This window comes from Podarcis bocagei (genome assembly GCF_964188305.1).
Source record: "Podarcis bocagei genome assembly, chromosome: 1".
NCBI classification, from domain to species: Eukaryota; Metazoa; Chordata; class Lepidosauria; order Squamata; family Lacertidae; genus Podarcis; species Podarcis bocagei.
The window spans coordinates 19,780,953-19,853,041 of record NC_138125.1 but is presented as its reverse complement, the minus strand read 5'-3'; the positions used below and the strand labels follow the sequence as shown (position 1 = coordinate 19,853,041).

At 43.9% G+C, this 72,089-nt stretch overlaps 1 long non-coding RNA gene across 1 annotated transcript; it reads right to left on the bottom strand.

Annotated features, from left to right (window-relative positions):
- Positions 1-35,931: 35,931 nt before the first annotated feature.
- Positions 35,932-70,785, bottom strand: LOC308587510. The gene is made up of 3 exons (XR_014008418.1): positions 70,514-70,785; positions 67,468-67,697; positions 35,932-35,960 (listed from the first exon to the last, which is right to left on the bottom strand). It is a non-coding gene; the product is annotated as an uncharacterized lncRNA (long non-coding RNA).
- Between the last annotated feature and the right edge of the window lie 1,304 nt (positions 70,786-72,089).

Genomic DNA, 72,089 nt, shown 5'->3' with positions numbered 1-72,089 from the left:
AAAACTTCCTCTCTTTACCAACACATGAAAGAAACAGGACACGAAATTAATTTTTCAGATTCCAAATTGCTCTTTAACATGGAACACCACCACAAGAGAATAATCATGGAAGCCATCGAGATAGAGAAACACCCTCACAACATGAACAAGCGTGACGATACGTCCCGCCTGCCAGACATCTGGAAAATAGCCCTCCCCACAAAAACCGACACCAGAACCAGAGGCACACAGAACGCCATCTCCAATCAACCACACCAGACCCAAACCCAGACCCTCTCCACAGATAAATTACAGACACCATCCAGTAGCCAAACCATAGTGGCACCTCCGGATGCTGCACCCCCCTGCAATCCCTACACAGATCTGGCTGGCACAGGGCACAAAACCACAGCTCGCCCCTATACACGAAGCCAAGCCAGAGCACAACTAAGTGCAGTACAGCCATCTTCTCAGAAAAAAAAACTCTTCACAAGGTCAAGAGGTCAAGACACGAAAGCTTTAGCAACTAATCCACACCTAATGACCCTCCTAAGTGGTACTCAGAATATCACTCAAGAAATCACTCAAGATATCCCTCAAGTAATTAATGAACAAAAGAAGAAAAGACACACTAACCTGGGAACTTCCTCTCTGCCCAGAACGTTGGAGGCTATACACCACACCCCCTCAACAGTATTTATAGGAACTCAAACACTGAGATCCTGCTCTGTTCCAGTAACAAGAAGCCGAAAGCACCAGCCTGAAGATGACGAGTGAGACCTCGTCGAAACGTCGCCTAGACACCCCAACTCTTACACGGGAAGACACCCGAAGACACCAAAACCTGCATATATATATACCTGCATATATATCACCTCCTCGTCTCTGAGCTGACCCTGGCAGAGACAGCGATCACCCCTAAGCACCCGAAAGGGGCCGATTCTGGCTCCCTCCTCTTCGATGTTCAGTAACAAGAAGCCGAAAGCACCAGCCTGAAGATGACGAGTGAGACCTCGTCGAAACGTCGCCTAGACACCCCAACTCTTACACGGGAAGACACCCGAAGACACCAAAACCTGCATTCCTGTACCCGTGAAAATCTACGAAAGCATATATATATATATATATATATATATGGCTTTCTAAACCTGTGACAGGACATCACTATACAGCAGCTTTGGTGCAGAATGGGAGCAGACAAATGTGTGTCTTAATGATATCTCGACTCTCGGTAAATTGTTCATATTGTTATTGGGGGGGTGTCTAGCAGTAAATCCAAGGGATGGGAAACCAATGGTCCTCCAGATGTTGTTGACTCTAGTGGTTGGGGGTCATGGGAGTGGAGTCCAAAGTATAACACTGTAGCAGCACCCACCCCAAATTCTCTGCTCGTTCCACAAGTCAAAGACCACTTAAAATAAATAAATCACTTTCCTCTTCATGTGGTCATTTCATCATAATTTCAAGCCAAGTAAATGAGAAGAAGCTGCAGCCATGCACGAACATCAATTTATCTTTAAGCCAGGGGTAGCTAACCTGTGATATTCCAGATGTTGTTGAGTTTCAAGTCTTATCAGCCCCTGACAACATGTCTAATTGTCAGGGAGAATGAGTGTTAGAAGTTAGTCACCACTTTGACCAAGGGGTCAGAAGTTTGTCACCGCTTTTGAAAGGGTACCAGTCATTCTGAGTTTAGCAAAGCACCCTAACTATACTCCGGAAAAGAAGAGAAAAGAAAAGAAAAGAAAAGAAAAGAGAGAGAAGTAGTGATGATGTTTGCAACAAATAACAAGCAACTCGAATGTATGCATCTGAGCACAGTTGGTAGTTGGAACGCTCTGATGTATATGTCAGCAGAATACAGGCTCGAAACACAAGGGATGAGCCAATGTAATTGCCTTTTGCTGTGATCTCTTGGTTTTTCAGTTGAAGAGATCATGTTGAGGGGTCTATGCCACTTCTTTTCTCATAAGCTTTAGGCACTTAGAAGTATTTTCTCCCATTCTTAATTTGCCTGGAGCAAGGCTTTTATCTAGACTTTTAGCCAAGAGGCACCTACTGAAATATTCATTGGCAGAAATTGTGCCATGGGTGTTTTTCCCCATTTGTCCAGTTGTGTGTCATTATAATGAGCCTGAGCAGGATGAAAATAGTATTTGACACAGAAGAATGGTGTCCTCCCAAGGCTTTATTAAATAGGCAATTAACCCTTTTTGGTAAGAAACTGTAGAGGCTAATGGGAGTTGAGAATTAGCCCTCTGTTCATGCTCACATCTTTTCTTTTCCTTTTCCTTTCTTTTTTTCTGAGGACACTTTCTAAGGAGTTGCAGGGTGACAGAGCATGATTTCCTGAAGTTTTGAATTCTGCTTTAAAAAGAAATGCTTTAGAAGCCACTGGTGTTTGAAAAAATAGCGTGAAGCAAGTGAGCAAGGTTCTCCATGTTGAGTTGTGGAAATGAACAGGGAATATCTTCTTGGAGAAATTAAAGAGATCTTGGCACAGCGATATTCCTAGAGTATATGTGTTGGGTGAATGTGTGCAAGGGAGATGGAAACAGGATAGTGCCCACTTCCATACATTCAGATAATGGTCTCAACAGAGCCTACACACATCCGTGTTGTATAAGGTCCGTTTAGACTGGAGGTGAGAGAGAACTTTGATTTGGTTCACATTTGAAGGGGAACCCATCAAATTCACACCTTCCAAAACTACATGAGAAATGAAACACAGCCATCGTTCAACATTTGCCCTTATCTGAATTTTGCAATGCTGTTCTCCAGCTAAATAATGTGTACCCCACCCCCCACCCCACAAAAATCCATATATTCTCTGTATGGATTTTTAAAATAGGGAATTCCTTTTGGGAACTAAAGGGACAGAACTACCCAAGCTGTATAGTAATTTATTAATGTATGCGACTACAGCGGCGAGAATGTTACTAGTCCAAAAATGGGGGGGGGGGGAGAGAAGTCCCAGCAAAGGAAAAATGGATACAAAAACTTAGGGAATATGCAAAAATGGCAAAACTTGCCAGAAATCAAGATAAACTTTTTATAAAAGAATGAAAATGGTTTATTGAATATTTACAAATAAACTGTAAACAACTAAGAACATTGGCAGGATTATTGTAATAACCTGCAGTTTTATAAAAGTATATATTTAAAGTAGATGCATAAATGAGCAAATTAAGTTTATTTGGATATGCAGAAAATATTAAAAATAAATTTAAGGAACCACAGAAAGAGGGGGAAGGAAGTCAAGTTTTGAAATCTTAAAATGACTGAAAAATCAGTGAAATGTATAAAATTGAAAACCATAAATAAATTAAAAAAACAAAAAAACACCACCCATATATTAGTGAGAATAACATACAAAGTGTATTATACTAGGGGGAATTGGTTACTTAGTAATTTTGATGGAGACAGACATAACTCTCCAGGGAGGAACTACTACCAAGAAAGTCCTGTCACAGATCAGTGCCAGAACTTAGTTGCAGTACCATCAACAGCCCCCTGTCTGGGCTGATCTTAAGTCTCAAGATGGTTAATATCAGGGGAGGCAATCTTTTGGGTCTCAAACCACTTAGAGCTTCGTAAACCAGTACTTATACGTTGAACTGGTGCCCTCCTCCCACTGTCCTTGACATCTGAATCTAAGTAGGTTGCCACTATGGAGAGGACTTCCTTCACTGAAGGAACATGCCTAGAGAATTCTCTCCAGAGATGCTCAACTGGCAGACCCTTGAAAATCCTTTGGGTGACAAGGGAAGTATCCCCACTCCCTGTCTTTCTAAATTTTCTTTGCTAATTTTTGGGTTCAGGGGCGCCAACTATAGGGGGTTCTGGGTGCCCGAACACCCCAAAACAATATTGTTGTGTGTGCTCAGCACCCACACCACAGGGCTCTCTGTGGAGATGCTGTCTGAGGCCTTGCGAGACCTCAGAACTTGACTTCTGGTGGCACTGGAAGTCAGATTCTATGACGTCTGTTAGGATATAGTTCCGTTCCACCTTTAGAACAGGCATGTGGTGTTGTTGTATGTCACATGTCTGTTTACTTCCAACATAGCCTGCTGGGAACTTCCGTTGTATATAGCTTTTGCCTATATTGTTTTGCTTGGACACGAAGGGAAGCAGACATGTTTTTCCTCTGTCCTGATGCTGAATAAATGCTTGTAAAAATGCTTACATATGCCTCTGTCCACTACGTCTGTTGCAAAGAGTTCTTATCTCTGCTTTCTTGCGTGGTCAGTCTCTAAAGATCTCTGAGGCTTGAGATGCAGTTTTGATGCTGTTCCGAGAACCGGAGTTCACCCGGTTGCTGGCCGGTGGGCTGGAGCCAGCTGGGGGCCTGCCAGTTGCCCCCGTCTCCCCAGCAGCATCCCAACAACGTCATGACATCACGTTTCAACATGACATCATGCTGTCGCATGGGCTGGGCACCCATAACCTGGGGCCCAAGTCAGCTCCCCTGTTAGGGTTCTTGCTGTTGCTCTATTGGACTTTATTGATTGTTTGCAGACCACTGCTTTGTTCATTTACAGTTTCAATATGTGCACTCTCCCTGGCAGATAGATTGATAATAGGATCTACCACCCCACCTCCCAGTTTATTTATTCCAGCTGCATATCTTGCACATGCTAGATTCGTATCATATTCTATAATTGGTGATCAGGGAATTCCATACTAAAGGTAGAGAGGAAAAATAGATACCATCATCACATCAAGCTTTATATTCCGCTTAAGAAAATATTTCATGAGCATTTTATCTGAGGATTCAAAAACTGCATTCTAAGATTGATAGTTTTGCAAATAGATGTAAAGGAATTTCCATATCTCTGTTTGACTTTGTTGGCCAAAAATGTTACTGGATGTCAAAGCAAAATATTAAAATGTCAAAGCAAAATATTGCATGCATAACACTTCTGTGATTGTGATGTCTTTTAAAGGGGGAGGGGAAATGTGTAATGTCAGTGACATTTAGCACCAACTCTAATTGTTGATTGCAGTCATTATTATGATCAATATATAAATAGATGATGAGTGGAAATTATTTTTCTTCTCTAAGCCTGTAGATAATGAGAATATTGGAAGATCCTTCAAGTGATTAGGGTTGGATTATTGTTGCTTCTGGAATGGCAATAGCCAAGCTTGATCTCCAAAGATTTACTGTAGAATGTTTACTATTTGTCCCAAACTAGGAATAGATAATTTCTTTCAGTATGTTTTTAATGTTTGATGTTTTATTATGTTTTTATATGTGCTGGAAGCCACCCAGAGTGGCTGGGGAAACCCAGGGGGTATAAATAATAAAATTGTTGTTGTTGTTGTGGATTTTTAAGCAAATTAATACAGTGCACTGAAATATGTGCATGTGTAAATTGACTTCTAGCAATATGTACATTGGAACTCCTTGACTATTGACATGAAGTTTATACCAGAAATTTAAATTGCTGATATTAAAGTGGATTAAGTACTCAGTTACTTTAGTGCAGGCATGTCCAACTCTCTAGAGACTGAGATTTACTCCCAATAAAATAAAACTGGCAGTGATCTACCCGTTGTCATTGCCAAAGATGTTGAGCTTCTTTTAGGGAGGGAGAAACCAGGGTTGTTGAGCTTTTTTGAGGAAGAAGTGAACAAGTGAACAGAGTAATTGAGCTTTTTTATGGGGGGGGGGGACCTACCTGCCGATCACAGCCAACCAGTTGTACATGTCTGCTCTAGTGTGAGAAATCCACTTAAAAAAAACCTTTGTGGTTAGGAAAGTGATGGGTAAACACTCTGAAAAGTGTGGGATCATAGAATCATAAAATTTGAGAGTTGGAAAGAACCTGAAGGGTCATCTAGTCCAGACTAGATTCTAGTCCAACCACCTGCAATGCAGGAATCTTGGCTAAAGCATCCATGACAGATGGCCATCCAACATCTGCTTAAAAACCCCCAAGGAAGGAGAGTCCACCACCTCTCATGGGAGTCTGTTCCACTGCTGAACAGCTCTTGCTGTCAGAAAGTTTTTCCAAATGTTTAGTCGGAATCACCTTTCTTGCAACTTGAAGCCATTCATTGGTTTGAATCCTACCATCCAGAGAAGGGGAAAACAAGCATGCTCCCCCCTCCATGTGACAGCCCTTAAGATATTTGAAGATGGCTATCATATCTCCTCTCATTCTCCTCTTTTCCAGGCTAAACATACCCAGCTCCTTCAAGCACTCCTCATAAGGCTTAATTTCCAGACCCTTGATCATCTTGGATGCCCTCCTCTGCACACGTTCCAGCTTGTCAACATCCTTCTTAAATTGATGAATCGGTGATTCATCAGACGACATTTATCAACCACAGAATCAAATCAGGATGATTTCAGGATGAATGGTTCTGGTTGTATAACCTCCCCACAAACAAATCAGGACAAATGCTCAATGAAGACCATTGTCTAATCTCTGCGCAAGCTTTGTGCGATCAAATTGGGATGAATGCTCAATGAACAGGTCGTCTGGAAGGGCTCTCTGTAGAACAATAGTAAGACTTCAGTTGCAATTACAGTAGGCAGAAATGTCACAAACTGATCTTGACAGTCAGCTTGAGTGAAGAAGTCTATAGCTGCCAGCAGAAGAATTCAGCAGCTGGTGCCCACCTGATCTCTGGGGGGGGGGGGCATTCCACATAGTAGGCACCATCAGAGATATGTGAGGTTGGCATGGAATGGTAAGAGACTGATCAGGCCATCCCTACCCCAGGCCAGTGCTGGATTTACATATAAGCTAAACAAGCTATAGCTTAGGGCTCCACTCTCTTGGGAGCCCCCCAAAAAATAAAGGGGGGGGGAACCTGTATGTACATTTCCAAAATATTAGATAAAAAACAAATAAATAAAACCTACATACAGCAACGGTGTTTTGCGTTGTGTAGGCTCCTATGATGTAAGTAATGGGCCCCACCTGCTAGCCTGCTCCCTAAAATATCACATATAAGGGGCCCCATTACCTTCAGTAGCTTAGGGCCTCATCAAACCTAAATCCAGCCCTGGCCTAGGCTATCAAGAGAGAGTAATGAAGAAGGACATACTTCTTCAGATGGAATAGTCTTCTCTATGATACTCACATGAAGAACAGACTTTGAGCAGAGAACTAATCACTGCTCTATGGTGGTGGTCGTGGGCATTTCTGGGTGTGTCAAAGTTCTCCATCTTTCAAATTTTTGCCTATTCAAGAGGTCCCCCCCTTCAGACCTTCTGTCCATTTGTGAAGGGTCTGGGGCAAAGACAATGGAGATAAGGGCATGGGGCGGAGCCCCTCACCTCCCACTCCATGCATCCTTGGAGGGTAATTTCTGACAGGGGCTTGGTTGTTTTCAGAAACCTTTAGAAGACTTTGTGTTCAGTAATAACAGGTTACGCTGGACATGTGCCAGGTGGCAAGCTTTCTGGCAACAGCTCATTTGTATGTTTATGTTGAAATCCCAGGTACCAGCTGCCTTTTCATTAGACAGTTATTAGCATTTTCTGCATTGAGTTCAGTGGGGCTAAATGGTTATCAAGTTTTCTTTTGCTATGGAAAATAAACTCTTTTGATGCTTTCCCATTAAAATCATGCTTGCCATTTACTGCCATTTCTCACCCTTCATGGGCCTATTTTTCATCTTTAAACACAGCCAAGGTTGGCATTACATTCGTCTTAAAGAACCGTCTTGAAAGCGCCAATGTTATTTCCATCAGTGTCTTTCAGATCCCACAGCTGCATTAACTCAATGAAGCAGTCAGTCTTGTCTTAGGCAATTTTGATGTAATCAAAAAGTGCTCTAACACCCTTGGCTGCACTCAGGCTTCTAAGAGGGTAGCATTATGATTTTATTTTCTTGGAAAACACTGTTTATGCTACAGAGCAGCAGAAAGAAAGAGGGAAGAAATTGAAAACAAGGGATAGTTGGAGGTTGTTAATGCCAGCAATAGCTGTGGTAGGAACATAGGAAGGGCCAGTTGGCCCCCCAAACAGGACATGGGAACAGCCATTTCCTAGCAACTAGTATTCAGAGGCATGATGGAGGTGGGTTTGTTTGTTTGTTTAATGTTGGGGTCAGAAAACAGGCTGGATTCCCACTCTCATCAGCTCTTCAGTCAAAAAAGATACCAGAGAACTTAAAGACGAAGATGAAGACAGGTTTACAACCTAAGACACAACACAAAAGGGAAAAGAGATGGCGAGGAGGAGAAAAGCAATCTCATGCACCAGTTCTTAAAAGTTAGAGATTGCACAGTTCAGAAAGAGAAGCCAGCCTATCAGCAGCACTTTCCTGTGTCTCCCCCTTCCACAGTCTGATGGAATTACTGCAATTCAGCAATGAATCTGTGGTTCCAGTCTTGGTGGATTTTTCATTGGAACCAATTGGAGACTCATTGGAATCTGCCTTCAATGATGCAGTCAATCAGCCTTCCCCAAAATGGTTCCCCTCAAAGGTTTTGTACTCAAGTGTCCATCAGCCCCAACCAACATGGCCAATGGTCAGGAATAATGAGGGTTGTAGTCCAACGGCATATGTGGAAGAGCCTTTGTAGGTACTCGTGTCTTGCTTTGGGTTGGACCCCAAGCTATGCTAGTATTGAGATGTCCACCAGACATGCAGAGCCAAGCTGGATTCATACCTGTTAGGATATTTCCGTTCCACCTTAAAAGGGAGCAGGATGTTTCTGTCACAGCCTGCGTATTTCCTGTTTTCACAGGATGTTTCTGTTGTGTCTTTGCTTTCGTTTCTCTCTCTGTCGGAGACACTGACGCAGGCAGTCATGTCTTTCTCTGTTCTGATCAACGCTGAATAAAGCTTGTAAATAATGCTCTCCTGAGTGCGACTTCTGCTGTCAATTATCTGCTGATAAGAGTGTGCATGAGCTCTGGAATGTGGCAAGATATTTTCTAGAAACTCATGCCGCTAATCGCTGATACTGCGTGCCTACGGGAGATCGATGGATCGTCCGGCAGACGGCTTAGGGCCATGATGGACTTTGTCTCCCTGGCAGTATCCCAACATTTCTAACCAAAAGAAGATGCTCAAAGTGGTTTACAGGCAACATTGAAAGTTAATATTCAATTCCAATTAGCTGGGTCAATGGAGAAACACATCTGAAGGTATTATGGTGGCTTTTAGAAGGTACCGGTAGGTAGAATATGATGAGTTGGATGTTTCCTCTAATGTTAGAAAATACTCAAAATTAGCCTTCCTCATTTGTGCTTTGCCCTTTCTGTTTTAAGAAGCCAGTTGTAATGTGATGCTGGATTTCCCTTTTGTCCTCTTAAATGTGAATAGTAAAAACAGTTGCTTGCATTCTTCCTACACTTCCTACACTTCCTACACAGTTGCTTGCATTCTTCCTACACTTCCTACACTTCCAACACATCTGCAGTATAATTTCCAGTAAGGCCATGCATGCAGACAATTGGTATGAGACTCTTTCCTAAGAAAAAAATGGTGGGTTGCATGCATTGTGCATTGGCCATGGCTACACCTGTCATTCAAGAGCTTTCCAAAGTCCTGGGACGCTCTCAGTGGGCTCCATTTACTGAGTTTTGGAATATGTTGTCTCAGCAGATGTTTAGCCCACTGAACCCTTAAAAAGACTGGCAGGGCTTGACCTTCCCACGATTCCATCTATCTGGAACTTCTGTTTTCAGTATTTAGAGGACCTATCACCTGTTCTGTAGTCACATGGTACTCTGTGCTGGTGGGTCAGGGGAACGTCTTCAGACTCCCAAGGATAGTTCAAATGGAAGCAGTGCAGAAAGGGTGATGAAGGCTCCCCAACAAGTGGAGTGCCTGGTTTATCATCTGAACCACTCCTCCTCATGCCAGCACTGGGACATGACAGTGTCACATGCTAATTTGTGCATGTGGCAGAAGTGCATGAATGTTCAAGCTTCTGTTGGTCCTCTGCGATTCTACTGTTCTATTCTACTGACTCTACTTTTAAAGCCCATTCAAAGCCTATCCCCCCCCCCCAAAAAAAAAGTCCTGGGCAACGTAGTTTACCCCTCGTGGAGTTATACGGTAATTCTAGCAATCCTTACTTTCTAGCAATTCCTTGATGGGACAGGGAGGGGCTTATAGAGGGGCTTAATATGCATAGAGATCACTCTTAGATGCAATACCTGCTGCCATGGGCTCTCTTTTTAGCTGCTGGGTCAAATCAAGGAATATATACTGGCTCAAATATTTCATCCCACCGTGTGTTATCCTGGATGCTATATGGCTAGGCTTGATCAAGTTCATTGTGTAAAGTATCCCATTCTAAAGCTCTGCATTTCAGAGCCTTCCCAGAGTGGGAGCAAACCTAGCCAAACAAATCTATAAAATCTACAGAAATTGTATGGCGTTTGTTCACTCTTTTTTCCTATGAATCCCTTCTCATTTTGCATGAGTCTGAGTTGCATGAGATTGTACTTTTCTAAAGTAGGAAAGATTTATCAATTTTGTATTTAAATCTGAAGCTCACAGCTCTAATCGTAATTTAATATGACTAAATACGTGCATACTTTATGGTCAATCATCCAGATCTTTTACAAGGTCCCTTGGCTTTGGAATTACTAAATCTTAAATGGTACTATATATGAGCCTTGTCTGACATGACATATATTGAAACAGACTGCAGAACGATCACTTAGTGATGAGAACCTTGCTACAGTTTTAGTGAACCAAAGCTAAGAGGCAAATTATTCAATTATAGTAAATTTACAGTAGCTTAATATTTGATAGAAGTGGTTCTTCTATCATCAGAGCGTTGCATTGGAAACCCTTGAGCAGCAAAATAGCTCCGGAAATTCCGAGGCTGTTTTAGCCACTTATTAAGAAAATTCATCTATCTTGATCTTTTATGAACACTTTGTGCCTCTTATAGCTTGTGTGCAGTAATTATTATAACATATTTTCCATACGCACTTTTGACTCTTCAGATTAGTCTTAAATTTTGAACTAATCCAGAAGGGGGAGCAAGAATGCAGACCCGGGGGGGGGGGGAGTCAACCAGAAATAGAAATAGATAGGCCACATGATTTATCTGCACAGAGCAGGAGCTCTTCCAGGTGGCTCTAATCCGGGGAGCCAATGTGATGACCCTCCAGAACTTCTGCACTGCAATGCCTATCAGTCAGTAGGGTTAATCATCAGGGGTGGGGGGGAATGTAAAAACATCTGGAGGATCCCATGTTGACCATACATGCTCCAGATGTTGTAGGACTCCAACTCCCTTCATCATTGGCCATGCTGGATTGGTCAGGTGTTGTTGTTTTTGGAGGGGGGGGGGTAAAAAAAGATTTTCCAACTGTGCGGATGCACCAGACACCCACACTCACAAACCGAATGAGCTTTGCTCCCTTGCTTACAACTTGTTTTGGTGTTGGTTCCTCCATAGGAGTCAATAGCTATTTTGTGCCATACAATAACTAACAAGGCAACCCAATGGCCCAGGCACTGTTGTAAATCTTAACTCAGTGACCTGTGCCAGGGCCATTGGACGATCCTGAAAATTATATCTTTCCAGCTGCCTCATCAGACTTTGGCCTGTGCTTGTCCTAGCCAGCAAGGAACTCCAAAAACGATCTCCAGCTCCTACAGTTCTCCTCTGTCCCCGAGTGCCTTCTTGCTCAGCCCTTCAGCCCTGATTCTGCTAAGTTCACTGGTGATCATAGAATCCAACTCCTAGTCCCTTTGTCCCCACCCCAATAAAATATTTGAGGGGACTGAGCGCCCAAAGTTGATGGACATTGCCATTCAAATGGTGTGCTTGCAGCGCATCTTGTGATCAATTATGTGGGGCAGGACTTACCTGTCCTCTCCCACACAATAGTCTATTCAAGTTGGCATCTCTTATGGTAATTTGCTGCTAGTTCTCTCTCAGTTGAGGAAAAAACAAAATCACAGCACAGGCTACGGCACTTTTTTCATGACCTGGCAGGTTCCTCCTCCATCCTTTTCTAACCCTTCCAGTGAAAGTGAATATTGGAAGATTTGGTACAGACCAAAGAAAGTACTTCTTTACATAAAAGTAAAGGGACCCCTGACCATTAGGTCTAGTCGTGGCCGACTCTGGGGTTGCGGCGCTCATCTTGCTTTATTGGCCGAGGGAGCCGGCGTACAGCTTCCGGGTCATGTGGCCAGCATGACTGAGCCGCTTCTGGCAAACCAGAGCAGCGCACCGAAATGCTGTTTACCTTCCTGCTGGAGTGGTACCTATTTATCTACTTGCACTTTGACGTGCTTTCGAACTGCTAGGTTGGCAGGAGCAGGGACTGAGCAACGGGAATTCACCCCATTACAGGGTTTTGAACCGCCGATTTTCTGATCAGCAAGTCCTAGGCTCTGTGGTTTAACCCACAGCGCCACCCACGTCCCTACTTCTTTACATAGCAGGTAGTTAAATTGTGAATTTGATGCCACAGGATGAAGTGGCAGCTTTACTAGTGGGTTAGACGCATTTGTGGAGGATAAAGCTAGAAACGACGGTTAGTAAGGATGGTTTGGTTTAAAATTAAATAAAAGGGGGAAGGGGAGGAAAATAAATTTTGTGGACATTTATGCTGTGCTGTTGTTGTTACCCAAGTGCTATGTTGTTATTATGTTATGTATTTTTGCGTTTTTATACTGTAAACCACCCTGTGATCCTCAGATGGTATATAAATTTAATAAATATTATACAGATATATAGATATAGATGCATTGCACTCATATGCGTAGGCTCAGAGTAGCCCACAATATCTGAATCAACCATTCATTGTTCCTTTTCATATATTTTACAGCAGCTGGCACGATTGTTTTGAATAAACAGCCCTTCCTCTTTTCCCCTTTAAAATGCATTTGAAAAGACACTCGCCCAGTACAAGTTGTATGTATGTCTGAAAGCCACTAATCCCTATTTTAGCCTCAGTGTAGGGACTAGGCTGCAGAGCAAAGTGTGTGTGATTAATAGAGAAGAATCCGCCTGCCTTTCTCATTTCTTTTATTAAGACGCAAACCTTAGGCTGGTCCGAGCAGAAAGAAAACAGTGTTGTGAAAAAGAAAGGGGAGAGATCATCTTTTACCTTTTAACCCGGGAATTGTCAATTTCTATCAGGGGAGGCAAGGCCTGACACGCTCAGGGTAGCTGCAGCCTGATTTGCATACGGCGAATTCTTTCATCATCAGCAGGAATTGTGACAGGGGCTAATTAGCATTTCCACCCCGTATTCAATTATTTTATTTTATTTTATTTTATGAGGACAAGTGCCAGAAGCAGTGGAGGAAGTTTAACTAAACCCAGATTTTGATTTTCTCCCCCCCCCCACCAAAATGGGTTCTGGTTTTGGAAGAAGAAAATGATGATGATGAAAAGTGTACACTATTGCACATGGAGGGTTATTCTGTGCTTACTGCAATCTGCACTCATTTGGTCTATTCTGCCTTCTAAAGCAAAAAAAAAAAAAGTGTTAGTAAACCGATCTAACAATCTCCTTTATTAAAAGAAACTTTTTTTAAAACAAAAATTAAGTATACAGTGGTACCTCTAGTTGCGTTCCGCTCTTGTTACAGACTTTCAGCTTATGAATGCAGCAAACCCAGAAGTGTTTACTCCCGGGTTCACCACGCGCACATGTGCAGAAGTGATCTGCATGCTTCATGAATGTGCAAAAGCGATTTGTGCGCTTCATGCATGCGCAGAAGCGCTCAATCGTGTCGCGCACATGCACAGAAGAGGTGCTCTAGTTGCGGACTTTTCAGGGTGCGAATGGCACCCTGAAATGGATGAAGTCCGCAACTAGAGGTACCACTGTATTTATATCCCACTTTCCCCCAAGTTGGGACTCAAGGTAGCTTACATTTTTAAAACATCATTATAAAACATAGGAATGTTTAATAGGTGGTTTTAATGCTCACAGCGCAATTGACTTCACTTATCATTGAACAGTTATAATTAGGTGTTGAAGAGCCTCATCTATAGCTCCCAGCACCCTCTACACCACCCCAAAAATATTTTCCAAAAATACAAAAAAAGAGAGCATGATTTACCAGGGACAGGACCCAGAATAATGAGACTGCTTCTGATGGATAGAGACATTTGAAGCATGGGAAATGAGTGACTCATTACAGATGAAATAAAAGAGACCATATTAAGAAGTTATTAGTCCAGCTCCTAGGTGCAACGCAGACATAAAGTTTAAGTCCTTGAGCATTACTCCAAGGAAGTACAATCTTAAGTTGGGGAGCAAACTGCTAAAAGTAGTAGCCTGTGATGACATCCATCACCACATCAACTTGTGAGGGACCCATCAAAAGAAGACAATTGCCATTTTATGGATTTCATACCACTCAATCAGGACAATGAAGACTCCCTTTGGAATCGTACTTGTAATTGGGGTGCTATTGGAAGAGGGATGATGTGGAGATGATTTGACTGTGGAATCATCTGGGAGGCATTTTGGGGAGTTTGGGGGGTCACTTAAGGACTTGCAAGCCTCTTCCCTTTTACAGCTCATTTTTGCATGTCTAATTTATGGCCTCGGTCAGCAGATTCTAACTAGGAATGAGGGAGACATTTGACTCAGGTTGTTGGAGGGAAATCCAAGCATACACTGCAACTCGGAGAAGCTCACCCCCAAATGCCCCATCAATCATTGTGCAGGGAGACACTGTCATTTGTTTGAACTTGGACGACTATCAGCGTAGCACCAGGAAGATTTCAGGACATTGCTTTCTCTTGTTCCTCACACAGAGCAGTTGCTAAGAAGAGCATAAGTTACAAACTAAGATGCCTCCGGTTCAAATCCCATTAATTAAAATTAAAAACCTGAATGAATGGAATAGAGATCACTTGAAAGGTAACAAAACAGGTGCTAGGCAAGCATATTAATGGGAAGAGTGAACAGACATGGACGTTGCTTTGTATTTCAATGTTCCATCTAGCTCCACTGAGCAACAATGGCTGGATCTCAGACAGGAGTTTTTCCTGGCCCTGCCGGGAGGTGCCTAGAATTGAACCTAGTATCTTCTGCATGCAAATCGCTGCATGTTAACCCTGAGCTATGAGCCTTCCCTTAGGTGCCACTGTAGAAAAGATTCCTGTGTTCTCCATGAGTCACCCACCTAAGTTCAGAAGAAGGCAGCACATGGAGAAGAACTTCAGCCACAGGCAGAGGCCACTTAGACGCTCAGGGTCTCTGTCCAGTTTTGCTGCAGCTCTGTTGTCTGTTTCTCCCCTATAATGTCCAAGTAGTAAAATGACAAAGGGCAAGACTCAACTAATTAGTCCTACTAGTGGAAGTCTGTGCAAGGATTCCTGCTAGAGCATCAGAGCTTCCACTCCTTTCCTCCCCTTGCATGCTTCCCACGATTGGATAGGGGAGGGGAGGAGGACTCCCAAAACAGCATGCGGGGAGAGGAGAGGGGGGAATTGTTCTGTCTGGTGAGCTGAAAAGCTGGTGGTGTTGGAATGACTGCCATAATGCTATGCTGAATTCCTCCCCAAAGCCTCCCATTCATGTGTTCAGGGAATGCAATAGAACCTTGGAGAGCCAGTGTGGTGTAGTGGTTAAGAGCTGTAGACTTGTAATCTGGTGAACCAGGTTCGATTCCCTGCTCCTCCACATGCAGCTTCTGGGTGACCTTGGACTAGTCACACTTCTCTGAAGTCTCTCAGCCCCACTCACCTCACAGAGTGTTTGTTGTGGGGGATGAAGGGAATGGAGAATGTTAGCTGCTTTGAGACTCCTTTGGGTAGTGATAAAGCAGGATATCACATCCAAACTCTTCTTCTTCTTCTTCTACCTCCATCGTTCTGCCCGGACACTGAGGTCCAGCGCTGAGGGCCTTCTTGTGGTTCCCTCATTGCGAGAAGCCAATTTACAGGGAACCAGGCAGAGGGCCTTCTTGGTAGTGGCGCCCACCCTGTGGAACGCCCTGCCACCAGTTGTCAAAGGGAAAAATAACTACCAAACTTTTAGAAGACATCTAAAGGCAGCCCTGTTTAATGTTTAATAGGTTATTGTATTTTAGTGCTTTGTTGGAAGCCACCCAGAGTGGGTGATATAGATAATAAGATAATATATATAGATAATAAATTATTATTGTTGTTGTTATTGTTGTTATTATTATACTGTATATTCAGGGAATGGGATAGTAGCTGCCTGCCCAACCCTCCCTCCAAACCTCCATTCACTTTGCAGAAGTTTTTAAAGAGGCCTCTCTATGCATGCCTACTGCTGAGCACCCATGACTCTTTGCGCAGTCAGGAATCCTGGTTAGAGAGGGTTATTTTGTGAATAACCTGTGTATTGTAGTTGGGGCAGATGAAGGTGTCCGGTTCTGCTGCTGCAGATTCAACATGGTGGTTTTATTCCCCTCTGCGCACCTCCCAGTAGTTGTTCCACCTCTGGTCACTGCTGTGGATATTGACATGGGGCTGCCTGGCTTAAGGCAGGCAGTAGCTGACCAGTGGGACATGGTGATCTCTCTTACCAATGAAGGCAACCCGTAGCACTGGTACTGTCCGCCAATCCGGTTGAACTTATAGCTCGTAACTGCTGCCTCCCACGTTGGCCTTTTCTTTTTGAACTCGCAATTTTTATGCCTTACAATGAGAGGAGCGGAAGGCAGATCCCTTTGATACCTAGAGAACAGCATTGCACAAACACAGCTTAGGCTCCTACCTGGATTGTTCTTTAATTACAGAAAATTAACGAGGAGAGTTCTCCCTGACAGCCCCATGCCTCTAACTGTGTTTGTGAAAATATTCTGCGCTTTCAGAAGTGCAGAACTTCCATGCCTTTAGGATATAGCAGTTCTTTACTTGGATTCAAATGATTAAAGAGCTAATTTTCTTAGTGGGAGGTTGGTACATTTCTACCAGATAACTGCATTATAGGGATATGGGTACTTTTCAGTTTCACGACAGCCTAGGGAATTTCGAGTCACCCAACTTTCCGTGAGCTGCAGTTCAGAATACGTGCCACCATGAAAGCAAACGGGAAACCACACACTAGGTACAAACAGCTTCTGAAGCCCCTATTTATTACATAACTGGGGACTCTCTTTTTTCTCTTGGGGACTGACTTGTGCAGATCTGTTCTATTTGATCAAGATCTGCTCTGTTTAAATGAGTACATTCATTTACATCACAGAGTTAATTTACTCTGCATTATTCCACTAGTGTTTTCTACTGATTTTCAATGTTGCTGCAATTGTTCATTTTAATCTGCTTTAAATAAAACACACACACGTTCAATAATTTATATCATAAATTATCAGGGCACTTTAGGCCAAGTTGGGCATCTCTGACGGACCCCAGCACTTAATTTATAAATAAAGGAGTTGCAGTCCTTTTGGTTACCAATCTCTTCTGGCTTAGGAATTCTACCTTCCAATTATGGATATGGGTGACACACCTAAATTTTTATCAGTAATGAGGAAATGCCCTCTGCACATGCACCGGGGAACTCTTTTCTTTGCTGTCACTTTGCCATTTACAAGGGGAGGGGCTGATAGCTGGAAGAACACTTGAAGGGGAATGATCCTGCACACCACCATCCAACAGGCCTAATGGGGGCAAAGTTTATCTATAAAACCTAATGGGGGGAAAGTTTATCTTCAAGGGCCAGAATGCAATAGCAGTTAGTGGTGGCTTCTGCATCCAAGATGAGAAGACCAGTGGTCACCTCCTCCTTTCTCCCAACATTCTTGAAACTTGAGGAAGACAATACAGGATCTTTTTTCTACTTGAGATCAGGGACATCCACTGAAGCTGAAAGTTGGATAATTTAGGACAGACAGAATAAAGTTAGTGACCCTGTGGAACTTGCTCCCACAAGAGACAGGGGTGGCCATGAACTTGGATGGCTTTAAAAGAGGATTGGACAAATTCATGGAGGGCAAGAATATCAATGGTTATGTTCCTCCTCTGTTGTTGGAGGCAGCATGCCTGGGAATACTGGGAATCACAAATGGGGAGAGTGCTGCTGCCCCCCATGTTTCACTTGTGGGCTTCCTATAAGCATCTGGTTGGCCACTGTGGGAAGAGGATGCAGGAATGGATGATCTAGCACAGGGGCCAGCAAACTTCTTCAGCAGGGGGCCAGTCCACTGTCCCTCAGACCTTGTGGGGGGCTGGACTATATTTTTTGGGGAGGGAATGAATGAATTCCTATGCCCCACAAATAACCCAGAGGTGCATTTTAAATAAAAGCACACATTCTACTCATGTAAAAACACGCTGATTCCCGGACCGTCTGCTGGCTGGATTTAGAAGGCGATTGGACTGGATCCGGCCCCCAGGCCTTACTTTGCCTACCCATGACCTAGCAGGCTCTTTTCATGCTCTTATGGAGGTTATACTACAACTCCCATCATCCCTTGTGGAAAATGCCAATGTCTCCACTGTGACCTGAAGCAACTTGATTTGTACGATTTGGGCTCCTATTTGTAAGTGTTCAGACAGAACAAATACTTTCCCCCATAAGGTGGCTAATGTGTTTGCCTATAGTCCGCAAAGGCTTATCCATCCGAAAAGACGGTGTTTTCGAAGATCCTTTCTCGACGTTCGAGCAAGTCCATCACAGCTTCAGCTCAGGAATTTTGGGGGGTTTTTTGGAGGAAAATAATAACCACAGACCGGCCTTTGCTTCTGTGGAGGAACCTTCCTCCACCCCCACCCCCACTTTATAATATTTTATAATGTCGCTTGAAAGCAGATGGAGATTGATGTCAATTCTTTCTTTTTTCAGTAGTTATACACAGTACAGTAATCTGGGTTCAGACAAGTTAGCTTATTGAATGAAAACCCTCACTCCACCCCACTGGTCTGCATTCCAGAATTCAAAAGGAGGGGGTTTTTTTTGGGGGGGGGTGGAATCGAGGCTGGGATTAGAGCCAGACTGAAGAGTACAGATGCAGTCTGTCAGCAAGCCCTGAGGTAACAATATCATAATTTATAAATTCTACCAACAATAGGCTAGCAATTAAAGAGGTAAGTTTCCTTTTCCCTGTCCCCATTTCCAGCCAAAAAGATCTCAAAAGCTCAAGCAAATGCATTTGCATTTCAAGAAGGGGGGGGGAGAGTAAAATAAAGCACAAAGTTAAAAGTGGAGAGAGGAGAAGAGGAAGAAAGGAAAGGGACTTCATTTTTGCTTCTGTTGTAACTTGCAACTCTTCACTTCTCCTGCTCTCGTGGCTGACAGTAAGCCGGACGCGACGACATGCCTCTTCAAGTGACCCAGAGTAACATTCATGCCCAAGCAGTTTTGAACATTTAATTGGTGTTATTTTAATAGAGCACAGAGGACCAGCGATTCTGTTGGGATAAACGGGTGGAAATGTCATGCCTATGCTAGCTGAGCTCTGCAGACTTCCTACCCCAAAGGAAGGTGGGAGAAAGGGACGCCAAATGCAGGCGACAAGAAACTGAAAAGAAGGACTATATCCCCCACAACTGTCAGAAGTAGAATAACAGACAGTGCTGAGCTAGAGCACATCCAGGACACACATTTAAAACATGAGGATACCATAGCCTAAGGTTACCAGACGTCCCTGTTTCCCGGGGACAGTCCCCAGATTTACAAATCAGTCCCCTGACAAAATCCATCTATTTAGTAGGAAGTTGAAAAGCGTCCCCGGATTTATTGAAAAAAATCTGGTAACCTTACCATTGCCTCCCCCAAAGAATCATGGGAGCTGTAGTTTGTTAAAGGTGCTGAGGGTTGTTAGGAGACCCCTAGTCCCTTCACAGAGTTACAATTCCCAGAGTTCCCTTGGAAGAGGAATGGACTCTGGGAGGGGAATAGGGGGTCTCCTGAAAACTCTCAGCACCCTTAACAAACTACAGCTCCCACAATTCTCGGGGCAAAGCCATGACTTTTAAAAGTGGTATCTGAGCACTGCACCGGTATGGTCTGAATGTGGCCCTAGATGGACCAATGGTCCGACTCTGCTTCGTATGTTCCAAGCTCAAATCAGTTTCTCTCTGTGAGTGTTATCCAATCACTCTTGGAGGAACCTGATTTTCTAGATCCATTTCAGCTGGGGTTTAGGCCTAGTTTTGGCACAGAAACTGCTTTGGTATGATGACTTCTGTCAGGAGAAAGACAAGGAAAATGTGTCCCTGTCAATTCATCTCAACCTCAGTCTCAACAGCTCTTGATACCAGCAACCATGATTTCCTTCTGGTGGTTTGTGGTTGTTCCTCCTTGGACGGTTGTTTCCGGAGGGCACCTATTGAGTTTTCAAAGTGGGGTTCCTCAGGGTCTAATTTTATCCCCCATGCTGTTTAACATCTACCTGAAACCACTGCATGGGGTCATCCAGAGTTCTGGATTACTTTGTCAGCAATGTGCTAATGACCCACAACTCTATTTCTCCTTTACATCTGCAGGTGAGGCAGTAGATGTGCTGTTATGATCACCAGTTGCTGGAAATGGCAGCAGGAGAAAGTGCCCTTGGACTCAGGTCTTGCTTTAAGGTTTTCCACAGGCATCTGTGGTTGGTCAAAGTGAGAACAGGATGCTAGACTAAATCTGCCATAGGCCTGATCCAGCTTGTTCTTATTGTGTCCTTATGCGCTCTCTCTCTCTCTCTCTCTCTCTCTCTCTCTCTCTCTCTCTCTCTCTGTGTGTGTGTGTGTGTAGCCATTCTTACATGAAAACATTTCACCCCCCACTAAGAACTACTGTTTTATCCTTTTTGTAAACTTTTAATCTTGTTTCTTAAAACTTTAGTGGTATCTTTTCATATGCCACCAGTGTCCAAGTGTCAAGTTCTGTGTTGTATTCAGTGGCGGAGGAAGGGGGGGTGGGTGGGAGAGGGTTGCCCCGGGTGTCACCACTGGGAGGTGACAAAATGCCAGGCGGCACTCACCGCAGGGCTTGCAGCGTGCCCAAGCCACGCGTCTCTCCGCTCTCCCCAAACAGTCTACCCACTGCCTCCTGCCCACATGTAGGGCGGCTAAGTGGGATGAGGCAGGCAGACTCTGCCGCTGGCTGTATTGCAGGTTCTCAATGAGACACAAAGTAAGTTTTAGGCTTGTTAGTGGAAAGCAGTTGGAAGTAAACAACTCATTCCCCTGGCGGCAGCAAGAGTCTAATGAGAAGCATGGGCAAACAGAGGGGGACACTCCTGTTTTGGCTAGATCTCCCTTCCCATCACCACATGGCACTACATGGCGCAAGCTGGAGCGCTAAGACAGTCCCACACAATTATCTTGTTGACAAGGTGGTAAACTTGTGGGCAAGACAATGCACCTGATATTTGGATCTGCAGTTGGTTAATGAGCCATACCTAAAGAGTGTTCATTAATGGCTCCACATCAGCATGGAGAGCAGTGACAAGTGGAGAGCTGCAGGGGTCTCTCCTGGGCCCATTGTTGTTCCACATCTTTGTAAATGATTTGGACAAAAGGAGCAGAGGGGATGCTCATCACATTTGCCGATGACACCAAACTGGGTGGGGTACTTTAGAAGACAAGGAACAGGATTCAAGGTGATCTTGACAGAATGCAGAACTGGGTCAAAACTAACTGAACAAATTTCAGAAGAGATTTTGGCAAAGTTTTCCATTTGGTAGGCAAAGTCAGATGCAGAAACATACCATGGGGTGACACCTAACTTGAAAGCTGTACTGTATGAAAAGGATCTAAGGGTCTTTGTAGACCACACGCTAAGCATGAGACAGCAGTGCAATGCAATGTCTGAACAGGCTAATGCAATTATTATTATTAGTTAATATTATAATTCGTTAAATTTCTATGCCACCCTTCATCCAAGAATCACAGGGCAATTTACAAAATGAAAACTCAAAAACAGAGCAATTCTAGGCTGCATCAACAGAAGTAATGTCCAGATCATGAGAAGGAATGGTACCACTCTATTTTGGAAGATGCTGAGGGACTTAGATAACAAGAGAGCCAATGTGGTGTAGTGGTTAAGAGCGGTAGTCTCGTAATCTGGGGAACCGGGTTCACGTCTCCGCTCCTCCACATGCAGCTGCTGGGTGACCTTGGGCCAGTCACACTTCTTTGAAGTCTCTCAGCCCCACTCACCTCACAGAGTGTTTGTTGTGGGGGAGGAAGGGAAAGGAGAATGTTAGCCACTTTGAGACTCCTGAAGGGGAGTGAAAGGCAGGATATCAAATCCAAACTCTTCTTCTTCTAACAAGTCCCATGAAGAAGTTGGATATGCTGGCGAAGGGATTATCAAAAGGTGATATGATATTCATCTTCAAATACTTGATCAGCTGCAATGTAGATGACAGAGAAACTGTCTCTTCTGATGTTCCAGAGAGTAGGGCCTGACCCAATGGTCAAATTGCGAGAAAGGGGGTTTCAGCTAAACATCAGGAACATAGTATGAGTTGTTTGATATTGACAATGGCAGAAGGGTAGAGTCTCTTTTGTTAGAGATGGGATGCTGGGATGTCCATGTTATCTGTGATGCTTTAGCATTTTCTACATTGCTTAGGGGGCTAAACTATAGCATCTTTGAGCTCCCAACTCTGTGAGTCTAAAGACAGGAGAGTGCAGCTTTTAATTTCTGCATAGTTTGCATAAGGTTTGAAGGGGATTTTGTATAGGGAATAAGTTTTCTCCACCATGTGATTTCCTTGTCTAATGTTACACTGGCCTGGCGAAAGCACGAAGCATCATTTAATTGTGTTTCATCCTATCCCACCCTCCACACACAATGTGTGAAATTGCTCTGTGATTCTGACACTAACAAGAGTGCAACATTGAGTATTTGGCCTCGTTTCCTTCCTCTCAGGTAGGTATAATGATCTAATTTTCATAACTGTGGAAACAGCCAAAGCCAAAAGAAACACAGTACTTTCTTGGTGTGGCACACAAAGCTGGAATCCAAGCCAAAATACAGAATCTAGGGCCTCTGAAACACTCATTTGGACTTGTAGAAACAGCCATGGATTTGCACCGATGGTCTCACAAAAGGTGAGACATTTCCTTGAGCGAAGAGGGCGACTTTTGTCTTGGAATCAAGTGTGGCTACCTCCAGAAAACAAGTTTTTTCCTGAACGGCTTCCAGTTCTGCCTAGTTCATTCCAGTTGCACGCCCTTTCCTCAAAATGTGTTCCCTCATGTATGAGTGCCAGCATAGCTGTCCTGATAAACCGAGGTTATGAAAGGAGTTGCTTCAGGCACTGTTGTTTTGATCGAGGCAAGTGCTCTGGAGAGGCAGGATGGGAAATAAGTCTCTCTTTCAGTGGAGAGAGAGAGAGAGAGAAATTGTGGGGAGGGGGGAAGAAGACATGATATTGAAGTTAACATGGTTGTGAAATGTGACAATGCTGTCCTCCACACAACTTGTGCTTTGTGAGGAATTCGAGTGTTGAGTCCAATCAGACACTCAAGCCATGTTTGATCCCTGCTCTGAGTGAATTAATGGAAGGGAAATATTTGTGGCAGGTGGGGCGTGAGGGAAGGGAAAAAAAAACATATTTTAAGGACAGAAGGAGAAGATATAAGGGAAACTTGGGGTTCTCAAGCCCAGGCTTCCTTTGTGACACAGTAATGCAGGAAGTGGGGTGGGATGCGGGTCACATGCAGGTAATAATTGGCAGTGATAAGGAATACTTAATTCTCCCCAAGAAATATTATTGATTTTTCAGCATCTGGTCTTTCCTTTTTTTAAAAAAAAATAATTTTTATTAACCGACCAATCAAATCAAATCAAATCAAATCACATCACATAAATTCCGAATTACAATTTTAAATTTTTGTTGAGGGGACCCATATTTCAAGTTTCGAAGGGGGATTCTGATCATCTTCTTGCTACTGCGTTCATATCCAAATCAGTCCAAATAAAATTCATAATTCTATCCAGTCTTATCTTGCTGTTTCCACATCTCATCTTATTCGTACATTTTTCTTTTTCTTTATGATCTCTTCTGATAATCTCCTTAAGCAAATAAACACCAATTATATCCTGTGTGGATTTTTCCGTTCGACCAATCCTCATATCGTGATGGTTTCCATATATCATCACTTTCATAAATAACATCGCTCTTTCCATCATTAATCTCAGGATCTGTCGTTTTTGAGTCCCACTGAGGAGTCTCACCCACAGTATAAAAACAGCTCTTTTCCTCCTCCCAGACTCAAGTCCTCCGACAGAGCTTACAAATATGGCAACGGTATTTTTAACTGTGTCATTCCAGAGCTCTTAAACTTTCCACACTCTTCTTAAAACATGCTTTGGTTAGAAAGATTATCTCCACACAGACGTAAATCCACAGCTTAAGTCATTAAAGCGGCATTTCTGACTTGTGGGGGGGGTTCTTGTTTTATCACATAGAGGAAAGAAAGAAAGGTTTTTTCCCCCCTCCCCCATCAGTCCCTTTGCCATACCGAGTCTTAGCTGTCTTCTCATGATTGATTCTTATTCTTCCGACTTGTCTTCCATATCAGAGAACTCTTCAGTTAGCAGTCTTTACTCCCCCTCCTTCCTTGAAATATGTGCATTCGCTTCTTCCTAATTGTTCCTTTTGAAGTTCTTGCAGCTAGCGGCGCAGATCAGGGACGGCGTCCAGGAGCACCGAGATCCACAGGGGGGCATTCTGCCTAGTGCCCCCATCCCCTCAAATTCGGGGGTGGTATAGGGCACAGCAGGCACGGGCAGCCCCCCCATAATCCGGGGGGGTAGGGAGGCTATTTACTCCCATCACAGCCTCCTAATTACCCCCTGTGGGTCGGAGAGATGTTATTGTCAGCCATCTTCTGATGCGCCCCTAGTGGCCCCTAGCATCTGGTCTTTCCAACTCTCAGTGAACCCAGCTAAGACTGTGGGTGGGTGTAAAAAAATCTCTTCCAGAATACAAGCACATAATCCTATGCAAGTTTACGTAGAAGTAAGGTCCATTGTATTCAATGGGGGTTAATCCCTAGAAAGTGTTTTGGGATTGCAGCATTGGAGGACAATTCAAAACCCAGGCACTGACCAGAGGGTTTTAAGAAGTGGTAGTGCCAAGGACTCATTCGCACCTCAGTCACACATAGCAGGGGCAGGACAATCTCTGCACCAGTCTAGCAGTGATGCAGGGACTGGGACCATCTCAGGATCCCATAGATCCCGGGAAGGCTCAGCTCCTCCCTGTCAGAGGCGTACCTAGGATCATCATCATCATCATCATTTTTTATTTGTATGCCACCTTTCCACAGTTAAAAAAACAATACTCAAGGTGGCTTACAGCATAGGATTCCCTGTGCCCATGACAAGGAGCTGTCCTCTCTGTGAAAAAAATCACTTAAGCACAATAGCCATATTAGACATCATCATCATCATCATCATTATTATTACAGTGGTACCTCGGGTTACATACGCTTCAGGTTACAGACTCTGCTAACCCAGAAATATTGCTTCAGGTTAAGAACTTTGCTTCAGGATGAGAACAGAAATTGTGCTCCGGCGGCGCGGCAGCAGCAGGAGGCCCCACTAGCTAAAGTGGTGCTTCAGGTTAAGAACAGTTTCAGGTTAAGTACAGACCTCCGGAACGAATTAAGTACTTAACCCGAGGTACCACTGTATTATTTACCCCACCCATCTGGCTGGGTTTCCCCAGCTGCTCTGGGAGGCTCCCAACAGAATATTAAAAACACGATAAAACATCAAACATTAAAAGCTTCCCTAAACAGGGCTGCCTTCAGATGCCTTCTAAAAGTCAGATAGTTGTTTATTTCCTTGACATCTGGTGGGAGGGCATTCCACAGGGCGGGCACCACTACCAAGAAGGCCCCCTGCCTGGTTCCCTGTAACTTGGTTTCTCACAGGAGGCAATCACCATAAGGCCCTCAGAGCTGGACCTCAGTGTCCAGGCAGAACGATGGGGGTGGAGACGCTCCTTTAGGTATACTGAAGGTCCAGAGTGAGGAGGGCAAGAGTGAAAAATTTGCACTCCTTTGTGCTTCAGTGCAAGAAGGATGGGATGCTTCTCCTGTGTCACAACACACCTCCATGTCATGCACTCCGTACACACACACACACAGTGGGCCTGCACCCCCAGTGGGGGCCAGTTTTGCCAATCCCTAGGGTACACCTCTGCCTGGGACATCCTGTTTCAGGGCCTGCACTTGTGGGAACGCTCCCAGCATCACACATTTGGTGAGCAGAAGGCAAAGCTCTGCATAGGCATTGGTTGTGAGAAGCTGGCTTAGCCAGCAGAACTGGACAGAGAGGCACATATGCTCAGTCCAGTCTGGGAAAGGGGGTTGGATTGCTCTGCTAGCCAGTCCTCCGCCCCACTCAAAAAAACCCCCAACCTCCTTCTTTCTATAGCCACACACAAAAAGTTCATTCTCAGAGGAACTCTGATTGGAAGCCTGCCTCTGCCCATACAGAGACACTCTCCTCAGAAGGAACCTGATCCAACCACATCTCTGCATGGGTTCTTTAATGCATCAACTATATAGAGTGGGTACACAACAGAATTGTCTACCTTGATGGAGGCTCAGGTGCAATGGGACATAATTCATAAAGGCAAAATTCAAAGTATGGGTTATGCCCTCTAAACCCCTACATGGCTTAGGTCCTAGCTGTCTCAAAGACCGTATGAACCTGCCCGGGTTCTGAGATCTCCAGGAGATCTCTTGGTCCTACCACCCTCACAGGCAAACTTGGTGGGGATGTGGGAAAGGGCCTTCTCGGTGGCTGCTCTCAGACTCTGGAACTCCCTCCCTGGAGAAGCTAGACTGGCCTCCTCCTTCCCTCCTTTTTGCCTCCTTCTTTCTACCAGTAGGTGAAAAACTTCTTCCAACATGCTTTTCAAAACTGACTGCTTTTAATGAAAGGGCTGGCACCAAACTATTTTTATTGTGATTATCTCTATGTTTCCAAACAGATTTTATATATGTATATAGTTTCAATCTTATCGATGTTCAGTTGTTGTTTTTAATGATTGATTTTTCTATGTTTTGCTCTATAAACTTGCCTCGAGTCCTGTCAGGGGGAAATGCAGGGTATAAATAGATGGAGGAGGAGGAGGAGGAGGAGGAGAATTAGAAGAATCCAGCTGAATAAGACCATTAGTCCTTCTGCTACAGTGTGGCCATCTAGGCACTTCCAGGAAGCCCACAAGGAGTTGGTAGACCTTCTCCAGCAACCAGTATTTGCCTAGGAGCTATTGACAGACCTTTCCTTCCATTACAGTGGTACCTCGGGTTAAGTACTTAATTCGTTCCGGAGGTCTGTTCTTAACCTGAAACTGTTCTTAACCTGAAGCACCACTTTAGCTAATGGGGCCTCCAACTGCCGCCGCATCACCGCTGCACGATTTCTGTTCTCATCCTGAAGCAAAGTTCTTAACCTGAAGCACTATTTCTGGGTTAGCGGAGTCTGTAACCTGAAGTGTATGTAACCTGAAGTGTATGTAACCCGAGGTACCACTGTAATTTGTTTACCACAGGCTTCCCCAACCTGCTGTCCTCCATTCATTTTGGAGTACAACTCTCACTGTCCCCAAACAATGGCCATGCTGGATGGGGCTGATGGCAGCGGTAGTATAACAACATCTGAAGGGAAGCAGTCTTTAATTGTCTGAGTGAATCCTTTCCTAGTGTGCCCACTCAATGCAGAGGCAGAGAACAACTGGTTTAAGGAGTACATGCGAAATATATAAAAAATGTAAAAGGTCCAAGAGTTTTGTATCCCAGATCATCAGATGCTCATATTCCCCTTAGAATAGATGCAAAATAAACAATAGATGAAAAGGGGAAAAGGAAGAAACCTGTCTCTGTGAGCCGAATAATATGATTTTGAATTTCACACATCCTCAGAGGGGAGGACAATGCAAGGTCAATGCATTTTTGTCTCACTTTTATGCAAGCTAACTGAACAGACAATTTTCCATGGTTTTCTTTCTTTCTTTTTTAAAAAACCTTTATTTTCATGCAGTGTTAATCTAATGTGCAGATAGAAATAGCCCAAAAAAAGAATGTATTAAAACACAAAATTCCCCCTTAGGAGCTTGGCCTCCCACCCTGAAGCAGAGTGAGCTCGTCTTCTGGCCAGCAATGCCAATCTATAGTTATTATATCTCTTTGTCTCTTTTCATATCTCCTAATAGAAACATTGTTGTAGCTTCTGGCTAGAAAATTAGCCAAGTGAACTCTCGCTGTCTGTCTCTCCCTCTTCTCATCAGATTAGTGGGGGAATTTAACAGGGCCTCGTTCAACTCACTTGCTCTTTTCTTTGCGAGGCTGGTACCACAATGCAAAAGGGAGCTGCGAGCATATTAATTTACCTCCGTTCATCAAAGGCTCTTCCTTCCTCCTTCCTTGTCAAAATATATTTGCCATTATAGTTTATCGCAAGATCCTGAAAGTGTCCAGTTGGATATGAGCATCTTCCACATTCTGCTCTCAGGCCACAAACTGGAAGTTGAAACCTTGAATCACTTTGTTGACATGCTGCGCTTCTACTTAAGGGACCCTTAACCTAAGAAGTCCATTCTTAAGGAAATCAGCCCTGAGTGCTCACTGGAAGGACAGATCCTGAAGCTGAGGCTCCAATGCTTTGGCCACCTCATGAGAAGAGAAGACTCCCTGGAAAAGACTCTGATGTTGGGAAAGATGGAGGGCACAAGGAGAAGGGGACGACAGAGGACAAGATGGTTGGACAGTGTTCTCGAAGCTACAAACATGAGTCTGACCAAACTGTGGGAGGCAGTGGAAGACAGGAGTGCCTGGTGTGCTCTGGTCCATGGGGTCACAAAGAGTCGGACACGACTAAATGACTAAACAACAACAGCAACAACAACCGAAGAAGACCCAAAAATCTCCAGCCAGATGCCCATCAGAAGCCGCCAAACAGGCCAATAATGCATTAGCTCCTTCCTCACGTCGTTCCCCATTGACTGATATTCAGAGGCACACTGACTCTGATCCTGGAAGTAGTATTGCAGTCGTCACAACTAGTTGATTGCCTTATCTCCGTGAATTTTTCTCAACCCATTTTAAAGCAACCCTCATTGGTGGCCAACAACACAAATTCTAGCAGTGAATTTCTTAGTTTGTTCTCTGTGAAAAAGTACTTCTTGTCTGTCTTGAATCTACCTTAGGATTCCCGCAGTTGTTTCCTTGTTACCCTAGTCATGCTGGGAGAATATTGCACTTTTCTTCACAACAAAACCATATCTATTCATTCCCTGTCAGGTGATAACATACTTTCCAATATCTCTCCGCTGAAAATAGGGACATCCTATTCCATGATGATGATGATGATGATTTTATATCCCTCCCATAGGACTGGGTTGCCCAAGCCACTCTGGGCAACTTCCAAAATATATAAAAACATAATAAAACGTTGAACTTTTTTTAAAAAAAACAACATCCATACACAGGGCTGCCTTCAGTTGTCTTGTAAAGGTTGCATCATTACTTATCTCCTTGGCTCAGGGGTTGCATAACTCCATACTCTCCAACATTTCTCCGGTGAAAATAGGGACGTCGTGAGGAAAAGTGGGACATTCTGTGATCAAATCGGAAACTGGGGTGGCTTCTGCAAAGCCAGGGCTGTCCCTGGAAAATAAGGAAATATGTGATTCCAATCACTTGAGGGGAGGGCATAATCATTGGCCCCTCTGCCTCCACTGCATTCCTGACACAACCTGTCTTTACAGTCCTCTCTGTGGGATGCTTGAAAATCTTCAGTGGAAGCCAACAGTGCTCATCTTGGCTTCCTGTGCTATCTAGCATGGCTGCACATTATGCAGCAAGCCTAGATGAGTAAAGCTGTCTCCCTGTTGCAGAAATGCCTCTTGAACACATAGGAGGCTGCAAGATGGGTTATGAGGAATATCACAGAGGGGCAGAGCCAGTAGTCACTTCTTTAGTGCCCCCCCTCAATGACTGGAGACATGTGAGTGATAATGGCTAAAGAGAATCTTCATTCCTCAAGGAACATCACCAGTGCGCACACACACACACAGAGAGAGAGAGAGAGAGAGAGAGAGAGAGAGAGAGAGAGACCACTCTGTTTTTGGTTCACGGGCCGAAAAGAACACACACTACCTTCTCATGATGTGCTTTTGTGGTGCACATGTGCAAAAATTCAAAGACACTTTGAAACCTTGCAACAATAGAAAACTTTCCTCTGAGTTTATATTGTTGAATTTTCAATTCATCAAGCGACTTGCGAATTACGATGGGTTCAGTTCACCCAGCACAGCACCCTCCCAGCAGCAGCAGCCATTTGCTGTTCCCAGTGTCTGTTTCCAAACATTTGCATATATGTGTCCCACACCCATTGCACTGTTGTAAACCTGCAATATATTCACTGTCTGGAAAAGTTAGTTTGCAGAAAGACACAATTTGCAGCAGCACAGTAGAGTACAGTACAATAGCTCCAGAGGACTTTGTTTTCCATTTGCTTTTTGAGCTCATAACACTGTCCACAGCTTGTATCCTTAAAATCCAAGCGCTCCATTCTAATAATTGTTCACTCAAACTCTTGCACATTCACATGTTATTAACCCACCTGGGATTCAGCAGTCCCTGTGGTATGTTACAGAGAAGATTTATTTTAAAACACTTGATATATTTTGCATAATGCAGGTTTGGGGTGTTCCCCCACCACTTCAAATTACCATTGGGCTGATAATAGTGTAGGCCTAATATAGCATTTAGAAATCATTAACACTATTTTAGTGCTTAAGAGAGAGGAAAGACCACTGCCTGCATAATTGCATATAAATGGTGAAAATAATTTTCATTCTTTCCATGCATAAAGGAAAGCACAAGAGACAGATTCTTCTAATATAAACAAATCATCCCCAGCTTCTCTCTCCATCTACTTTCTTCTCCCTTTGTTACAAATTGTTCGTACATTCGGCTTAATAATGAATGAAAACAGTTGATATTTCTAATGACATAGGGTAATCTTGAAGTGATGAGTTTCCTTGTTTACAAAATCCTTTTTTTAAAAAAATACATTCTTCACTGAACTTGATCAGGAGAAAGATTTATATTATTCACCCGGGGATATAATTGAAAGCTTATGAACTTGCTCAAATGCAGACTAGAAGGGTCTTATATCATACATAAGATAATCGTTTAGTCAAAATCAGCTTCATCTGGTAAGTGACTAGGCCTTATCCAGAATTAGATTTCCTCCAAGAAAATCTTGGGGATTAATTTTTTTGAAGAAAAAAATAAAGTTAAGACCAGGTAAGTAGCTCCTTGCAAAATATGTGTTGATGAGTCCTTGAAGGCCGCTATTGTCCTTTTACAAAAGCTTCAATTTTTAAAATCACGTGCAACTGTTTAGTTGGAAGGAGGTAAACTGAAATCAACAGGGGCTGGTCAATTAGGGCAAATGGGACACTGTCCCAAAAGATTCAGTCTGCTATCAGCCAGGCTGTGCCTGCCTACCTTCTTACTTACAACCAGCCCAGGGGGCGATGTGACACATGTCCCTCAACTGTCCCGGGAAAACTGTGACATCCTGTTTTTTCACATGAGAGCATGGCAGCCATTTTGGGCGCCATGATCTCACCCCCAAAACAACGACTTTTTCAGGGGTTACAATGGCACACGGGTCAAGCGACTCGCCCAGGAGCTCAGCCCGAAACACACACATCCTGGTTCGGGCCCTGGACATGTTGGAGGGCATGCATGATGTGCTGATATGTTAGATCAACAACACAACAGATACTGGAGTGTGAGAGGAACATTAGAAAATGGGTCAGAAGCTCTAGCATTATAATCAGGAAAGATAGCACAATATTCCCCATGTTGGAATGCACCCCAAGAGGCATTATGACAGTTCAGTGACACATTCTAGGCAGGTAAGGGAAGTCAGAGACAGCCTGGAGCAGTGCTGTTAAGGGGTGTGATCTGCAGATGCAGAGACCCAATGCTTAGATAGAGAATTCTGGAGGACCACAGTCAATGCCCAACCTTGAGGCTTCTGATCCCTGGCCTCTGGGACCACTTGGGTCCATGCCAACGATGATGACAATTACCATGTGGCATTTTTGTGTGTGCGTATGGCAAAGTTTTCATTTCTCAGTGTGATGAATGCCCAACAATGTGTTCCCCATGATCACTGTTCATCACATCCTGGAAAATGTTTTGAAATCTGGATTGAAGAAGAATGTGTTGAGCCGTGATGGCAGGCTGCTATGCTTGGCAATGTCAGTTTGTGGTGGCCTCGGTACGTCACCGCCATGTCAAAAAATGATTTTGCAAATTTCTCCCTTTCCCCCAGCCTCTGGCCTTTTGAACCAAGTCTGTTAATTGATATAATGTCTTTCCTTCTCTTGCTCCTCTTTCCTTTATGAAACATTTTTTAAAAAAATAAATGAATATCTGAACTCAAAACCATTTTAATAATGTTTTGCACATTCAACAAATTGCAACAAATTAAAGAAGCCTCAAAGTACACAACGTACTTATATTAGGCTAACTGTATGCACAACCTATTGCTGTGGTTGCCTGTGGTAAGTTCAGTTCAGTAATACTCAAGTCAAACGTGTGATGAGCATGTAATATGAAAGCAAAACCCTTCTGCTGGTTTCCTTTTGTCTTTTCCCGCCTGGCACAAGCTCCCTTTGCTCTTTGGCTCCATTTCTTTCCCTTTCATTGGCTTTTGCTTCTCGTTGTGGAGCAAAAGGTTTTGCAAACATTGCATTGGGATAAATGATATGTTCTTCTGAAAACATTGGTAGGGAACCTCCAGTTCACAGGACAAAGTAGGTCTGCAATATCTCCCCAACTGGCCATTTGGGCGAAACTTCCACAATCAGAGATAATACATTCTTCTGAATACCAGTTGCTGGAAACCACAGCAGGGGAGAGTACTGTTGTGATGTTTGCTGGTTTCCCACAGGCTTCTGGCTGGCCACTGTGAGATCAGGATGCTGGACTAGATGATAAAAAGACTTCTGAAGATTTCTGATGGAGCAACAGAACAAGCTGCCATTAGTCTATCTTGCTCAGCCGTGTCCATTGATCTGTAGCAGCCCTTCGGACAGGAGTCTTCTCATGTGGGAAGATGCCAGTAATTGAATGTGGGACCTTGGCATGCATTCGTACCTACGGGACCGCCTCTCCTGGTATGTCCCACAGAGGAACTTACGGTCTTCAAATAAAAACATCCTGAAGGTCCCAGGCCACAGAGAGGTTAGGCTGGCCTCAACTAGAGCCAGGGCTTTTTCGGCTGCGGCTCCAACCTGGTGGAAGGCTCTGTCACAAGAGACTAGGGCCCTGCAGGACTTGACATCTTTCCGCAGGGCCTGCAAGACGGAGCTATTCTGCCAGGCCTTTGGTCGGGGTTCAGTCTGACTCCCTCTCCCCTTTCATAAGAACTTGCATGAAAGTAGCCTCCCAATTTTTCTCACAGGCCCATATAAGTTCAACAAAAACAGTTGGGCCTGGTGAGTATTTAAGGTCCCCAACCCTAATCTGTGGGTTGCTATCTGATTGGATTTTATTCTGATCCTGATCTGATTTGAGGATGCATTTTAATTGAGTGTCTGATTTTATGTTAATGTGTTATACATTTGATGTTAGCCGCTCTGAGCCCGGCTTCGGCTGGGGAGGGCGGGATATAAATAAATTATTATTATTATTATTATTATTATTATTATTATTATTATTATTATTGCATGCAAAATGTACTGTACCCAGGTGGCTGGTGCCTCCTGGGTCTGGTGGTGCAGCAGGGAATGAGGCCAACAGTAGGTGGAGGCAGATGGTTCTAGGTTTGTCACACACACACCCTCCTCCCTGTTGAGTTCTGCAAGGGCAAAACTGAGCCTGAGGAGAAAGGACTGACAGCCAAGAGAGGCATCTCTGGTCTGGTTGTAATAAGGCAGGAAGGTGGGAGCTGGCTGAGGTTGGTGGGTCCAATCCCTGTTCATTAGAGTGGACCAGCCTTCACTGTACCCCTAAGCCCATTCCCGGTAAGAGGATGATATAAACACAGGAGGCCTTAGAGAGCAGTGGTCTTGGGGGCCCAGTTTCATATGCCCCTCTGCATGCTTTGGGGCCCCTCTTGCGCTCTGCTCTCCCTCTGGAAATCGCTCCCAAGTCTGCAGCCGCATTTGCAGGCAGCAGTAGCATTTATTTTTCGGAGCGGTAGCAATAGTTGGGGCTGCTGATCACTCAGCAGAACTTCCTCTCCCTTTTACTCTTTTCTTTTCCCCTAACTGGACCCTCCCCACTTTTTTGGCATTCACTATTTCCCTCCCCTTGCAGAGAATGTGTGGGTCTGAGCAGTTTTCTGCTTGCCCCCATGCTTTCTATGCATGGGTCCAAGTGGTTTTCCATTTGTGCCACCACTTTCCCCAGGAAAACCTTCTATTTAGCACTGAATCAGAGCAAACATCAACCCATGGGAAATCTGATTGACGTTTGCTCCGATTCGTTGGTAAAGAGCAAGTTTCCCCAGGAGAAAACAGGGGGACAACCAGAAGTATGGATGAACCCTAAGTCTAGTTTTATCCCCATCTTCCACCCTGCTGAGTTCTTTAGGAATAAAACAGAGACTAGGGAGAAGGAGGTTAAGAGCTAGTGCCACCCCCTAAATTGGATACAAATTATAAGGCACTTGGGGGGGGGCTGGGGGCAAACTGAGGTTGGTGGGGCAGCACCATTTCCCCTAATGCACCAGCGTCCGCTGATCAATAATAATACGTCTCTTTTACGACTTCAATTATGTCTCAGACCTGTTGAAACCTCCTTTCCCCCACCATCACCCGAAGATATATAATTCCTGGGTTCTTGTTAAACTCTGTTTACAATCAACTCCACAGAGTCCTTCATCTTGGCTACAAATCTGTACTCCAATTCAATCATTTTCAAATAGGAAAAAAAGGATGTCATGTTTCCTAATGAATGCTGAGAAAGAATTGTTTAATATAGATCACTAGATCTCCCGGAGTATATTAAAGTACTCAGAAGAAAAAGCTCATCCTCCCCTCCCCTCTCTTTTCCGTAGCTCCCGGAGTGTTCTCTATATTCCTCATACATTCTTGTTAACATTTGAACACTCGCAGGCTCTTGTACCTGCTGCCCTCAATTACTTTAGCAAGGAACAACTCTTTCCTGGCTCTGTTGCTGTTTCTCTCCACCTGCTGGTACAGATGAAGGAGGGGGGGAAAGTGTCACAGTACAGGTAAATGGGAGCCCTGAGATGTTTTCAGTTACTGAGAAGCAAAAATCCATCAGAAATCTATTCCTCTTGAAAAACACTAGAGAGCTCAGTTCTCAAAATCCCCTCTCCAGCCACATGAGACGGAGCAAGCAGGAGCCGCTGAGGACCAGAGGAAAATTGGATGTGTCGTGTTTCAGTTGTGGCTGTGGTCTCTTGACAATTTGGGCTAATTTTTGCTCAGAGTAGACCCATTGAAATGAATGAGCATGACTCGGCTAAGTCCTTCATTTCATCAGATGCACTCTGAGCAAAATGTTGGCTCCCTCGGTCTGAAAAGCGAGATGTGTGCCACGTAAAAGAGAGGTGGACGCTATGCTTGTTGGCATCTGTTTGTCTAGAGGAACAATGGAGTGCACCCCAGACCACATGCTTAGCACAAATAGCCCCATTCAGGTGCCCTGGCTAAATGGAAGGGACAATGGCCACATTCACACTGTTTAAAGCTCTAGGATATGATTTTATGGCACAATGGAATACCGTGACAGAAGCCGGAGTGCATGGAAATACCATTTACCTTCCCGCCGCAGCGGTACCTATTTATCTACTTGCACTGGTGTGCTTTTGAACTGCTAGGCTGGCCAGAAGCCATTTAGGCATGCTGGCCACATGATCCGGAAAGCTGTTTGTGGACAAATGTTGGCTCCCTCGGTCTGAAAAGCGAGATGTGTGCCACGCCCTATAGTCACCTTTTACTGGACCTAACCATCCAGGGGTCCTTTACCTTACCAATGTATACAGAGCAGGAATAAGGAACCATTTCCAGTCCAGTTGCCACTTTCCCTCCTGGATGACATATATAGCATGTCAACAGTGTCAATGGTGGATGGTCTGTTGAGAAGAGATGGACAAAAGTGTTATGTGAAAAGCCATAAAACAAGCGTACCAGCCAATTTCATCAGAAAAAAGGACAAGCAGCAGCTTTCTGATCAAAGGAGCTTCTTACATACATGCTGGCTTTTGAGAACTTATTTGGTCCAGAAATGGAAGACCCTGTGTGACTTAAACCTCTTGTTGTGCTACAAGAATATGTGGCTATTGCAGAGAAAGCAACTCACAATGTACATATTTCTAAGGGTAAGGAAAACCTAGAATGTTTCTCCATCATTTGGTGGCATTTCATTCCTCATACGTCAAATTCAGATATGCAAAACTTTCTTTCCTCCATTCAGAAAGGAAATGTGGCTTTCATGATGTGTTTTTCTGCCTTTATTTTTCTACATTATTTGCTTTCTACTTATTTGGAAAAATACAACCTCTGTACTGCTCCTACATTTTGTAACTTTGATTTTTCTTTTGTTCCGTTGATTTTACATTAATAAAAACCTTGATTTTAAAAAATGAAAAAGGGTAATCTTTTCCTGCGTCATTAGCAGCCTGCTAGATTATTCCTCTGATGGTGATAGCTTGGAGGCTAATCCACATGACCCTCTTTTTCTCTGGGGCTTTTGATGTCCACTTTAGATTTGACCTTGAGGCACAGTCCTCGACACATACCAAACTGGCTGTGGGTGGTATCCGCTTCCCATGTCTAGGTCACCAACAGCTAGAATAAGCCTCATGCTAACATTCTAATCCAATATTTAGGACTGAATTTCAATTCAAAATTAAGAAGATTGGAAGCTGCCTCTGTTAGCAGTTCCTCCATCCTTGGAGAGGGATGTGACAGCATATGGAAGAGACTTCTGTGTGGTGGCCCCCAAGCTCTAAATCCCTGTCCCTGGATGTGCAGTTGGTGTCTATTTTGCACCCTTCCACCAAGGTGCACCTTTTCAGCCAGGCTTTCAACCATGGCTGAATGTGAGTTTCCCCTTTTGCATCAGATGCTGTTTTTTAGGTGTGGGGAACGGTTGACCCTCCAGATGCTGCTGAACTACAACTCACCTTGTACCTGGCCATGTTTCCAAAGGCTGATGGGAGCTATAGTTCAGCAGCACCCTGAGGACCAATTGTTCCCCACCCCTGATTTTATAATAAATAATAATAATAAATTTTATTTATATCCCGCCCTCCCCAGCCAAAGCCGGGCTCAGAGTGGCTAACAACAAGTAAAAATAGCGTACATAAAATCACACAGTCAATTAATTAAAATACATTCTAAAATCAATTCAGAATCAAATTAATGGCAACCATTGGGCAAGAGTTCTTTGAGGATTACAGAAGGAGAGAGGGGGTCAGACTCTGCCTTGGCCAAAGGCCTGGCAGAACAGCTCTGTCTTGCAGGCCCTGCGGAAAGATGTCAAGTCCTACAGGGCCCTAGTCTCTTGTGACAGAGAGTTCCACCAGATTGGAGCCACAGCCAAAAAAGCCCTGGCTCTAGTTGAGGCCAGCCTAAACTCTCTGTGGCCTGGGACCTCCAATATGTTTTTGTTTGAAGATCGTAAGGTCCTCCGTGGGACATACCAGGAGAGGCAGTCCCGTAGGTACGAGGGTCCTAGGCCGTATAGGGCTTTAAAGGTTAAAACCAGCACCTTAAACCTGATCCTGTACTCCACCAGGAGCCAGTGTAGCTGGTTTAGAGACGATTGTACTTCTGTTGCATCTTGCCATTGGACCTTTTGCAAAGGGCATGTAACAAATGCTTCTAAACAGTGCTATTTTTCTAGAAAAAGAGGTGCCAGAACTCACTATGAACACCTCCCTTGTTCTCTTATAATGGCAATGGTGCCCACCTAACATGCCCACCTATTTGCACATCTAGACCAGTGTTGGCTGCTCTGACTTGCAGGGGCTCCCTCAAGGCATAGTTCTTTCACTTTGATTGACCCCTTTTGCTGGAAATGCCAGGGAACATCTCAGGCTTTCTACATGAAAAGCATGTCCCCAAGCTAAAGTCTTTCCTACTGGGTTGTGCCAATCAGCCCTTAGCAGATGCTAGTAATTGGCCTAAATGAAATATGTCCTATGCTAATAGAAGGGACAGATGTCACAGCTGATCATCTTCCCCACAATAGTCCCCTGTGCCACCTTGTAATTGGCTGGTTAAAACCCTGATCAGTATAGAGTCCTGTTCTCTTATAAGTCAAGGTGTTCAGTTCCTTTCATAAGTCAGCATGCAGAGATTCTTATACCCAGTCACCAACTAGTACAGGGGTGGACAGACTATCTTCTGTTGGAGGGTTGCATTCCCTTGGGGATAATCCTTTGGGACCACATGCAATCAGTGGGTGGGACCAAAGACTACAGTGTTCTGCTTTAACTAATCTGGAATAGAGACCACTTTGCTTCAATTTTCACCATAGCTACTTCAGATTACAGGGACGCGGGTGGCGCTGTGAGTTAAACAACAGAGCCTAGGATTTGCTAATCAGAAGGTCAGCGGTTCGAATCCCCACGACGGGGTGAGCTCCCATTGCTCAGTCCCAGCTCCTGCCAACCTCGGAGTTCGAAAGCACGTCAAAGTGCAAGTAGATAAATAGGTACCGTTCCGGAGGGAAGGTAAACGGCATTTCCGTGCGCTGCTCTGGTTCGCCAGAAGCGGCATAGTCATGCTGGCCACATGACCCGGAAGCTGTACGCCGGCTCCCTCGGCCAATAAAGCGAAATGAGCACCGCAACCCCAGAGTCAGCCATGACTGGACCTAATGGTCAGGGGTCCCTTTACCTTTACCTTCAGATTACAGTGGTACCTTGGGTTACAGATGCTTCGGGTTACAAACACTTCGGGTTACAAACCCTGCTAACCTGGAAGTAGTACCTTGGGTTGAGAACTTGGCTCCAGGATGGGAACAGAAATAGTGTGCTGGAGTCGCGGTGGCAGCGGTAGCCCCATTAGCGAAAGCGTGCCTCAGGTTAAGAACAGTTTTGGGTTAAGAACGGACCTCCAGAACGAATTAAGTCCGTAAACCGAGGTACAACTGTAGTTTATTCAATCCAATGCAATTTAGGTTTTGTGTGATTACTCTCCTATGCACACAAACACCACAAGACCAATACATCTCCTGCTCTGGAAAACAAGGGAAAGTAATTCCTTTCTGAATTCAGTGTGCTACACATATGCACATGGCAGTTTGCTTTCAGGCAGCATCTTTTTCCCCAAGCCATGCAAGCGGGACAAAAAAAAACTTTTTGTAAACAACATCAACCAATCACTCAGTCAAAATACTGACACTTCCCATTGTTCTGAAACTAAATGGATGAAGTGGGGTTGGGTGGAGTCAGAGAAAGAACAAGATATTTTAAAACCCAGGGGAAAAAAACGAGGGAAGGAACAAGAAGGATGGAAGGAAGCCTGATGAGATGAAAGCATGAGGAGGTGTTGGGAACTGCAGAAAATGAGATTGGGAGCTGAAAGTGGTCCCTGGGGCAAAGGTATGGAAGCAAACACCCCACTCACCTTTTCCATGCAATCTCCTTTCCCATTTCAACCCCTGATATCATTTCTGCATGGAGGGGTCCCTGTGACCTGCCTCTGGCCCACACCTGATCAAAAGCTGCAGTGGCGAGGTACTTGGAGTAAAACCATTATGCACCCGAGTCTTTCAAGAGAAGGCCATCACAACCACATGTTTCCAGATTATACCATAAAGCGTTTCTTAATACAGAGAAGCACTTTCACACAATGTACAGTGGTACCTTGGGTTAAGAACTTAATTTGTTCTGGAGGTCTGTTCTTAACCTGAAACTGTTCTTAACCTGAAGCACCACTTTAGCTAATGGGGCCTCCCGCTGCCACCGCACTGCCACCGCACGATTTCTGTTCTCATCCTGAAGCAAAGTTCTTAACCCGAGGTAATATTTCTGGGTTAGCGGAGTCTGTAACCTGAAGTGTCTGTAACCTGAAGCGTATGTAACCCGAGGTACCACTGTAGTCCTTTCAGATGAAATCCATAGGAAGTTGCATTATACTGAACCAGACCATCTAACTCACTATTGTCTGCACTGACTGCCAGCAGCTCTCCAGCTTTACAGGCGTGGAGGGAGGGGGTCTGTCCTATGCCAACTGAAGATGCTGGGGATTGGAACCCAGGACTTTCTGGGTACAAAGCAAATGCTTGACCACTGAGCTGAAGACCTTGCCCAAGGCCACTGTGGGAGGAAAACCGCAGGTGGCTAAAATTTCTGCTTCCAGTGGCTTGCCCAGGCTCTCACAAGCGAGGGCAGAAAACTGCTCTTCTCTCCTCCATCCATTTCTATTTCCTTCTTAAAGTAAACAATTTCCCTACCATTTGGAAAAATGGAGGAGAAATAAGTAAGATTGAACTATGTCAGTTCCTGGGTTGGCAGTTTGATCTGATCTCAGGTTTGGAGGTGTGCCAGGGAGCTCGGGAAGGATCCTTTGGATCCAATGGCTTCCCTTGATCTACACCCAAGCAGCTCACAGTGCACACACTATTCAGAGCTCCAAGATTCATACAGCCAGGGACCCAGAAGTGTCTGCAGTGACAAGGATGGGGCCCCTGACTTTGGATCCCCCTCTCTGACATCAGAGATTTCTCTCTACGCCTGCAGAATGGCAGCTGTGGTGCTTCCATAGCTCAGCAGTAGAGTATCTTTTCTTGCATGCAGAAGTTCTCAGGTTCAATCCCTGGCATCTCCAGGGGAGCATCTTAAACTCTTGAGATCCACTGCCAGGTGGCATACACAGATGGACCAATGCTTTCTATGGACCAACACACCTTTCCGTGTTCCTACAGTCTCCAGGATGCCATGTGATTACTGGGCTCCTTAAATTATTTAAAAATAAACAGATTGGAATTTAAGAGCAAAATATGCTGACACAGTATTGTTCTCCAAGGCCTCACGGCTTTCTAGACTAACAACCAGAGCTGAACAAATCAGCTTCATCTGGTAAGTGACTAGGCCTTATCAAGAATTAGATTTTCTCCAAGAAAATCTTGGGGATTAATTTTTTTGAAGAAAAAAATAACGTTAAGACCAGGTAAGTAGCTCCTTGCAAAATATGTGCTGATGAGTCCTTGAGGGCCGCTATTGTCCTTTTACCAAAAGCTTCAATTTTTAAAATCACGTGCAACTGTTTAGTTGGAAGGAGGTAGATTGAAATCAACAAGGGCTGGTCAATTAGGGCAAATGGGACACTGTCCCAAAAGATTCTGTCTGCTCTCAGCCAGGCTGTGCCTGCCTACCTTCTTACTTACAACCAGCCCAGGGGGTGATGGTTACACATGTCCCTCAACTGTCCTGGGAAAAGTGTGCCATCCTGTTTTTTCGTGTGAGAGCATGGCAGCCATTTTGGTCACCATGATCTCACCCCCCCCAAAAAAAATGACCCGAAACACACACATCCTGGTTTGGGGCCTGGACATGTTGGAGGGCATGCATGATGTGCTGACATGTTAGATCAACAACACAACAGATACTGGAGTGTGAGAGGAACATTAGAAAATGGGTCAGAAGCTCTAGCATTATAATCAGGAAAGATAGCACAATATTCCCCATGTCGGAATGCACCCCAAGAGGCATTATGGCAGTTCAGTGACATTCTACGCAGGCAAGAGAAGTCAGAGACAGCCTTCAGCCACTCACCCCTTCAGCCTTCAGCCACTCCTGACAATAATGGACATATTTATTTTCAGCTTTCTCGGGTCAACTTATCGAAGAGAATTTGGTGGCCCCATGCAGAGCTGCAAGTTATTCTTAGCGGCTTACTCTACAGTGCGCCATGCAGGGACTTATGGCACTACCAACTGCGGGATTGCAGTCTCCTTTCAACCTTTGAAATGGAGTAGCCCGCCAATATATGCATGGCTCTCAGAAACTTTATTGACACCTGACTGAGAATTATTTAAATAGAGAGAGAGAAAGCGGAAGATGTTTAGCAGAAATAAGCACACAGACATTTTTCCGTCGGAATACATGGGGATAAAGAAATCAGCTGCATTATCGCCCAAGATGGAAGAGGCGAGGCATGGGAAATTCAATGCACTGCGGTTATTTCACCCCTGTTTTTCATTACGTGGGCAACCTCAGAGCTGTACTTGTTAGCATTTAGAAAAAGAAGGGGGGCTTTACTCTGCTGCAGGGGAGCCATTATTGTTGAAATGTGCTAGCATTATCTTGCTTAAGGAGGTGGGGGCACATATTGTTTATGCAGTCTATTTATCAGTGTAAGAATGTATCTTCCAATATGGCAATATCTCGGGTGGTAATAGCATACAAGAATAAAAGAGTGTTCATGAATAGAAAGTTCCTGCCTGTAGCATGTACATCTGAGATACTAAAGGATTATTTACCTATCATTAAGATATGGATTTTTAAAAAATCTGGTCCAGCTTTTCTTCCAGCGGAAATCATATTAAACTCTCTAGTTATTTTATCTGACTTCTGTTGGGCAGCTTTTCATGAGCATGGCAAACTATATGTGTGTATAATTCAGGAACAGAGAAAGAAAACACACACACACACACACTTACTTACTTTCCTGCTTTCTCTTTGTGTGTGTGTATTCTTAATCTGTTCCTGGTGTGTTTGACTGTTGTGGGGAGGCATTTGATTTTAATGGGATACTACCTAATTTAGCGAGATGCTACCGAATTCCCCCCAGTACACCTGCAAAAATATCCTGTTTGCAGTAGGGAGCTTGCTGGGGTGTGGGGCAGGTGCAGGATCCCAAACCTTTTTGTTCCTCTGGGATGTCAGGGGGGGGGCGGTGTGTGTTCTGGAGCCAGAGGTACAAGGCACATCGAAACAACACTGTAGAATGAAGTACAAGAGGTTGGGGCAGTGGCGTAGCGTGGGGGGTGCAGGGGGGGCCGGCCGCACCGGGCGCAACATCTGGGGGTTAGGGTTAGGGGGCGTAAATCCACGGGTTAGGGGGTGCAAATCCACGGGCTAGGGGGCACAAATTACTTGCCTTGCCCCGGGTGCTGACAACCCACGCTACGCCACTGGTTGGGGGCACCAAATTTTAGAGTTGCACAGGGCGCTGCTGAAATTTGAGGGCCCAAATTCCATCACTGCTGAAGCCCATAGAGTGAAAGAAGAGAGATTTTGATCAGGTAGTCTCCTGAGGTACTCTAAGCCTCTCCCTGATTTGGAAGAGAACAGGAGTTGAAATGACTCTGGATTCTTTGGCTCTAATGTGTTTCCTTCTCCTCCCCAACACACCTTTAAACTGCCCTCCATATGCCCCTCTCTGGCCCTACCAGAACCTGAGCTCCAACACTGGTAGGGTGTCAGGGTTAGAGAGCAAGCTCCAAAGTATCTTATGGTCCCTATGATTCCCTCCTAGGTAAAGGGGTCATAGGTCAGTGTCAAAAGGACTCGGGATCAATCCCCAGGTAGCTCTGAACCCCTGGAGATCTGCTGCTGCTCGTCAGTGCGGGCCATAGTGAGCAGGACGGACCAATGGGTCCAACTCAGTATAAGCAGCTTCCTATCATCCTATGAGAATAGGATTGTAGGTTTAATGCTGGCTCCGTATGTTTTATGTCTGATGATGGCTATTGCATTTTTTAAATGGGCTTCACCTTGTGACAGCTGTTGACTTAAAAGGCAGCTTAAAAATATCTTAAATAGATAACTACTCAAATAAACATTATACCTCTGGAGAGAAAGGCTCCAGAATGTCAATGGAGAGGTGGTTGTGGGTTTTGAATGCATGAATTTCCCTTTCATTCCACACCCCTCCTTCCATAACTGGTAGGAAATGGACGGGTGGCGCTGTGGTTTAAATCACTGAGCTTGGGCTTGCCGATCAGAAGGTTGGTGGTTCAAATCCCCACAACGGGGTGAGCTCCCGTTGCTCGGTCCCAGCTCCTGCCAACCTAGCAGTTTGAAAGCACACCAGTGCAAGTAGATAAATAGCTGCTGTGGTGGGAAGGTAAACGGAGTTTCCGTGTGCTCTGGTTTCCATCACGTTTGTCCATTGCGTCAGAAGGAGTTTAGTCATGCTGGCCACATGACCCGGAAAGCTGTCTGTGGAGAAACGCCACCTCCCTTGGCCTAAAAGTGAGATGAGCGCCACACCCCATAGTCACCTTTGACTGGACTTAACTGTCCAGGGGTTCTTTACCTTCATCTTTTTACCTTTACATTCTGACACCCATCATGGATTCTCCGTTAAGCATGGGTCCTTTGGTCTTTCATGGAGCCTTCCTAGTGCTAAATCAGACAGGTGGCGTTAGCAGACTGACAGACTTTTTTACTGGCTCATACAAAGCTCAGGGATCCCTTTTCCCAAAGTCCTCCTGCAATAAAATCACATATCTTTTGCAGTAAACTGAGCACAGCTGACACAGGACAGGAGGGAGAGAGCAAGGGAGAGCAGGAGCCTTGTGTTCTGTTTTTATAGATACATAATCCCCGTACAATGATATTGTGTTTATTCATTTTGTTTATTGGTTTGAACATGATTTTTAATGCGCACATAAAAAAAATGTTTTCAAGTTTAATTGCGGTGTCAACCCCATCAGGTTCATCTTTATCTTTGACCACTTTTCTTTCCAGGAAGCAGCCAAGCTGGGTTTTTATTTTATTTTTTTATAGGATCCCCACACATAATAAAGCATCCAAACAACTTTTTCACGTCATCTTCAATGAATTCAGAGGATGCAACAGTTTGCACACTCTCCTGCACACATTTTATTACTCCCACTTTCATTCTACAAGGCTGAAGCGAATCATATAATAAATATGTGTCTTGCACTTGTGAGCTTGATATACTGTTCCCTTCCAAGAGGCTCTTTCTGCTCGTAACTTAGATTGCTGGCAAAAAGCATTCCCCATTCAGCTTCTCAGGTTAGCAATGTTTTATAAAGCCTTACAAGGGAAATAATGATAATAATTAATGTTGTGCAGGATATTCACCACGTGAGATTATCGCAGCCAACAGAGCTGCTTCAGGAAAGGAGGAATGTTTGCTGCATAATAGTGCTCCCTCCTAGAAAAAGAACAGAAGTTCACCAGGATATCTTGGGCACCTCATTCAATACAATGGCCTTTATGATGTGCTTGGTTTTTCACCTTCCAGTAACACCGTATGACAATATTTATCTCTCAAAGAAATGCAGGTGGAACAGTGGAGGCAGGTACATTTGGGTCAAGGGAGAACAGTATGCGTGGGGTTTAAGCAGAGATTGTAGGACCATCTGTCATGGATGCTTCAGTTGAGATTCCAGCATTGCAGGATGTTGGACTAAAGGACCCTCAGGGGGTGCAAGGAGTGTGGGGCACCCAGGCGCCAAATTCTGGGGGGCACCAAATGTATACCTACTGTGTACTGGTTCCTCTCGATTGGCGGCAGTGAAAAGCCCTGCTCCTGCTCCACCGCTCTGTTACTCCGTAGCATCAAATATCACTGACGAGTCAGGAAACAAAAGCAGTTATTTCTGCCGCTGTATTGTTGTTACAGGTGAGTGATTTTCCTCCCCCAAAAAAGGTCAACAACTTTGACTTTCCCCCTGCCCCCAAAAAGCTCAATAAAAGTTAATTTGGGGGCGGCTAAACTAAATTTGGGGGCGCTGGGGGCAGATCTTTGCACCCTGACAGTGCATATGCTAAAGACAGCCCTGGTTCCTTCCACCTCTACAATGCTATGCTATGATTCCCCCAATCCCAGTCTGCACTCAGACAGTCTCCATCTGCCTGCCCTCTTACTTGCAACTAGACCACGGGCTGTCAGTTTGCTCCTCCTTAATTTCAGTGCTGCCCTTGTAGATGGGTTTGAAGAAGATGGGGGCAAATTGAGAATTAGTTGACTCCACCTATCCTTGCCTCTGGCCCCACCTACTGTTGGTCTCCCTGCATTCTGCCCTGCAAGTCTGAATTTTCCTACCACTTGCCACTGGGTAGGAAATAGTGCTGGGCAAACCCCTCACTGATTTGATTCATAACTGGTTTCAGAATATCAAGCTTTTCCTCTTCAATATGGAGTTCAAGAAGATTCAGGCCAAACAAAAGGAAGTACTTCTTCAGCTAGCATGTTTTTGAAAGTTTGGATAGTTCTGTCCCTATAATTCCCAAAAGGAATTCCCTAAAAAAAACCAACCCAATCCATATAGGGAATATATGATTTGTTGAGGGTACACATTATTTAGCTGGAGAACAACATTGCAAAATTCAGGTAAGGGCAAATTTTGAACGATGGGTACACATTATTTATCCATCAGAAGGCAATTCTGTATAGGGAAGTTTTTCTTTTAATGCTTAATGTTTTATTATGTTTTTATATATGTTGGAAGCTGTCCAGAGTGCTGGGGCAACCAATATGATGTGTATTGTATAAATAGTAAAATTATCATTATTGAATGGGATGTCCCTATTTTCATCAGAGAAATGTTGGAAGGCAGGCAAGGGGGTAGATCTTCCTCAACCTCCCAACCCAAGACCATTTAAAAGCAAAACATCTAGAGATCCAAGCAGGGCCGGATTTAGGTTTGATGAGGCCCTAAGCTACTGAAGGTAATGGGGCCCTTTACATGTCCAGCTGTCCTTTGTCAACAACAAATTGTTGCTTTTTTGTGTTGAATATATGCTATATGGTAATTTATGGGCCTAATAGGTATCTAGATCCATTTGCACATAACAAAATATGTATTTTATCAAAGTAATTGTGATATTTTATGGAGCAGGCGAGCAGGCGGGGCCCATTACTTACATCATAGGAGCCTACACAAAACACTGTTGCTGTATGTAGGTATTATTTTATTTGTTTTTTTATCTTATATTTTGGAAATGTACATCCAGTGTTTTTTTTTTTTCTTTTAAATTTTTTGGGCCCTAAGCTATAGTTTGTTTAGCTTAGACGTAAATCCGGCATTGGATCCCAGCAATTAGATCTGAGATTTACTACATTCAAAGCACAACACTGAGATATGCCCTCTCCCTTGGGCCCATTTTGGATTAAAGTGTCTAAAATTTGTCAGCGGTTCCTCGTGTTTACTCTTTGGTGGCAGACCAATTTAATGTACCCTAATTTGTTTGTTGAGTTTGGGGATGATTCTGCTACCTGTTGTATGTTGGTACCTTTAGTCACATGTGTGTGTGTGTGTGTGTGTGTGTGTGTGTGTGTGTGTGTGTGTATCTATATCTATAAAGATAGATGAATGGATAAAGATAGCTATAGGCTACACAAGAGCTTCCTCTCCAGTTGTAGCTATAGGTATAAAATATCTTTAACCTCTTTTGTCAGTCTGGAATATGTTGCACTGGAGACAAGAAGAGATTTTGAGGCATCTTTTTAATGCCACTCAAGAATCCATCTGCAGAATACAAGCGGATAAATTCCTCACATCTCAACAACCATTTCTCACCTCATAAGAGAAAAGCAAAACTGCAACTCCTGCCACCCCATGTTCTTAATTCACTCTTCTTCTTTTTTGCAATTCAGTGTTTATTGATTTTAAATATTGAATCCACTCACCACAAAAGAAGCAAAGAAAAAAACAAATCACATCAAATAAAAAAAAATTAAAAATGTTACATATAAAATAAAGTTCTTCGATACGTTGAGATTTCTGACATCCTCAGTATGGGTTCTTTGTTTCCTTGCTGGCTGCATATTGTATGACCTTTAACTAATCATAAATTATCTATAATCTTTGTAGCATATAACATTGCAGAAGTTAATCAAAGCACGTCAAAGACTTCATATGGGAGCATTGTTCTTTAAATGTAATAAGTATATATCCCATTCTTTGTTAAACTTTTGGTTTGTCTGGTTCCTAACTTTTTCTGTCAGCTTTGCCAATTCTACTTGATCAAATAATTTCATCTGCCGCTCCATTTTAGTTGGTATTTTGTCTCCCTTCCACCATTTGGCTATCAGCGTTCTCGCAGCAGTGGTTGAATACATGAATACCTTCCTCAGCTCCTTTGGAATATTTGCCACCATGATGCCTAAATTGGAAGGCTTCTGGTTTGTTGATGAAAGTTAGTTTAAACAGTTCTTAATACATTCCAATAAGAATTCACTTGGGCTGCATAGCACCAGCCCTGTTTTTGAGGGCTGCTTCCAGATACATCAGCATCTGTAAAGTTTAGTGGTATTTCCCAATTGTGAAATGGGAAGCATCATCTGCAAGGCTGTAATAGTGTAGATCTTCACTCAGCCCTTCTTCCCAGTCTGGCGCGGGTGCCATTTTGTGGTTCATTTCAGGTGCCAAAATGTATTGAGCCAGCCCTGTCAATGAACATCTTGGGGATTTCTCAAGAGGACACTGTGTTGTGGAGTTTTGCCCTATCTTCCTCTCACCGTGGCTTTTAAGTACTCCCTATCCTTTAATGCTACACTGGACACAATTCCAAATACCATCATGAGGTGCCTAGCAGCTGACGCATAAATGGTTGGCCGTGCTTATCATACTTCCTAGTTTCAGGAGACCACAGGTGGAGGATACCGAACAAGAGCAAATAAATCATTCACGATGAAGCTACTTGAAAGTTTGGCAGATGTTGCTGTGATTAACTGAAGGCTTGCTCTGGAATGTTGGTTTGGCACAAGGTTAAATGCACATGAATGAATCTGTCTGCATACTTAGACACTGCCGTGAAACTTAGTTCTCATAAAAATGGAGGCCGGGGTGGGGGCTGTTTTCTAGCTTGTTGACAGCAGTTTACTATACTTGCGTATCTACATATGGAGACCCGCCACATGAAAGTCCGAGCTGGTTAGGATATAAAGAATTCTATGCTCCAGACAGATAGTATTCAGAAATTTGTCAAACCGCATCTGTATATGTGTGTATATTTGCCCAGGTTGGGAGGGTGTCTGTCTTTAGCCTTTGAAAAATACCACTTTCAACTCCGAGATCACATACTGAAAGGGCTAATTTGTGTATCACAGCCGTTCTGTATCCTAACAAGGAAATTCTGGTGCTTATGAGTGCTTTCTCGGTGAAGAGATACCAGTCATGGTAGACAAGATGCCTTAAAAATAAAGTTCTTGCTGTTAAAAAGGTAAAGGGACCCCTGACCATTAGGTCCAGTCGTGACCGACTCTGGGGTTGCGGCGCTCATCTCGCTTTATTGGCTGAGAGAGCCAGCGTACAGCTTCCAGGTCATGTGGCCAACATGACTAAGCCGCTTCTGGCGAACCAGAGCAGTGCACAGAAACGCCGTTTACCTTCCCGCCGGAGCGGTACCTGTTTATCTACTTGCATTTTGATGTGCTTTCGAACTGATAGGTTGGCAGGAGCAGGGACCGAGCAACGGGAGCTCATCCCGTTGCGGGGATTCGAACTGCCGACCTTCTGATCGGCAAGTCCTAGGCTCTGTGGTTTAATCCACAGCGCCACCCGTGTCCCTTTGTTGCTATTAGGATTGTATTAATGGTTTTCCTTCTATTCATCTGTGACAACTTTTCTTACAATCAAGTGGTACCTAAATGTCATGAAATAAACAAACAAACATTCCCCAGCCATCAATTTATTTATTTTTTTAAAGCCCTGGGGTTGGGAGGGAAGAAGGAGCATTTTTGTCAGGCAAAGAAAACCTAATTGAGAGAAGAGTCATAGCTTTGTGGAGAGCAAATACTTTTTATGTCTTTGGTGTCTTCAGGTAAGGTTGCGAAAGTACCCCATTTGAACCATGCATAGTCACTGAGGTTGGACAATACAGCCGTACCTTGGAAGTTGAACGGAAGTTGTTCAGAAACCAAAGCACAGTTTTTGATTGGCTGCAGGAAGCTCCTGCAGCCAATCGGAAGCCATGGAAGGCCTGTCGGATGTTCGGCTTCCAAAAACAGTTCACAAACCGGAACACTCACTTCCTGGTTTGTGGTGTTCAGGAGCCAAAACGTTCGAGAACTAAGCTGTTCAAAAACCAAGGTATGACTGCACTGAACTTGAGTCTGTAAGTCTGGAAGATCTGCTCCCTGCCTTGCAAGCTGTTTTTCCACCTGACCTGGGAAAATGGGGTCCTGACTGACTGCTGAGACTGCTGAACAAACTCTTGGGCTGGGGTATTGGTTTTGTTGACAGGGTTTAATTTGCTGTTATTGATATTGTTGTTGTTGTTGTTATTATTATTTCTTTATAATGTTTTATGAAGGAATTGTACTATTTATTGTTTATGACTACTTCTGCTGTGTTTTGAATTGTGTAACCCCTTTGCATGTTGTAAACTGCCTTGAGCATGGTTTAACTGAGGAAAGGAAGCATACAAATAAATAGAAGTATGTCTATGACAGCTTCCCATGTAATTGGGGGTCATGACTGAAAAGGCCCTGTTCTAGTAATGTCCTTCTGAACTTCACTAGGTGTTGGTACCCCCAAAAGGGCCTTCCCAGCAGACCTCAATTCACAAGCAGCACAGTTCATGGAAGAGCTGCTCTCCTTCAGCAGCAGATGTTAGGAACCAGCAGTTTTATGCAATTTAAGATGGAGGTTCGAGTTGAAAATGGAAACTAAGAGACTTGGGCCTACGTGCCACAGACAAGGAGATTCCCACATAAGCCAAAAGAAGTCTAGTGGAACTAATTTTAAGTAGTTAATAAATAATATTTTTATTCTACAGTGTGTGTGTTTTGCTTTCTAATGTTAGATTAAAATAAAAAAATAAAGTCCCGTAGTTAAATGATTCACCCCAAATATTCCCCCCTCACCACATATAAATTCATCTTGCTAAGTCAGTTTCTAGCTTATTTTAATTTGGGTCTTAGCTGGCTGGTTTGTTTTGCTTCTGTTTCACAGGAGGAAAATGGACTATTTCCTCCTGGCCCCCAGCTCCCCGCCCAGCATCTTTCCCTCCCCTCTGCATCTGAATAGTCGAGATTGACATTAAAAAGTACTTCAAGGGTTGAACTCTCCTGCAGCACACAAATACACTGGATTTCTGTATATCTTTAAATGTTTTATATGTCCCGTCATATATAATTTATTATGTTGTGAAGCCGAGTCCTTCATTGAATGATTTTTTTTTTTTACTGTCAGAGCCTGGGGTACTTTAGTTTGATGATTTAAAACTCCCAATGCACTCGTAGCAAACAGCACTTTATTATTATTATTACAGCCTGTTTGTCCAACAGGTCAAATTCTCAGCACTGCAGGACATTTCTCCTGCTCTAGTGTTATTTCAGGGAACAAGTCCCTTAGCCAATGTTGATTCACTGTGTGAGGGAACAGGGTAGGTCTTCCACACAGGGAAGCAGGGATGGGGCCCAGAGAGAAAATGGAGAAGATACATCTAATGCTGTCCCAAAACCTGCCTTCCAATTTCCCAGACGATTTCTTCCCTCGTGAAAGAGGCTTCAATGTTTCTGCCTCATTCACAGGGAATTTTAGAAATTCTTTAGAGTTTTGGTGGGTGTTGGGTTGAGCTTACCTCAAGAATATGAGAACTACAATAACACCCCCCCCTTTTTTGTAATGTACACAATATCTCTTTTTATTATTCTGTTTTGTTTTGGGTACTATTTCTTCTTTCTTCTTCTTTTGTGTGTCTCATCTTACTCTGCGCACTTGTAATTTTGTGCTTTTTATTTTTCAATAAAGAATACAAAGTAAAAAAAAAGAATACGTGAATGTTGTTCTTCTGTTTCACTGTTCTCTCTGTATTATTTTATTTTATTGTAACCAATAGGTATAACTACCTACCTGTTTATGTGTGGAAAGTTCAATAAAAAGAAGTTTTTTTAAAAAATAAAAAGGACGAGAAGCTAATAAAACAGGATGAATGAATGAATGAATCGATTTATTATGGTCACAGACCAGAAATACAGACATATACAGCAATAGAGAACATGTAAACAGTGCTTTTTTCTGGGCAGACACAGTGGTACACACACCCCTGAACATTTTGTGAATCTTTGTACTTTTGTCCATTTACTGTATTTATTCTTCCCGATTTGAACTATAAAATGATGATTTTCTTGAGTCAAAATGAGAGTACCCCTAAACATTTTTTTAAGAAAAAAAGCACTGCATGTAAATATACATAGATTAAAATTAAACTCTATAAGCTAGAGCATGATAATATAGATATAAAACATTTGAAATATGTAGGTTAAGACCTTAACCGCTAATTTAAAATATGCATGTTAAGACATTGGCCATTAGATTCATTCAGGGCTTGTCTTCTTAGTTTAAGGTAATCTCTGGTTCCCTGTCCTTTGTTAGATATTTTAAGGAGTGGTCATCAGATCTGCTTGGTGTTCGTTGCATAATTGGAGTGATAAATATTGAATGTAGGTCCCTAGAGTTCTTCTTCTTTGGCGATCACTCGTAGCCAAGTAAGATTGTCTTCCATAAACACAGTTTTAACAATGAGTCTGTAAGTGACTATGGAAGCCAATTCTGGATCCACACGTCCTTCCACAGTGGGGACATTGGTTTCCGGGTGGGAGTTGATCACAGTGTGGATTTGCTAAGCATGCCTTCCTCCTAGCACATTTCTCCCTTGCATCCTGAGTTCAAGGGTCTTCAAAGCCCATGACACCTTTGGTAAAGGCTGTTCTCCAACTGGAGCGCACGGAGACCAGTTTTTCCCAGTTGTCAGTGTTTATACTACATTTTTTTTAAAGATTTGCCTTGAGACAGTCTTTATATAACAGGGCATGAGTAACAGTTTCAACTTCCTCCAAACTGCAAGGACACAAGGTGGTCACATGGTTCTCTGCCTCCCACAACAACCCTGTAGGAGGAAGAGGCGTGCAGGGAGAGCGCACCGCCCTTGGCAGCGCGATCCCGGTGGGGCGCCATAGGGGCTGCCCTCCCCCCGCCCGCACTGGGTGCCACGCCCCTATGGGCAGCACACCACGCCCCCAGGACGCATGCCAGCCCCGCCCCCGTCTGCTCTCCGCAGGCTGGTGTGGAGAACACTCTGGTCCTGAATGGGGTGATTTTTCACTTGGAAGTCATTTTGGACTCACAGCTGTACATGCAGGCGCAGGTCAATTCTGTGTCCAGGGCAGCTGTCTACCGGCTCCATCTGGTATGCAGGCTGAGACCCTTTCTGCCCGCGGACTGTCTCGCCAGAGTGGTGCATGCTCTGGTTATCTCCCGCTTGAAGTACTACAATGCGTTCTACATGGGGCTACATTTGAAGGTGACCTGGAAACTACAACTAATCCAGAATGCAGCAGCTAGACTGGTGACTGAGAGTGGCTGCTGAGACCATATAACACTGGTCCTGAAAGACCTACAGTGGCTCCCAGTACATTTCCGAGCACAATTCAAAGTGTTAATGCTGACCTTTAAAGCCCTAAACAGCCTCAGTCCAGTATACCTGAAGGAGCGTCTCCACCCGCATCGTTCTGCCCGGACGCTGAGGTCCAACGCCGAGGGCCTTCTGACAGTTCCCTCACTGCAGTAAGTGAAGTTACAGGGAACCAGGCAGAGGGCCTTCTCGGTCGTGGTTCCTGCTCTGTGGAACACTCTCCCATCAGATGTCAAGGAAATAAAAAAGTATCTGACTTTTAGAAGATTTCTGAAGACCACCCTGTTTAGGGAAGTTTGTTTGATGTTTTATCACTTTAATAATAATAATAATAATAATAATAATAATAATAATAATAATAATAATATTCTATTGGGAACCACTGAGAATGGCTGGGGAAACCCAGCCAGATGAGAAGGGTATAAATAAATTGTTGTTGTTGTCACTACTACTACTACTACTACTACTACTACTACTACTACTGTAATGTAGGTTAGGCTAAGGGATATGCCCAAAAAAGAACTGACAATTCAATGGCTGCTATTATTATTATTATTATTATTATTATTATTATTATTATTATTTTATTATATCTGCGGATGGATGTCAGAGTAACAGGGCCAGCAACACCTCAGTAGGGAGGGACTTCCACATATGAGGTGCCACCAGTAAAAAGGCCTTTTACCAGGACCAAATTCCTCAGACTGCAGAGGCACTGCCATGACAACCTCATATGCGATCAATGGTTTCCCCCCCAAGATGGCCCAATCTTACGCAATACTCTGCCAACAGAAATTCTGCAGGTGCCTTCTGTTTCTACCTTTAAATACCTACTGAAAACATTTTTTTTTTATTCTGCCAGGCTTAGGCTGGCAATTAAAGGCATGTCTTCCTATAACAGTTAGGTGATCTCTGTTTTTATATATTTGTGGTTTTTATTGTATGGCTTTTGTATATAGTTGCTGCAAACTGCTCAGATATTATTATTATTTTTTGTTTAATGAGTTGAGTAGCAGCATATTAGTATTCTTATAACTAAATACGTACATACATTTCCCCACTTTAAGCAAAAGCGACTAAAATACATATTCACCATCACTTGGGAAGTTTTGACAAAGGAAGAGACCTGCCTTGGACGGAAAGCTTTACAGCGATGTGAAACTTCTTGAATGGGTGTTAGGCTAAATCTGACAGGGTGTGGATGCCCTCCTAGAACTGTTTGCTTCTTCTTCTCTCTATATGTTTGGTCGATGCTGAGCCTATTAAGTTGGCATCAAATCAGTGGCAGTACACAAACTCTCTGAGTGCTAGAGAAGTCAGCATCTGTCCTCTTACCTGACACTTCTGCCTCCTTTTACTGATGTTAAAAGAAATTTCTACTGTCAGTCATATAACCAATTCACTTTGTTCACAGGCAGTGACAACCTTGTTGTTTTTCTCTCCCACCACAGAACCAACTTCAGTGAATTAGCATCCTCAAAATTTAGACGAGCTCATTAGTCTGAATAAATTTGAAAGCTGCTGTTCAGGCCTTCTTTATTATTATTATTATTTTAGCAGTATGGTTCTTAGTGGATTATATATATATATATATATATATATATATATATATATATATATATATATATATGCAGGTTTTGGTGTCTTCGGGTATCTTCCCGTGTAAGAGTTGGGGTGTCTAGGCGACGTTTCGACGAGGTCTCACTCGTCATCTTCAGGCTGGTGCTTTCGGCTTCTTGTTACTAGAACAGAGCAGGATCTCAGTGTTTGAGTTCCTATAAATACTGTTGAGGGGGTGTGGTGTATAGCCTCCAACGTTCTGGGCAGAGAGGAAGTTCCCAGGTTATTGTGCCTTTTCTTCTTTTGTTCATTAATTACTTGAGGGATATCTTGAGTGATTTCTTGGGTGATATTCTGAGTACCACTTAGGAGGGTCATTAGGTGTGGATTAGTTGCTAAAGCTTTCGTGTCTTGACCTCTTGAGCTTGTGAAGAGTTTTTCTGAGAAGATGGCTGTACTGCATTTAGTTGTGCTCTGGCTTGGCTTCGTGTATAGGGGCGAGCTGTGGTTTTGTGCCCTGTGCCAGCCAGATCTGTGTAGGGTTTGCAGGGGGGTGCAGCATCCGGAGGTGCCACTATGGTTTGGCTACTGGATGGTGTCTGTAATTTATCTGTGGAGAGGGTCTGGGTTTGGGTCTGGTGTGGTTGATTGGAGATGGCGTTCTGTGTGCCTCTGGTTCTGGTGTCGGTTTTTGTGGGGAGGGCTAATTTCCAGATGTCTGGCAGGCGGGACGTGTCGTCACGCTTGTTCATGTTGTGAGGGTGTTTCTCTATCTCGATGGCTTCCATGATTATTCTCTTGTGGTGATGTTCCATGTTAAAGAGCAATTTGGAATCTGCAAAATTAATTTCGTGTCCTGTTTCTTTCATGTGTTGGTAAAGAGAGGAAGTTTTTTCTTCTTTTTTGACGGCATTCTTGTGTTCTGCGATACGTGCATTTATTCGTCTGTTTGTTTGTCCAATGTACGTGGCTGGGCAGACTTTGCAGGGTATTTCATAGACCCCTTGGTTTTCTAACTGGATTTTATCTTTTGGGTTTCTGAGGATATTGGCTATTTTTTGGTTGGTGCAAAAGGCTGTTTTGATATTGTGTTTATGGAGGATTTTGCTAATTTTATCTGTAGTGCCCTTGATATAAGGAAGGAGTGCCATGCCATTGTTTTCTTCTGTGTCTTGGTTTTTGGGGAAACACCCCCCAAAAACCAAGACACAGAAGAAAACAATGGCATGGCACTCCTTCCTTATATCAAGGGCACTACAGATAAAATTAGCAAAATCCTCCATAAACACAATATCAAAACAGCCTTTTGCACCAACCAAAAAATAGCCAATATCCTCAGAAACCCAAAAGATAAAATCCAGTTAGAAAACCAAGGGGTCTATGAAATACCCTGCAAAGTCTGCCCAGCCACGTACATTGGACAAACAAACAGACGAATAAATGCACGTATCGCAGAACACAAGAATGCCGTCAAAAAAGAAGAAAAAACTTCCTCTCTTTACCAACACATGAAAGAAACAGGACACGAAATTAATTTTGCAGATTCCAAATTGCTCTTTAACATGGAACATCACCACAAGAGAATAATCATGGAAGCCATCGAGATAGAGAAACACCCTCACAACATGAACAAGCGTGACGACACGTCCCGCCTGCCAGACATCTGGAAATTAGCCCTCCCCACAAAAACCGACACCAGAACCAGAGGCACACAGAACGCCATCTCCAATCAACCACACCAGACCCAAACCCAGACCCTCTCCACAGATAAATTACAGACACCATCCAGTAGCCAAACCATAGTGGCACCTCCGGATGCTGCACCCCCCTGCAAACCCTACACAGATCTGGCTGGCACAGGGCACAAAACCACAGCTCGCCCCTATACACGAAGCCAAGCCAGAGCACAACTAAATGCAGTACAGCCATCTTCTCAGAAAAACTCTTCACAAGCTCAAGAGGTCAAGACACGAAAGCTTTAGCAACTAATCCACACCTAATGACCCTCCTAAGTGGTACTCAGAATATCACCCAAGAAATCACTCAAGATATCCCTCAAGTAATTAATGAACAAAAGAAGAAAAGGCACAATAACCTGGGAACTTCCTCTCTGCCCAGAACGTTGGAGGCTATACACCACACCCCCTCAACAGTATTTATAGGAACTCAAACACTGAGATCCTGCTCTGTTCTAGTAACAAGAAGCCGAAAGCACCAGCCTGAAGATGACGAGTGAGACCTCGTCGAAACGTCGCCTAGACACCCCAACTCTTACACGGGAAGATACCCGAAGACACCAAAACCTGCATTCCTGTACCCGTGAAAATCTACGAAAGCATATATATATATATATATATATATATATATATATATATATATATATATATATATGGTTCCTAAGTATACATTTTAGAATTTTAAAGAGCCAAAGATTCTACTTATTTCCCCTTCCCTTCTTGGCTCTTTAAAGTAATCATTATCTTCATAATTCCCAAGTCACCTTCATTCCCATTGCCCCGTTTAGGATTTCTTTGCTTTTTTTCTTAAAAAAAAACCCCAGGATAATAATTGGAAAGACCAGCTACATCAGAAAAGCTGATGCTACACAGTAGCCACTTGATAATTTGTTTAGATGTCTGATCCCAACCTTGGGATTTCCTGCCCCTGAAAAAAAACAAAAAAACCTGAATGGTGTTTTTCAATTAAAACCACAGAGCCTAGGGCTTGCCGATCAGAAGGTTGGTGGTTCGAATCCCCGCAACGGGGTGAGCTCCCGTTGCTCGGTCCCTGCTCCTGCAAAGCTAGCAGTTCAAAAACACACCTGTGCAAGTAGATAAATAGGTACAGTGGTGCCTCGCAAGACGAAATTAATTCATTACACGAATTTTTTCGTCTAGCGAATTTTTCATCTTGCAAAGCACGGTTTCCCATAGGAATGCATTGAAAATCAATTAATGCGTTCCTATGGTAAAAAAAAGTCCAAACAAAGCCAAATTTGGTACAACAAGAGTTTATTAAGTGCTCTTTAAAGTCACACATACTGTAAAGAGCATTTCAAAATTCAAACCCAGAATTTTTTTTAAAAAACAGCAGAGTGGCCCAATGATCACAGAAAATCATAAAAATGCAGAAAAAAACACACAAGCTTCCAGATTCTTGCAAACCCCTTCCCAACTGTTCCCCCAGCCACCCAGCACACAGAAATTCAAATCCAGAAACTTTTTTAAAAAACAGCAGAGTGGCCCAATGGTCACAGAAAATCATAAAAATGCAGAAAAAAACACACAAGCTTCCAGATTCTTGCAAACCCCTTCCCAAACCAAGTCCTTGAATTCCAAACACTCCAACCCAAAATCCAAAACCCCCCAAAAAAGTTTTAAAAGCTTAACTTACCAAATGGCTGCAAAAGAAGTTTTGGAAAAGCTTCAAAAATCACCAAAGTCTTTAAAAACCTCAAAAAAGGCTACTATGTACACTGCATTATATGAGTTGCTCCTCGAAGTCAAGTTGCAACTGTATTAACGGTGTTAAGAAAAAGGAAACAAACTTGCAAGACGTTTTCGTCTTGCGAAGCAAGCCCATAGGGAAATTTGTCTTTCGAAGCAGCTCAAAAACGGAAAACCCTTTTGTCTAGCGAGTTTTCCGTCTTGCGAGGCATTCGTCTTGCGGGGCACCACTGTACCACTCCAGTGGGAAGGTAAACAGCGTTTCCGTGCGCTGCTCTGGTTCTGCAGAAGCAGCTTAGTCATGCTGGCCACATGACCTGGAAGCTGTACACCGGCTCCCTTGGCCAATAAAGCGAGATGAGCGCCGCAACCCCAGAGTCGTCCATGACTGGATTGTGCTGGTGAACCTCAGAGCAGCGGCGGAGCAAGTCGATCGGGCGCCTGAGGCAGCTTGCATGCCCTCCCCCCTGGGGCAGGGCCAGCCACCCGTGGGGCGAGCGAGCCTGGGCAGGACACTCCATAGGGCCTCAGAGAAGTCTGCCTGCCTTCTCCCACTCAGCCACCCTACAGCTTAGGGGGAGGCGGTGAGCAAACCGTTTGGGGCAGCGCATAACCTGCGGGCACCTAAGCCACCGTGTTACTCCCAGGAGAGACACGTGGCTCGAGCGTGCTGCAGCCCCCATGGTGAGTGCCGCCCGCCATTTTGTCACCCCCCTCAGTGGCGATGCCCAGGGCAGCCCACCCCCCCTTCCTCCGCCCCTGCCTCAGAGCCAAGGGGTCAGATGAGTCCCTCCCAGACTCCTCCACCTCGACTTTAAGACTCTTGCCTGGACATCCATCTTCCTCCGACCACAATGCCTCCCTCAAAGCCATGTCTCTGACTGACACTTTTTTCATGTCTTCCTTGAGGGTTTCAACCTAGTAGACACCAGTGAGGGATGCTGGGGGGCAGCAGTGCTGGGACACAATTGGGTGGGGCAGGACAGCAGAGCTCCCTCCACCTCTCTATTATTATTATTTTTTAAATCCCTAGAAAAAGAAAAGTTCCTGATTGACGTTTTGCTAGCAAGACTGGCTATTCACAGAGGAGCATTTGAAAAAAATGTGGCACACACAAACCCGCCAGCCAACCATCCTACCATATGAAGTGGTGCAGTCAATTCTACCTAGTTAGCATTAGACCACACCACACTGGGGTGTGTATGTTTTTGTGTGAATGTGTACACACTGGGGAAACTCCACGTGCAACCGCCAGGAGGGATACATCAACGCGTTCCACATGTGCTGCATCAAGGAAGATTTTGGGCATCACTTGGCAGGACAGAGTCTCAAACAAAGATGTGTTCTCCCAAGCTCACATTCCCAGCACATTTGCACTCCTGTCTCAGTGATATCTCTGTTGGCTTGGCCATGTTGAAAGAATGGAAGATGACAGCATCCTCAAGGACATGTTCTATGGGGAGCTGGCTTCAGGCAGAGGCCAACTCTGCATTACAAAGGTAAAGGTAAAGGGACCCCTGACAATTAGGTCCAGTCACGGATGACTCTGGGGTTGCGGCGCTCATCTCGCTTTATTGGCTAAGGGAGCTGGTGTACAGCTTTCAGGTCATGTGGCCAGCATGACTAAGCCACTGCTGGCGAACCAGAGTAGCGCATGGAAAGCTGTTTACCTTCCCGCCGGAGCGGTACCTATTTATCTACTTGCACTTTGACATGCTTTCGAACTGCTAGGTTGGCAGGAGCAGGGACCGAGCAACGGGAGCTCACCCCGTCTCGGGGATTCGAACTGCCAACCTTCTGATTGGCAAGTCCTAGGCTCTGTGGTTTAACCCACAGTGCTACCCGCGTCCCCTGCATTACAAAGATGTCTGCATGAGATAGGAAGCCATACAGATGACCACAGTGTCTTGAGACAGGCAGTATACTCGTGTATCCATAACAGTGACCAGTGGAGCATTAACTGCTGGGAGGAGCAGCAAGAGAAGAAATGTCATGGTGCATCTGCAGCAGCATAACCGGATGCCTTCATCCGCCCCAGACCCAACAAAACATGTCCCCATCCTATATTGGTTTCTATAGCCACAGCAGGTGCTTCTACCTTTCAACAGTGTGACTGTGCCCTCAATGCCACATGCCTTCAGTGTCTCCCAAGACAGATGGATGCCAACCATGTGCAATGATGGCAATAAAATATAGCAATAATAATAATCATAATAGTAAAACAACAACAACAACAACAACAACAACAACTTATTTATACCCTGCCTACCTGGCTGGGTTTCCCCAGCCACTCTGGGCAGCTCCCAGCAGAATATTAAAAACACGATAAAACATCAAACATTAAAAACTTCCCTAAACAGGGCTGCCTTCAGATGTCTTCTAAAAGTCAGATAGTTGTTTATTTCCTTGACATGTGGTGGGAGGGCGTTCCACAGGGTGGGTGCCACTACCAAGAAGGCCCTCTGCCTGGTTCCCTGTAACTTGGCTTCTCGCAGCGAGGGAACCGCCAGAAGGCCCTCGGCGCTGGACCTCAGTATCCGGGCTGAACAATGGGGGTGGAGATGCTCCTTCAGGTATACTGGGCCGAGGCCATTTAGGGCTTTAAAGGTCAGCACCAACACTTTGAATTGTGCTCAGAAATGTATAGGGAGCCAATGTAGGTCTTTCAGAACCGGTGTTATATGGTCTCTTTTTGAAGGTATATGCACCGTACGTCATTGGGGTTGGAAAGAATAGCAAAGCTGGAACTAGGGAGAGATTGACTATGAGTTTCAATAGAGTTATGTGTGACAAGGGGGAGGGGGGTTCAAACACCTTTAATAGTGTGACGTATTTTGTGGAGTGGCAAGGTTTAAGCCACGGCTCTATATCTAGCGAAGGGTTCCCCAGCTGAGCTCCACAGGGTAACAGCAACTGACGCGTAATTACTTTTGATATCTTAATAGAGGGGGAAACGCCTCCCCCGGGGGGGTGACCGTAAAACTTTAAAATGGCACATTTTAAAACTATGAGGAAAATGGTTAACAGCAGGCTGAAGGGCAGAGTTAAAAACTTTCAAACCACAGACTCAGCCTGGAGGCTATTCAAGAACATTGTGTTAGAAGCACAGATGGTTTGTGTATCACTGAGCACCAAAAGAAAGAAAGAAAGAAAGAAAGAAAGAAAGAAAGAAAGAAAGAAAGAAAGAAAGAAAGAAAGAAAAGTAGGGGGAAGAATAAAACTACACAGAGATATGCATTGGCCTGTTAAGGTGGAAAAGGAGAAATGCTTTCTGAGCCACATAAAAGGATTATGGAGAAATTTAAAATACTAGAAGAGAAAAGAGGAGAAAATGGAAATGGCAGCCGAAGACTGCTTAAGGGTTCCTTCACTTTAGACACATGCACACAGTGCAGAAAACCAATGGCCTGGCTATTCTTTGTCATTCAATGTGTTCAATCCCCTTGCACACATGCACACACGCACGTGCACACACACCAGTTTTAGGATTTTCTGCTGAACCCCCAAAAGCTGTCCCAGACATGCAGCAAGAGCATCTGCGTTTGTGGATCAGAGTTGCCTCTGTACTACTGAATAGCTGCAGAGAAGTCAATGGCTTCTACCCCACCCTTTTCCTCTGGAACTGGCATCATTCATTCACTCCGTTGTTCCGGAGATGTGGATGGCATTGCTGCCAAACCGCTGCATTCCAGTGTTTCCCACATTGACCGCCTGTCTTTCTTAAAGGTCTGGTTTGTGGGTATTGGCGTTTCAGTGGTGGTGGTGGCAGGGACAACTGAAATGCAATTGCAGTAGCAGTCTGTGCAAAATTTTTAGATACATTCTGCTGTTTTAGAATGGATTGTAATGGGAATTTTAGCTGTTCACATTGATTAATGGATTTTTGTTTTAAATGAAGCTTTTATTGTTCCCTGCTCTTTTGGAGTAAAGGGTGAACTATGAATCTTTTAAAATAAAGATAAATAAAAATAAAGGTGACCGGTTTTCCAAAATTTCCCCCTTCTTCTCATTGCCCATCCCACACAGTTGTTGAAGAAGAAGAAGAGAAGAGTTTGGATTTGATATCCCGCCTTTCACTCCCCTTCAGGAGTCTCAAAGCGGCTAACAATCTCCTTTCCCTTCCTCCCCCACAACAAACACTCTGTGAGGTGAGTGGGGCTGAGAGACTTCAAAGAAGTGTGACTGGCCCAAGGTCACCCAGCAGCTGCATGTGGAGGAGCGGAGACGCGAACCCGGTTACCCAGATTACGAGACTACCGCTCTTAACCACTACACCACACTGGCTCTCAGTGTTGTTGTTTAGTCGTTTAGTCGTGTCCGACTCTTCATGACCCCATGGACCAGAGCACGCCAGGCACTCCTGTCTTCCACTGCCTCCCGCAGTTTGGTCAAACTCACATTAGTAGCTTCAAGAACACAGTCCAACCATCTCGTCCTCTGTCGTCCCCTTCTCCTTGTGCCCTCAATCTTTCCCAACATCAGGGTCTTTTCCAGGGAGCCTTCTATTCTCATGAGGTGGCCAAAGTATTGGAGCCTCAGCTTCAGGATCTGTCCTTCCAGTGAGCACTCAGGGCTGATTTCCTTAAGAATGGATAGGTTTGATCTTCTTGCAGTCCATGGGACTCTCAACAGTCTCCTCCAGCACCGTAATTCAAAAGCATCAATTCTTCGGCGATCAGCCTTCTTTATGGTCCAGCTCTCCCTTCCATACACCACTACTGGGAAAACCATAGTTTTAACTATATGGACCTCTGTCAGCAAGGTGATGATCCCACTCAGTAGGAGTATCTAACCCTTGAGGGGGGAGTCCTCCACTGAAGGTGAAACTATATGTGACCTTAGCTGTGCATTTCAACCCTTGAGTGCAGGTCAGGATTGAACTGGGAATCTTGTGTATGGAAAACATGTCCCTGAGCTTCGGCCGCTCCCCACATTGATCTGGCATTTTGAATGCACTCAAAGCAGGCCCCGAAAAAGTATGTTGCCAGCAGCAGATAACAAACCTGAAAGACCACTTCAAGTGAACATCATTGCAGAGGTCAGGTCATTTTAGGACATCACTTCCTTTCTTCAGATACCCATCCTTGCAACCTCACTGTTTACATTTATGGTTTTGGTTTATTTGATTGCACCACATGTGGGCTGTTGGTGGAAAACTTTTGTATGCACACAACTGTGTTACTGAAGAAGATTAAATGGAGGGCATTATGACACTGCATTCCTGGCTTAAAGGTAAAGGTAAAGGGACCCCTGACCATTAAGTCCAGTCGTGGACAACTCCAGGGTTGCGGTGCTCATCTCGCTTTACTGGCCAAGGGAGCCGCCGTTTGTCTGCAGACAGACATGTTACCAGCATGTCTAAGCTGCTTCTGGCGAACCAGAGCAGCGCACGGAAATGCTGTTTACCTTCTTGCTGGAGCGGTACCTATTTATCTACTTGCACTTCGTGCTTTCGAACTGCTAGGTTGGCAGGAGCAGGGAGCGAGCAACAGGAGCTCACCCTGTCGCGGGAATTCGAACCACTGACCTTCTGATCGGCAAGCCCTAGGCTCTGTGGTTTAGACCACAGTGCCACCCGCGTCATTCCAGGCTTGAGGCAAGCTTATTACATTTTGTTCCAAAGAGGACAATTGAATTATGGGTTAAAGATTTAAGAGGAAGCATAGATAATGAGTCTCATGCTCTACCAACTGAACTATTCTCAGGTCGTTCGGTATGTTGCAGAATGAAGAGAAGTACATCCACATACAATCAATCAGGATTTTTAAAAAGCTATATGACAGCCAAATATATGGATTTTGAAACATTGATGGTGTTTTTTGTCTATTTTTTCTCATACCTAGGATATTTTAACATGCCTGTTAAAATGGAAGTCGGATTTTCTTGTTCTGTGTAAAAAGTATACTTTCATTTCTATGTAGTGCGCTTTCTTGCTTCGTTATGAACTAGTGACCCCTTTTATATATTTTTTTGGATTTGTTAAAGTATAGAGAACCCAGTTAATATTTCTGCTGCTTCTGTTGACACTGATTTATCAACTTCTGTTGACCAAATACAAGAGAGCCTTAAATATAGCAGTGAATGCAGTTAACTCCAAATTCAGATCTTTTTATCCAAATAGCAAAACCATACAAAACACCATCCCTTTGGGGCATTTACAAACCTGATACTAAAGGCTTGACAGCATCAGGCTCTTTTGCTTCCTGCCTTAATTTGGGTTAGTGATGGCTCAAGGCTAATGCAGCAAATTGGAGAAGTGTTTGATAAAAGCCAGGTGGGGAAGGTAAGAGAGAGAGAGAGTTTCTAAACACCATGTTAACCCAACTTCATCAAATATTGGGACTCTCAAGTACTTCTGCAAATGGATGGTGGGGAAGCAATGAGTCATCTGGTCCCACCCTCCTCAGAAGAGATCTGCCAAGATAAGGGACGCCAAGGAATCTGATTAAAACAGCAGCACAAATTCTGAAAAGGAAGTGTAAAGTGTGAGTGTCCCCACTAGGGACAGATAGATCTGTTAGTTCTCCGTTTCCAACCTTAAATTTAATTCTCCACATTTCTTCAGCTATTTGTGATTCTTTCTTTAAAAAGAAGTCCTCATGGAAATATGTCAGCATTTTAGTGCAAATTTCTCCTAATAAAAACTTTATTGTATATATTTTGCCTAATATATCCATTTTCCAGTTTCCCCTAATATAATGCATTTTTATGTACTCTTCACTGACATATGCATATATATATATATATATATATATATATATATATATATATATATATATGCACACTTTGCCCACGAATATGCATTTCTGTACACATTACTTGGCTGGAGAACTGCTTTGCAAAATTCAGAGAAATTCAAATTGTGTGGATGTGGTAGGTTTGCTCTTACAGGCAAACCTAATCAAATTTTTCCCACATCCCTACCTTGCACCCCAACAGTAAACTTACAGGCTTAATATTAAGAGGAGGGTGATCAAGATGACCAAAGGTCTGGAAAGCAAGCCTTACGAGGAATGGTTGAGGGAGTTGAGTATGTTCAGCCTGGAAATGAGGAGATATGATATCTCAAGGGCTGTCACATGGAAGATGGATCAAGTTTGTTTCCTCCTGCTCTGGAGGGTAGGACCCAAACCAATGGCTTCAAGTTAGAAGAAAGGCGATTCCGAGTAAACATCAGGAAGTACTTTCTGACAGGAAGAGCTCTTTGACAGTGGAACAGACTCCCGTGGGAGGTTGTGGACTCTCCTTCAATTGAACCTTTTAAGCAGAGGTTGGATGGACATCTGTCCTGGATGCTTCAGTTGAGATTCCTGCAATGCGAGGGGCTTGGATTAGATGACCCTCATGGTCCCTTCCTCCTTCATGGATCACTGCCTGGTCATGGCAAAGGGGCTTGAATAACTCAGAGAAGCTATGAGCTATTCTGTTCATGGCCACCCAAGATGGACAGGTCATAGTGGAGAGTTTTGACTCAACGTGATCCACCTGGAGCAGGAACCGGCAAGCCACTCCAGTATCCCTGCCAAGAAAACTCCATGGACAAAAACAACATGCATATAAAAGTTATGATGCTGGAAGATGAGCCCCTCAGGTCAGAAGGCATCCAACATGCTACTGGGGAAGAGCGGAGGACAAGTACAAGTACATCACAGCTGATGAAGCAGCTGGGCCAAAGCCAAAGATCAAACCTATCCATTCTTAAGGAAATCAGCCCTGAGTGCTCACTGGAAGGACAGATCCTGAAGCTGAGGCTCCAGTACTTTGGCCACCTCATGAGAAGAGAAGACTCCCTGGAAAAGACCCTGGCGTTGGGAAAGATTGAGGGCACAAGGAGAAGGGGACAGCAGAGGACGAGATGGTTGGACAGTGTTCTTGAAGCTACCAACATGAGTTTGACCAAACTGCGGGAGGCAGTGGAAGACAGGAGTGCCTGGCGTGCTCTGGTCCATGGGGTCATGAAGAGTCAGACACGACTAAACAACAACCACAACAACAGGGTCCCTTCCCATTCTATGATTCTCTAAGTGTGTGTGTGTGGCTGTGACCCTCCACTAGCATTTAGCCCCCAGAATGTCCCCCATATGGTAATGTAGCTCTCAAACTGAAAAACGCTCCCCAGTCTTCCTCTCTATGGTACTAATGAGCAATGGCACACGTACACTATTATATGTGAATTCCCCTCTATCGCTGCTTTATAAGAACCTTGGACACTTCAAGCTGATTAAGTCATTGTTAAGACATGCATTTTACTTGCAGAAAGCAAGGCTGTGGGGATTTGTGAAAAATTCAGGGGGAAAAGACACTCTGTTACAATAAGTAATGCATCCTGCTAGTGCAAAATGAAGAGAGAGAAAACACGAGGGCTCTTGAGAAATTAGGAGGATTTGGCTTGATTCGCTCGGAGTATATAGATCTGTGTATGTACATAATATATATGTATATAAATATTCATGCACCCCCATTTTACTCCCACAGAGAAATAAATATGCTCAGCGTAACATGGCATATAGAAGGGCCAGTGTACATCTTTATTTAAAATACACAGGATGCCGAGATGGAAAAGTACAAAAAAGGAAAAGAAATACATATTGTTTTTGAAGCTGAAGCATGAATATGGTTGTAATTTTAATGTTTCTTGCTGGAAAAAGGTCATCTTTGGCGAGGTCGGGTTTTTCTTAAGGTCATTTCACATTGAGATATCTGCCTGCTTTTGACATTTCATCTAGAAGAGGCACAACTATTCTGACACATGAAATGGGTTCTTTACAAACCCAATGGCTATTTCTATCAACATCTGTTATTCTTACACAAAGGGGGAATATGCATTGATTGCAAACAAGGCTTCATGGTTTTTTTTTATTTTAAAAAAGAGAATATTAATGTAGCCATTTGCACTTAAAGGGACAGGAATGTCCAGCTTAAAGGGGGGGGGGGAGAGAGAGAAATAAAGAACAGTTTCACCCATTGTTACAAAAGTCATCTTTTCTCATTATGGTTGTTGAGTTTGTTTTGTAATTATGCTGCTCCTATGGAATCAGTTCAGTTATGGGTGGCTTCTAATACGTCCCCCAAAACCCCCCACAACAATCTGCCCTGGATCAGACTTTTCCAAACTGGTGCCCTCCACATTTTTGAACTCCATGTCCCTTCAGCCTCAGTCAGCACAGGGGGTTGTTGGGAGTTGTAGTCCAAAATATTGAGATTGTACGAGGCTGACGAAGGCTACGCTAGGCCTTCACATACAACTTGATAATAAAGTACACAGTTTGTCCACTTACCAATTTACAGGTCAGTCATTAGCATGGTTACTTTGAAGTTAGTCCCACTGCTTCCAATCATTTATAAAAAGGTAATGCATAGTACTGGAGGCTGAAGGTTGTGTTGTGTGAAGCAGTGGCACAATCATTGTTATTCACCATCCTCAATTAATCGTTCAGGCAGTCCCATGATGGGCATGGATTCCACTACGTTTTCACATGTGAAAGGGGTGAATCCTTATTCAACCTGGCTGAAGGATGAGAAAGTGGTTGTCACTCATTCAGATCATCCATGCGTTGGGTTTTGTAGATATTTCAACAGAGCTCAGTAAACTGTCCAAATATATTCACACATAAATGCATCCTCCTGACTCCAGGCTGTAATTGTTCACAAGGCTTTTTGAGATACTACAAGGCTTCACTTGTAGTCAGAAAAATTGACAGCTAACAAAAGGTGACAAAGTTCTTGGAACCTATACCATAACAGGAAAAGCAAAAGGAACCAACCATATTCAATTCGTCGTAAGCTTGATTTGCGTGTTCTCAGGATGAAAGTGCAGGGTAGGGGTTAGAGTGTTGGACAAGAACCTGGGAGACCAGGGTTCGAATCCCTGCTCCCTCATGAAACTCACTGGATGACGTTGGGCCAGTCACAGTCTCTCAGCCTAACCTACCTCACAGGGTTGCTGTGAGGATGAAATGAGGAGGGGGAGAACCATGTACGCCACCTTGAGCTCTAAGGAGGAAAGGTGGGATGTAGCAGTAAAATAAACAAACCAATAAAACAATGTTCTCAGAATGCAGAGATTGCTTGTGATCCATACCTGGCTCTCACAGCCTAGACCACGTGGAGCCCCTATGATCACATGGGTACCATCCAGTGAGAGCCAGTGTGGTGTAGTGGTTAAGATCAGTGGACTCATAATCTGGTGAACCGGGTTCGCGTCCCTGCTCCTCCACATGCAGCTGCTGGGTGACCTTGGACTAGTCACACTTCTCTGAAGTCTCTCAGCCTCACTCACCTCACAGAGTATTTGTTGTGGGGAGGAAGGAAAAGGAGATTGTTAGCCGCTTTGAGACTCCTTAGGGTAGTGATAAAGTGGGATATCAAATCCAAACTCTTCTTCCATGCTAAAATCAGCAGTATGGATTAGAGGGGTGCTTGCATGGTAACACCTCTATAAAAGTAAAGAAAAAAAAGGTAAAGGACCCCTGGATAGCTAAAGGCGACTATGGGGTTCCGGCGCTCATCTCGCTTTCAGGCCAAGGGAGCTAGCATTTGTCCGCAGACAGCTTTCTGGGTCATGTGGCCAGCATGACTAAACCACTTTTGGTGCAACAGAACACCATGAGCGCATGGAAACGCCATTTACCTTCCTGCCTCAGCGGTACCTATTTATCTACTTGCACTGGCATGCTTTTGAACTGCTAGGTTGGCAGGAGCTGGGGCAGAGCAATGGGAGTTCATCACGGGGATTCAGACTGCCAACCTTCTGATTGGCAAGCCCAAGAGGCTCAGTGGTTTAGACCACAGCGCCACCTACATCCTTTATATATCCCCTCTATATCATCCCACTGACTGCACGTGATTCAGTTATCCACATTGCCAGAGAGAAACTGAGCCATGCAAAAGTTGTAATCTTGCCACTTTGGCAATGTATGAACAGAGTAGTAGAAAGGATGATAAAATACACTGAAAGCTCTGCTGGATCAGATCAAAGAACCCTCTTGGTCCAGCATGTTCCACACTGTTCATTTCATAAGCTTATTGTTCTAGCCAAACTTGTAGCAGCTGTATTAATAAAACAACGCAGAACATCCATCCATAATATAAGCAGACTTCCCTGATGCAAGAGAGAGAAGATACCAGAGACACCAACAAATCCACACTGATTTTTTCAGATTAAACCTCCATGTCACCAAAATAAGATAAAGAGAAGGAAGCGGTTAGGTGGCATGGTTCACTAGAAGAATCCCTAATCTAAAATGGATGTCCAAAAAATCGCAACTGGAATCCTGCCAGACAGGGAGCTTGGAAAAGAGTGAATCGCTACACAATACAGAAAATCCCCCCCAAACCTGATGCTGAATCAAATAGTGTATGTACATAACTGGAAGGTGTCTTATACTGATTCAAACCATTGATCCTTCTTGCTCAGGAGTGTCTACACTGCCAGGCGGCAGCACTCCAGGGTTTCAGACAAGGCTCTTCCCAGCCCTACCTGCAGAATCTGGAGACAGGACCTGGGTGCTCCTATAACCAACATGCATATTCTGCAGCCTAGCTGCAACCCACTCATAAGCCTTCTATGCTCAGGATAATATTTTATTCTCTTGCTAATTATGCTGTTTTAAACGTGTGTTTTATAACTGACTTCCTTTAGTCGTGTTTTCTTTTGAAAGGTTTAAGATAACTTTGCTGCCTTCAGTGTGCATTCTGTAGCCGGCCTCCTTTGCAATGTTTTGTTTTGAAATCTTTTAAGATAATATCCTGGTTTCCTGTTAATTACGTTGCTTTGAATGTATCCTTTATGTTTGACTTTCTTTAGTAACGTTTGGGTCTGGACTGTTTTATATGATGTTTTAATGCAGATTGTAAACTGCTTTGGCACGGGTGGCGCTGTGGGTTAAACCACAGAGCCTAGGATTTGCTGATCAGAAGGTCAGCGGTTCAAATCCCCACGACGGGGTGAGCTCCCGTTGCTCGGTCCCTGCTCCTGCCAACATAGCAGTTTGAAAGCATGTGAAAAGTGCAAGTAGATAAATAGGTACCGCTCCGGAGGGAAGGTAAACGGCGTTTCTGTGCACTGCTCTGGTTCACCAGAAGCGGCTTAGTCATGCTGGCCACATGACCCGGAAGCTGTACGCCAGCTCCCTCGGCCAATAAAGCGAGATGAGCGCCGCAACCCCAGAGTCAGTCACGACTGGACCTAATGGTCAGGGGTCCCTTTACCTTTACCTTAAACTGCTTTGAGGTGTCTTGTTTTTGTTTTTGTTTTAAATAAAGTGATAGAGAAACAACAACAACAACAGCAACAACAACAATATTAAAAAACCAACTTCTTACCAGCTTACCAAGCCTTCATGCCACAGAGTTAGGTTGCATTTGGTGGGAAAAGATCTCAAGTCCCACCCAAGTCAACGGAGACAGTTCGCCATGGCTGCTTTCCATTTGACAATAGTAAACACTACCACCCCGATGCTCAGTTCTATCTCTTGCGCTAATCAGAACACCTGGGTCTCTAACAAAGGAGTCTTAGCAATGTCGCAACACCACCATTCCATGAGAGTGAAACCAGTATAAATTTATAGCTGCATGCCCTAATTACTGTCTCTGTGTGTGTGCAAAAGGTATGTAGGTAGGTGTTGTACTCTGAGATATGCTTACGTTCTTTCATAAACCTCTTGGTTTCCCTCCCAGAATGATTTTCATTTCATCAGGAAACACATTTGGTTTTGTGATTAATCTCGTCTTGGCACCAGCCCAACAATTTGCTGCGAATTGCTTGTACGAATGTGGAATTCAGCGATCTGAATGTTTTGTGAACAGCAGCTAATAAGGGATACGGACAGGCCAAATTGGCACTCGGCTCCACTGAGGCAAACTGGGAAATGTGCAGGTTTTTGCTTGTCCCACTGGCTCCTGAAACATCAGTAAACTTGGGGTCACAATCCGCCCAGCTATGCTGAATGTGTCATATTAAACTTTCCTATGAAGTGAGTGCTTATGGCAGACATCCACCGGGAACTACAGGTGCTGTGATTCTGGATTTGTGCCATATGTCCAGAGGGCATTGAAGAGGTTAATATCCAGGTGCAAGGAATGTGCTGCTGGAACATGTTCTGCATTGCTTTCAGACTTTGGCCTCAAATAATCTCCTTTAACATATTTTATTAAAGTGTCATAATTAGATTTATTTAATGTACTGGGAGCCAAGGAATGTCAGCTCAGTGAATGACCAAAAAAAAAAAACCTTTCAAGAGAGAAGGAAATCTACATTTCTCCAGTTTCTTTTAATCATCTCAAGCCTGTTTAGGGACAGAGATATGATGATCCAGGGCATGGGTAGGCAAACTAAGGCCCAGGGGCCAGATCCGGCCCAATCGCCTTCTAAATCCGGCCTGCGGACAGTCTGGGAATCAGTGTGTTTTTACATGAGTAGAATGTGTGCTTTTATTTAAAATGCATCTCTGGGTTATTTGTGGGGCCTGCCTGGTGTTTTTATATGAGCAGAATGTGTGCTTTTATTTAAAATGCATCTCTGGTAAAAGGCGAATCCGAGACCTGGGAGAAGAAGCAATGGAGGAGGACTGGAAAAAATTTAAGAATTATTTGCAAAAACTTTATAAGTTATATGAACTATAAAATGACGCATAATTTGAAACGCTAGCCCCAGCAATGAGAGTGTAATATTTATGAAATTGGATAACAATATTGAAGGGATCAAAGTTTAAATGTTAAAAAGGATAATACATTTTGTTCTTAGAGTAAATAGACAATAAGGGATTTAAACTTAAATTGCAATTGAAAGTACCAAAGAAACACATGAAACAAGGTTACAATTTGCTGATAAATTTATTATTAAGAATGCATTGTGCGGGAGATGTGGGGAAGTTCGATGGAAAGTTGGAATAAGCTGTTG